The sequence below is a fragment of the Rhinolophus sinicus genome, chromosome 15, assembly GCF_057876585.1.
Source record: "Rhinolophus sinicus isolate RSI-liver-muscle chromosome 15, RSI-T2T, whole genome shotgun sequence".
Taxonomy (NCBI): domain Eukaryota; kingdom Metazoa; phylum Chordata; class Mammalia; order Chiroptera; family Rhinolophidae; genus Rhinolophus; species Rhinolophus sinicus.
In genome coordinates, this window is record NC_142515.1 from 129,779,261 (window position 1) to 129,851,349 (window position 72,089).

General features: G+C 43.4%; 1 protein-coding gene across 1 annotated transcript; it reads left to right on the forward strand.

Annotated features, from left to right (window-relative positions):
* The first annotated feature begins 279 nt into the window (after positions 1–279).
* Positions 280–28,840, forward strand: ANXA5 (annexin A5). Its single transcript, XM_019741406.3, has 13 exons — positions 280–420; positions 607–649; positions 11,951–12,035; positions 13,053–13,147; positions 14,257–14,370; positions 15,902–15,992; positions 18,434–18,513; positions 18,941–18,997; positions 23,528–23,621; positions 24,463–24,558; positions 26,113–26,171; positions 26,402–26,524; positions 28,343–28,840. Exons 2-13 carry the CDS (start codon positions 641–643, stop codon positions 28,403–28,405), a joined length of 966 nt encoding a protein of 321 aa, XP_019596965.1. The 5' UTR covers positions 280–420; positions 607–640; the 3' UTR covers positions 28,406–28,840.
* Positions 28,841–72,089: the final 43,249 nt, after the last annotated feature.

Genomic DNA, 72,089 nt, shown 5'->3' on the forward strand with positions numbered 1-72,089 from the left:
AGACACCCGCGCACCGCTGTGTCCCAGCAGCCGGGTGAGGCCACCGTTTCCGCGGCCGCGGAGCGGAGAGCGTCCGGGACAGCTCCCCGTGCCCTTCCCGCAGGCGCGGCGGCGCAGGGCCTCCCGGGCTTCGCGGAGCGGCGCCCCCTCCCGGTTTCACTGCGGCCGCGGCCCCACCCGGTCGCGAGGCCTCAGACGGGTAGCACTCGCACGCAGGCGCACTGAGGCCGGGCCGGGGCGGGGCGGGGCGGGCCCGGGGCCGGGGCGGGGCGGGGCGGGGCCTGGGGTGTTTCCGTTGCTTGGAACCGGCCGGGAGCGGCTATCGGAGCCTTCTGCGCCTGCATCTCAGCCCTGCCCACCGCGCTGTCGCCTGCGCTCCGCCGCTCCCCGGGAGGTTTCGGCACTTGGTCCCTCCGTCTGGTGAGTGCGCACCTGGCCCGGGGAGGACCCCTCCGGAGGGGGAGCGGGACGCAGGGCTCGCGCGGACGCCGGGCGGAGAGCGGTCCCGGAGCTGCGGAGACGGCGGGGCGGCGCCCGGGCGGCGGGGGTCCGGGCGCGCGGTGGCGGGTGTGGCTCTTGGAACCCGCTCTGTCCCTTCTCTTGCAGGCCCGCGTCCCTTCTCCGGACCTGAGCAGTCGCCATGGCACAGGTGAGGCCGTGCGCCCCGCGCAGCGCCCCGATTTACTAACTTTGTCGGCTGTATCAAGGGAGATGTAGAATTTGTCAAAAAGCCAGAAAAGTTTGGGGTAAAGGGAATCCGCCTTGGGGAAATGGTCAGCTCCCCGATTTCCCCTTCGCCCGCGCCGTGCCCGGGTGGCGCCTGCCCCCGCGGAGCAGCCCCTCGGACCCGCTGCAGCCCGTCCGCGCGGCCGCCGGTGACGTGGCCGGGTTTGCGCACCGCCTCCTCGAGTGAGTGTGTAAAAGCGGCCTCCCTAAAATCCCGTCGCTAAAATTAGAACCAGAGCAGGATAACGCTAAGTTCAGCGTAATCACGTGAGGAGAACGCGTTTTTCCCCCTCTTGGCTTCCTTTATTTTTTTTCCCTCCAAGTTCTCTGTATTTTAATACTCTGGGTGGGCGTTGGCTTTTTTTTTCCAGTAGAGCTCCTAGTCCAGCTTTTTCCAGTCGCTCAACCCAAGTTTACTAAAAGGAGCTGTTCGTCCTCTGCACTGATTTTTTTTTTTCATGCAAAATATGAAACAGAAGAGCTTCTTTGCTTAAGTGATGAACTCGTGAAACCAGTTCTGGATTGAATTTGCCTTGGGACTGTATCGGACCTGGATTACCTAATATTGGCCTTCTTTGTCGTTCTCAACATTTATCAAAAATACCGGAAAAAGAAAACCGTTTAATTTATATAGCAATCTTTAAAAATTGACCGTACTATACAGTCTTTGTGTGAATAAAATATCTGTGCTTAGCAGCTCCACTCCAAAACTAATTTTACAGATCTTATCAGTCTAAACGACTTGTCAGAGTTCAGATAAATTTTTCAAGCAAGTGTTTTAACTACTCAAACAGTGCCCTCTCTCATTTAGAGTTCACTTTTTTCCTTTATCAGATTGACTTATCAGAACTGAATAAGGTTTCAGCCTCCTTTCCAACAGAGAATGGGAGGATTAAGATAAATTGGTAACTGTTTAAATTTACACAGTGCTTCCATTCTTACTTCCCCTTTTGCACTTAAGAAATAGTACAATAAACCAATTCTCATATTGCTTCTAGTGGAAATTTGGTTTAGGTTCTTGCCCATGTAAAGGATACTTTTATGTGGAATTAACTTTCCTATCCTGAGAATTATTTTTCCTATCTTGGATATGCTGGTGTGGTGATGTAAATGATTTAACAACCAACCATTAAAGAATAATTCTCTTTATCCTTGCTCATTCGGCTGTTTCTCAATCTCTCTTGTAAGTTTATCCAGTGGTGTCTGACGTTTTTCAATCAGTTCCTTTTAATAAGGTGGACTCTTTACCCAAGAGGGCATCAATGAACACATTTTTCCAATCGTGGACATTAATAAGTACAAAAAATTAAAATAGTGTAAAGGCCCTTTTACATACAAAACACGGGAGAATGGCGGCTTGTATTACAAAATTATATGTTATTTCTACCACAGTGTAACACCAGGACTGTTTTCTATTAAAACCACAGTTTTTAGTCATGAAAGTTGCACTGGCTTTGTTATTAGTTATCCTTGGAAGCCATTCAAGTAAAACATTTTGTTAAAATATTAAGGTGGAGTTTTGTTGTCTTTATACTTACTTTAGTGGTGTGCAAAATGCCTACATTATGGGATTGCACTTTCACTGTCTAAAATTTTCTTTGGACCCAGTGTGCTTGGAGGAAAGCTGAAGTAGCTTCAGTATTGGGTTTCAAACGGTTTCAACCTTTTGTTGAACTGTGGTGGGAACCAGAGGCCTCCACTCAGTGGCCATTGTAGACTAATGGGATCAGTTGCCTGAGTCTTAGAGGTGCCCATTTCGGCAATTTAAAATGTATTATTAAATACCAGTGTCTCTTACTTATTGAAAAACTAAAACGTAGCCGCCCACATCAGTCATTCTTCATGTTATGAACTATATTTTCCATACCAGCGGTTCTCTCTTTCTACTTAACGTTGGAACCCGCTACCTATAAAAGTCTGCGAAAATCCTGCAGTCAGTTATTGTATGTGTAGGTCATGGGTGTGCCTGGCTTGTTAAGAATTTAACAGGAAAGCTTTGATTGGTTGAGCTGTGATTGATATATTGGAGTTTTTCTTTTAGTATAAATACATATCATTAAGGATATGTTACACTCTTGTACGTATTTATATTAATGTGTTCATTATATAAACAACAAATTACATTATAATTAAATATAATTTATATCAATGCAATTTCTTTAGTTAAAGTTTACACTAATGATCTCAGTGTAGGGGGACAAAGCTGTGACAAATATTGGGAACTCCATAAAAAGTGACATCCATGGTCATGTTGGGTGAATCCATTCAGAGCTGGAGGCCATGATGGGGTAACGACCACGTGAGCTCTGTCCTCTTTCTGGTCCTAATCCTCGTCCATTAGCATGGCAGTGTGTGGGATTCTATGAATTAACTGCCGTGATGGAGAGAAGTAGTCTAACGTGAGGCTTCCCCGTCTTTCTGAGAGAACACGGCTAACTAACTGTGTCTCCTCCATGACACACAAGAAAAATATAAATGACAAATGTGCCTGCATGTAAACAGTTCCTGGACAATATTTTCTCTATGTTTGAAGCCATTCATTTGAATGGTTTTATATTCATATGGTTTGAAACTGAAACCGGAGGCCAACAGAATCCCAGGCTCATGCCGCCTGCGCCGCTCAGCCAATAGAAGGACACAGGAGTTGGGCCGTAGAATAAGCGTTTATTATCAGCACTGGTGGTCTGCGAAGGCAACAGTTTAACACCTCCAAAAACTGTATAAACATTCTCAGACCGATTTGGGGTAAATCTGGATATTCCTCCAGAGGCTACCTGAGGGTTCCGGGTCTGCGTGGAGCCTTCCCTCTGGCCACGTGATTCTATGGTGGAATCAGCAACCCAGGAACAATGATGAGATTTAGCCTGGAAAGAATGCTAGACCACTGAGATTGTGATCAATACGCCCAAGGGTATTAATCATAAGTTTCAGGGCCATTTTCTAAAACAGGGAACTGGGTGGGACGGGACATTCCCAGCTCAAACCACAGGAAGTTAAGCTACAGGTAGATCAAGGAAAGGTGAGTTCGGGATGTGGAGAGGCCTCTACTGTGGGGGTGCCTCCATGGTGCTTCAACATCAGCTTTGCTAAGTGAGCAATAAATTACTGTGATCACTGGATTGGTAACATCTTTAACTATGTTAAATTTAGGTAGAAGAGTACAAAGTGTTTACCGAGCATGACCAGAAAGCGGTTAATAATCCCCTGAATTATTTATACATAGTAAAATGTTGTTGAATCCTTTCTTTTTTTCAACAATCTTCTGATTATATAAATGCGAATTTTTCAGTAGGTGTAGGGTCATTTCCGTAATCGGACTTAACCATATTTTGGATTTCTTAAATTGGGTCCTGATCTATTTCTCTCAATGCTTAACTGGCTCACATGGGTTTTTCACGTCACTATTTAGCTAAAGCCAACATTTTTCATAGATAGCCTAATTTATTTTATTTATTTTTTTAATTAATTTATGTTTTTTATTGGGGCAGGGGAACAGGACTTTTTTTTTATTGGGGAGCAGTGTACTTCCAGGCCTTTTTTCCAAGTCGTTGTTGTCCTTTCAGTCTTAGTTGTGGAGGGCACAGCTCAGCTCCAGGTCCAGTTGCCGTTTTCTAGTTGCAGGGGGAACAGCCCACCATCCCTTGCTGGAGTCCAACCGGCAACCTTGTGGTTGAGAGGACGCTCTCCAACCAACTGAGCCATCTTGGAGCTCAGCAGCAGCTCAGCTCAAGGTGCCGTGTTCAATCTTAGTTGCAGGGGCGCTGCCCACCATCCCTTGCGGGAGTTGAGGAATTGAACTGGCAACCTTGTGGTTGAGAGCCCACTGGCCCATGTGGGATTCGAACTGGCAGCCTTCGGAGTTAAGAGCATGGAGCTCTAACCGCCTGAGCCACCGGGGCCGGCCCCCTAATTTATTTTAAGTACTTAAAAGTACGTTTTATACTCCTGGTTTGGAAAAATCAAGAGACGGCCGTATTTCGTAGACATGATCCATTTAAACATTTTAATTCAGTTTAAGGCTTTTATACCTTTAATTTTCTTTAAGGTAGTGAAACTTTAAAATACTAGATTTGGGGCAGTTTGAACTTAGTTTCATTTATAAGGTTGTTTATAAAGAGTTAATATATTCAGGGCAGCAGGAGTGTTAAGAGGGCGAAATCAGGCTACGTAATCTTTCACTAGAAACTTGGTGAACCTCAGAGTTCCCTCCCTGTATGAGGATTGATTAGGAAACTCTTGGGTTGATTGGAAGCCACTGTGCCATGATAGCTTACAGAGGTCCTGTGCACAACACGCTGGGCCCATGTAAACGAGTCAGTGTGAGTTGAGGTTCACTCTAGAGGAGATGTAGTGCGTGTGCATCGCCTCTTGTCTTGCCATTCACTGTAAGTCAGATCACGCGTAGTGAACAATGCCCTCTTGGGATCTTAATTAGGGCCTGTGCTGCCTCCGGTTAGTCTCTCAGTTCCTGATTCCTTAGACTCTTGTCTCTATTTTGGATGCGGAGAAAGAACTAGATCCAGAACTGTGTGGCTGCTGTGCCTCGGTGGTCAGCAAACCTATTCCCTTACCTGGCGTCTCAGGCCCCCTGGGAGACCTGCACTGGGCCAGGGTTGGTGGTTTTCTTTTAGTTACTTTAAGTGTGAAGTGGTAGAAATACAACAATATTTTTACATCATAGATTCATTTCTGCAATAAATTTTATTCATGTAGCCTGTATGCTGTTCTAAAATTTCACAGACACACCAGCTCATTTTTTTTTCTTTAATTCATGTTCCTAAGACCTTTGCTTTAAATGGTTTTTGGACCCAGCCTTTCAGCTTTGTAGTTTATATAATACGTACTCCTGTAAGCAATGGATTATTTGGAAGGAATGCATAGTCCAGTTGGCGTCATTTCTTCGGACACCAGTTGCTAACTGTTGTCTTTACCTTCCATTCATGCATGATGCGTGCATGATGCGTGCATGAATGTATGAAGCTTTTGAGTTCCTACCATGTGGCAAGTATTGTTAGACATGGGGAGGATAAAGGGAAACGGAACTCAGATTTATTGCTGTAACAGATGCATTGCCACACCCTCTGTGTGCATTATTTAATGCTCATAATACAGTTTTGGAAAAAGAATTACGATCTCTGTTTCACAGAAGAGGAAATTGAGATTACTTAGCTGGCATTAGTCGAATGGGACAGAGGAGGGATGGCAAAAGTAAATGCTCGGGAGTGTGAAGGGGTTTGGCATGACCGGGAGCTGCATGCAGGTGGGGGCGTGGAGCCCTGTCTTGGATTTCAGAAGGTACAGAATACGAATCACTTTGCAGGGAATGGAGAGCTATCAGAGTTGTAAATTGGGTGTGCCGTGGTCAGATGCGTGTTTAACAAGGATTGCCTGGTGCCAATGTGATGGTATGTTTCTGGGGGCTGCAGAGGTGGGGTGGCGGTATGGGGGTTGAGGGGGGAAGGAGACGGAAGCTGGATGTTGGACGGCCACTTAGGAATCTGGGCCACTAATCCCAGTGAAATCTCCAGGCCTTGGACTACGCAGCAGCTGGGACTCTAGACCGGAGGGAACTATGGGAGAGCGTGGGCAGTTTGATTCCCAGGTGGTGGCGGTTGGTGGGGAAGGGGCAGGATGACAGGCTTGCTTGACCAAGTGGTTGATGGTGTTTTTCTTTGAGTAACGAGTGCAGGTTAGGGGGACCCAGTAGTGGGTTTGTTGAATTTGTGTTCCTTGTGAAACACTTAGGTTGGTGCCATCTAGTAAACAGCAGGGTATGTATGATCTTTAAATCCTCTCTCATCTCCGCAGCTCATCCATTTGTTTATGTATCATTTACCTCTTCCTATGACTAACGAGGATCTGAAGCTCACTCATTTCCTACCTTTGTGTGGGGCCAGCCATGTGCGTTAGCTTTCTGCCCCTTGTTTAGATACAAGAGGAAATAAAGTTGTGTATCTGGGCACACTCTTCTCTGAGGTGAGAAATTACAGACTTGATCTTTTCGAGGCATTGGTGTGAATGAATTGGTTGGTGATAGAGCGTGCCAAGCGCTCTGCACAGAATGCCCAGTGGACAGTGAGGCACCCCGTTTAGAGCATGTGCTCTCCCATGTGTGCTCATCGGGCTAATGCCTTCGCCCACTTACTGATTCGGCATCTCCATCGTTCAGGGACGGGTTAGCTTTCCCTTTTATTGGCGTTTGCCAAGGGAAGACATTCTTACACTGGCAGGGAGGTAGTCATGGGGGCATTAAAGGCACAACAAAAAATCTAAATCATACAGACACGATCTTTGTGTTGTTACTTAAAAACTTCTTTCTACCACTGTGCACTTAACTTAAACTGCTTTATGGTGATGCTTTGTCCCCTTACACTTGATTTGAAGGAGGTCGCAGGTAGTAGGATAATTAGATGAAATGGGAAGAAGCAAAAATAAAGAGCATGAAAGGGAGAGGAAGTTGGGCAAAACTAAGCAATAGTTACAGGCCAGCGTGAGCTTACGGCTGTGAGCTCTCACCTTCGCCTTTCTGATGGGCTTGGAAAGGGTAAGGACAGGGGCTCGAGATCCTACCTCTGACCCCTGATTGTATGTGTTTGTGCCCCTCCGTCCTCTTGGAGGTTCTGGGTTTTTTTCTATTTATTTTACTTTGCAGCTCAAATTGTAATCATGTCACACTGGCTTTTTCTTCTTTTCTTGCTCATCTCATTTCTTCCTGTGTACAGTAATTTTCATTTTCTTTCTTGGCCCATGGAAATGTTACTGGGCCTGTGCTCTGTCTGTCAGATAAGACCTGAGCTGCTCTGGCTGGAGCAGGAGGGCAGAGCTCTGCCCATGTGGCCTCCCCTGGGCCCTCCTTTCTCAGTGGCCTCCAGAGGCGCTTTGCGAAACCTCAGAAGCACCACACTGAATCGTCGTCACCTGTAATGGTTCGCTTTACGATTTCTGGCTCCTTGTTAGTATTGAGTGGAGTGTTGGGTGGTGTTTTCATTGCACTGAAAGACACACTTACAGACGGCTTTGTTCCCCCCTGTGCCTTCCAGAAAGCTTTGATTTAAAGTGTTCCAGGCAGGTGAATGTGTCCTCATCTTTAAATCTGAAGTTGTTATTTCTGTGTTACTTCCCTATGTCTTTAAATTCTGTGTCTAGAAAAGCAACCCTTCCTTTTTGGAGGTTTAATTTTATCCAGTTTGTTTTGGCATAGCTAGTCTTTGAAGGTAAAGAACTTTTTCATTTAGAACAAACAAAAAAAGCCAATAAAATTATAGAGCTGGAAGGATGGATAATTTTGAAGGTGAGCGTTAAAAGGGCGAATTACGTGTTTTGGCCACATATTGTCTGAGACTATATGTAATTCCCTTGGAAAGGCACTGGTGGCAGAGGATAACGGTGGGTGAGGTGACTAGTATACCTACGTACACTTGGGGTTCACCTGGGAAGGTTGAATGCCCGACCCGAGGCTACTGGGAACCACAGGAAGCAGGGGACACCCTCTCATCTGAGTCATGTAGTCACATTTGCCCACTGCCCCCCCGTTTTGTGTGGGCGGGACGGGCTTGGACAGGATGTCCCATGAGGGTTCTGCCCTGGTGACTCATGTCTGATTCACGTCTGGCCCCTGAGCCACTATGTGGCTTTGCTAGCTTTGACAGTGACTCTGAACGAATGGAATGTAACAAAAATGTTTCCCAATTTCTGGAAAGCTCTCAGAAATACAGCCAGCAGCTACTTCTTGTTCATAATGGCTGAGATTCTGGGGATACTTCTCTTCTGTCTTCACCTGATTCCCTTCAGTCCTCGCGCTCAGATGTCTCTCCTTTTTAAGGCAAATCTCTGTTGTCTCCTCTATTCTTCACCTCAACTGTTTTTAACTTCTCTGTTAGCAATTCTTCATAGCCCATGAACTGGGTAGTGTTTCTAAAACCATGTTTGCAGACGCCGTCGTTTGTAGAATGGGAGCTCACAGATACTTCACGCTTCAGGGCCGTCCAGGCAGGGTTTTAGCGCCACCCGTGTCCTGGTTACCAAATCCAGTGGGTCCTTTCCCCCCTGCCCTCAAACTTGACTTCCTGCGGTTTTGGATGTGCCCTTTCTCCCTTTCCTCTTAGAACATGTTTCTCCTTTGGCAGCCATACCATCATCCTCTTGGATTTTCTCTTTGTCTCTAGAAGGCCGTGCAGCGTCGTGCTTAAGAGCCCCCAGTCCCAGCTCTGCAGCTTGCTCGCTTGCTGTTCCCTAGGGTGATCTGCTGGACCTTTCTAAGCTAGTGTGTTTCTTCACCTGTAAAATGGGGTTTCCGTGAGGTGATCCACGGGAAGCTCTGAGCTCAGTGCCTGGCTCATGGCCGCACGCGGCAGGTGTTAGCTGCCGTTCTGACTGTAGCTGACCGTCCCTTCTCCTCTGGCTCTTCTTTCTGCCCCGTTATCACTGCCCTTTGTGACCCCTCCCGCCCCCCCCCCCCCCCCAGCTCCAAGTACCCCACAGCCTGCCTCCTCCCTCCGGCCTGCTGTGGGAAAGGCCAAACCAGCCGTCCTGTTCCCCAGGCAGCAAGGTGTCATCCTAAGTGGTTTCTCCTGCCCTGGCCCCATCCTGTCTCCCTCTGCCTTTCCATTTCGGCTGCTCCTGACTTAAAGCTCCTCTTATCTTCCGTGTTTGCAGTTTCAAGCAGTCCCCCGGTCTCCACTCGTGCGCAGTCCATTCCTCTGTCCCCTCGCTGCCCTAGGAACACGACGGTGCAGAGTGGACACTGTCCTCTGAGGGCTTCCCCTTGCCCACAGGATGAAGCCGGCACTTCCTAGCAAGGCTTTCCTTGCCCAGGACCGTCCCTGGTTGGTTTTTTATCCAATAGTATGGCTTGTTGCAGTCTGTGGTAATACTTAACCCTTCAGCAGATATCTCCGGTCTCCACACGGCTGTGTGTGCAAGACCATCTGCCTGCCCATCTCTGCCTCCTGAACCTGCCTGCCACGTCACAGGCCACTTTCAAGACGTTTGGGGACAGTTCTCCAATTTCTTTCCCCTCTTCCCAGGAGTCAGTCCCTCCCGATGTGCCCTCGTCCCCTTGGGAGAGCCTCTATGTGCCCTCGACTGCACGTCACTTTTTACGTGCCTGCCGCTTTCTCCCGACTTTCAGAGGTCATGACTTTCCTGCTGACCAGTACAATACTTGGCACCTGGAAGGCATTCAAAAAATGGTTGCTGAGTGAGTTAATAAACAGACAGGTGAACTAAGCCATCTGTCAGACTAAGTTCTCACATGGTATTTATTCATTTTTGCAATGATGTTCGTGGTGTCTTCATAATCTACTTGAAGTTGTCCCACTGACGGGGGACTTGCAGTTCGTCCTGTTAGGTAAACTTTCCCACCCACGCCAGCTGTGATGGACCATCTTCTCAAATCTTACCAATTTATCCCCCAAGCTATCACTCTTACATACGTAGAACCAGAAGAATTTGCCAGCGTTCAGTCCTCCAGTTGCACATGGCTCATACTGTAGAACTAATGGAAGGGAAGTTACTGGTCTTTATGCCTCTGCTTTTAGACAGGGTGGCAGTGGACACAAGCCTGGTGTGTGTGGGTGGGTTTCCCCCTTCATGGAGGAAGAGCCCTGGCTTAGTTCCATGACATCCCCGATGAGATGAACGGGAGCGAGGCTTCCCCCACTTTCCTTGGCCACCGTCCTTTGTTTAGCTCAGGACAGAGGGGATGAGAGCTGCTACCGGGCGACACTGGGGCCGGGAGACCACACTGAAACACCTCACTTCCTTTGGACTGTGTTCTTTGGCCTCATAATCACAACACTGTAGGTTGTCTCATGGGGACTATTGTTCAGAGGGGAGAAGAACCTTTCTTTCCTTGAATCAGAGGAGAGACTACTGTTAAAGAAAGAAATTGTCTCGACGCTTGTTAAGTCTGTCGCAATGGGATAGAGATGGGGTTCGACTCCAAGTATAGCAAAGGCATCTGGGGATTTATAGCCCGTGAGCAGGGCGAGGGGCTCAGTGGATGGAAAGTTACTAAGAGGAGGCTTCACGGGCTGGGGATTCTCCCGCAGCTGACTTAGCAGGATTCCTGCTACAACGGGGTAGGCAGGCAGAGGAGCAGCTCTAACGTAAGGAGGGCGCAGAGGAGCCACCCCAAGTTTGATCAAGGAGAGTCTGTTCTGCTGGGTCCATGAGTGCTGCTTTTCCTGGAGGCATAGTTCAGTGCCACCTAAGAGAGAAGGTCTCTGGGCTGACCTGTGCCTGTGAAGTTCTACCGCATACTGTGTTTCTTGTCATCCTTTTTATTTGGTTGGTGCTATGATATTGTTGCAAATGCAGCAGTTGGAGGCTGAGGTGGGAATTCCTTTCTTCATAGGTGATCATGCCTCGTGCATTCACAGTAAGGCACAGTGACTGTAAACCAGGCAGGTATTCTCAGCCCCTCCCCCTCATTGCTGTTTGTTTCTCAGCTTTAGATGGAACCTTAGCAGGAGTTCTGAGGTACTTTAAAAAACATTTATTGGTAAAAGCAAATGCTGCGAGCCTCCCTTTATCATAAGATAAATTTATGACTCAATAAAGTTCTGATGCTAAATAAGTATCTAATGATATTACAGACTTTTTTGGGGGTAAACATTAAAATATATTGATTGTAAGCACTGTGTATGTGCAGCAAGAAACCTTACAAAGAATGTTTTCCAGTATACCTTTATGAAGTTCTAAATTCAAGGATTTGTATTCTTCTGGCACATGAATTACCAAGTATCTTTTCAGTCTTATCTTAAAATCCCTCATAAGGATAAAGAAACAGGCCTAGGTGACAAGTTATGTAATAAGAGCATTGCTTAGAGCTCAGTGCCTTGGGTGGGGCATCAAGCTTGAATGCAGGCACAGATGCCCCTAGATTGCAGTGGGGAGGGACTTACTGGGAAGAAGCCTGCGAGGAAGTGAATCCGGGGTGCTGGTGGGCTCCGCAAGGGCGCTGCCCAAGGGAGAGGCCCTGGGAGCAGCCTTCCCAGTAATGGCTTGCAGGTGGGCCCCGATGGCTTATGTGCTGAACTGGTCCTGCCTGCTACCCTGCACCATCAGTGGTCCACTTCCCGTCTCACATAGGGTGACACAGTTTATCAAATGGTCCGTTTAGTTACGACGGGCCATGATCCAGAGCAGCGGGCTACTGTTTATGTCGTGTGCTGCTGTTCGAGCCGTGCTGTGAGTAATGCCTCCGTGTCTCCTATCTCAGGTTCTCAGAGGCACGGTCACCGACTACCCTGGATTTGATGCACAGGCTGATGCGGAAACTCTCCGGAATGCCATGAAAGGCCTGGGTACGTTCAGCTTCCTCCTCCCTGGTCTCAAACAGGGCGACGTGTTTCTCAAAAAAAAAAAAGTCACTGATTTTCCATAAGCTTAATTTGAGAATATTTTGATCTGAAGTGTATAGGAAGAGGAAAAGTACAGTAAGATGAAATGACATGACTGACCATCCCTGGGATTCAGTGTCAGACCTGAACAGGTGTTAAGTTCAGCCTCGTCGCTGTGTGGACTTTCACCTTTACCTGTGTGGGCGCCGACTGAGCCGAGAAGCAGACACTCCTGAGCGTGAGCCCCCTGCCGCGTTTGCAGTGGGCCCAGGCAGAGGCCGACTTCTGCAGGGTTCCTGACTGTTCCAGCCCACCTGGTCCCTTTCCTCTCCTGCCGCTCCTGTTCTCTGATCCCGCCCTGCCGGGTTGGTTATCTGCTTTTCAGGAAAGCCCGTTTTTCCCTCTGTCTAAAAGCCTGTCGTCCTTCATATCATATAGCCTGTCAGAATCCCTGTCCTTCAAGACTGGGTGTCACCTTGTCCATAAAGCATTCCCCACACTTCCTTCAGCTCCTGTGGGCTCAGAGAACCTCTCTTAAATTCCCTTTTAGCACCTGGACCTCTCCTGGGCACGTGTCATTGTGCCTTAGCTCACAGTTGTGTGTATGTTTCTGTATTTTGACCCTAAATTGTAACTGGAAACCAAGCTCCACATCTTTCTCCTCTCCCAGGCCCCTGTAACACCCAGCACACTGTGCCTTGTGAATAGCCATCATCTGAGGAACTATTTGTTGCAAGAAAAATGAGGTGCACCAAGTCTTTAAAAAGTCAGGAGTATTTTTCCACCTATTTCACAGTGCACCAGGGATAGTATATATTGGAAATACAACATTTTACATGTTGTAAAATTTATAGTTTAATAAATGATTTAATACAATATATGTTATGAGGTAAGGAATTAGGGTGATTGGGGAGCTGATTACAAAGGGGACAGAGAGGGCGTGTGGGAGCCCCGATGTCATTGTTTGAACCTGAATTGCAGGCACAGATGAGGAGAGCATCCTGACCCTGCTGACGTCCCGCAGTAACACTCAGCGCCAGGAAATCGCCGCGGCTTTTAAGACGCTGTATGGCCGGGTAAGACCGCACTCCATCCCAAGGTAGACCTAGAGAGAAGCTGTGTGTTTTAAGACGAGTTTGAAATCTACGAATATCCCTTTGTAAACCTCACTTATTCAATGATTCTGACTTTCCTACACCTTTTTTCTTCTCCAATTTCTTAATCATCAGCTGTGGGTTGGTATATAACGCTCACCCAGCTGGTCCTCACAGAATCGCTTTTTCCTTTCGTGATGCTGTGGACGGCTCAGAGCCCGTGGTGATAACTGCCGTCTTCTGTGTCCCGTCAGGGTGGTGTCGTGAGTGTTTTCTAGGTGCCCACCTTTATAACAGTGTTTTGTTAGGACAGTCAGTCGTGGTTTCTGTTGGAGTGGTGTTTTAATAAATGAGGTTTTAATTCATTGATTTAAATCCTCTTATTTGATTGACAAAGCAAAGTAAAAATTAAATTTGTTGCTGAATGATAATGCGTACATGAAAAAGTTAAAGGCAGTTTTATTCTAAAAATTTTTGTTCATCATTTTATTGAGAAACAAATGCAAAGCAAGAAAAACAAAACAATTTCTAGTTGTCTGCTGTGCTGAAACTGAAACAGATGGGAAATACTGCTTTTCATCATAATGATATACATAGTTTCCCCACGGTGTCCCTCCGTGAACAGGAGCACAGCAATGAGTGTAACCCGTTACGTATTAGAATATTATTAGATATTGAAAGGAGAGAAAAAATTGTTTTGTTTAGCTATGTTAAGCCAAGTTTTGTATTTTGTAAAAATGCATTTATGATATTTTTTGGCAGACTTTTTTCTTTTTAAGATACAACATCTTTCTCAGAAGAGTATTTTACAAATAAGATAGTTTTAGCCTACTTTAAAGTTTTTTGTTTTTTTTTTGAAGTTAAGAAACACATTTCTTGAAAACCACTACATTGACACCTAAGTGGCTTTGCTTTAGCTTCAGCTTCAGGTCAGATGTCGGAAGTACATTATTCAAAGTTGTGGGGTTACGTTTCGCTCATGTGTCTTGCTTCTCCTTGGAGATGGCACCACAAATAATTCATCAGGGCAGAGGCTGTCGTTCATATTTAAGTAGAGTGTGGCTCACTAATTTGTATTTTCTGTGGCTTAGGACCTTCTGGACGACCTGAAGTCAGAACTGACTGGAAAGTTTGAAAAACTGATCGTGGCTTTGATGAAACCCTCTTGGCTCTATGATGCCTATGAGCTGAAGCACGCTCTTAAGGTAAAGGAGCTCGAGGAACTTTGCTCACGAGGGATGCCATGTGTGTTGGTCATTACGTCATCTTATTTCTCATATTAAACCTATTGGCATGATTTCTGTGAGGATTTCTTGGAGAACAAAACAGTCGGAGGCAATAAGAAGAAAAGGAGAAAATTACAAGTGTGTCATTTTATCTTTTTGTCTAGTTAATAATAGTGGCTATATAAAATTTTAATGCTTTTACAGCCTTTTTTATTTTGTTTTCGTGCCTGTTTTCTAATTTTGAGATGTGTTTTTAAAAATGTTACAGATTAGGTATTGTATCTTTTAAAATAGAAAGTTGGCTGATTAGGGAACAAGAATATTGTTAATCATTTTAGGTTAAGAAAGTAAGTTTCAGAGAGAATTTTCAGATAAGAAAGGTGTTCTTATACCCTTTCCTTCTTTCCTTTCCTTCTAAACACTAAAGTAGCTGGTAAACTTGTTATAATTTCATTGTAGTAGATAACTGAATGTATATTTCCATGACTACTGTTTGGAATATTGCGTAAATATGACTAATTTGAAACATTGATTCTGACTCAGGGACAGGAAACTGTTAAGTCATTAGCGGTTAGACTATGAAGGATAGGGAAACAAATTTGACAACAAGGAGATGTGTGGCTCAGGGAGTCTTAGGAGTGGAGGGAGGAGAAGGTTTATCAAGTTAGGGGCGTTTCCATGTTTATTCTCTTCGTTTTCCTGCAGTGATTCTTTTGGAATAAATAAAATCTTACATTATTGGAAAAAAGGGCATTTTGGGGAAATGCTTCTGAAATGTTAGCAGTAGCTGAAATTCTGCCAGACCATAAACTTAGATTTTTTTCCCGTGCTTGATTTTTGGTAAGAAACAGAAATACAAAGAACGTAAGGCTTTGAAATTAAGTTCAACTGTATCATTGCTTGTGTCTTCTAATTTAGCAGGATCAATATAATCAGAAAATGGAAAACTGGCTAAAATTATTTTTCAAAAATCCAGAAAGCAAGTCCCAATTCCTTTTGCTGATTCAGTTCCTAATAACTAAGCAATGCTATATTTATTGTACCCTCTGCTGCAGAATTTCCCTGTGGATCATAGAAAACTTAATTTGGGTGCAGGGGGTTGATACTTAAGTATCAGTGTTCCTCCATGTAAATCTATGTAAAGTTTACATTTTTACTATTTCACCCTTTTTTTTTTCAATTTCATGTTTCTTTAAAGTGTTTTACTTTTAAACTATTTAGAATTAAACTGATAAAATTGCAAATTTACATAATCTGTTATATGTATGTACGCACTCATATATGCAATAAACATTGTTTTTCATTAGACAGAAAAGGATACAATTATCTTTGGAAAGAAAATTAATTTGACATTTCTTTCTATCACTAATAGATCTCATACAAAGAAATGAATGTTATGTTGAATATTATTTCTATAATTATGCAATTTGGGTAAATCTAGGAAAATCACTTTCTTTTTAATCTTATTGACATGTTGTTTTTTTCCTATTAAAAATAAATCTCCACATAGGGAGCTGGGACAAATGAAAAAGTACTGACAGAAATTATTGCTTCAAGGACCCCTGAAGAGCTGACAGCCATAAAACAAGTTTATGAAGAAGGTATGTGTTTCAAATTGGGTTTCCTTCATCTCCGCTGTCACTTTTTCATTTCTCTAAAGTGAATGCAAGTCTTCCAGGTTACAGGAGGCAGGCCACATGCGACTGCCGGGTGAATGAATGAGTGAATGGATAATAAGCAGTAATCCAAGCGAGATTTCTCCTTTAGTAGAGAAATCACCACCTTTTACTATATGCAAAGCTATTTTAGTATTTATACGAAGCTTCTGAGGAAGGTGGTGTTTACTTTTAAAGAGAATTTGCAGCCAGTGTAGGAATATACAGGTCTTTTTTTACATTAACTTTAAGATGTAAGTAGTTTTTCTTCCTTATAAAAATTCAGTCTTATGTTTAGCGAAGTTAAGAGTTATCTAAAAGGAAAATAAGCTTTGTCCAAATGAGAGTTGCCAAAAATGTTTGAGTAACTGTATGTCATTTCTGCTAATGGCAGTGCTTGAATACTCTGCATTTTGATTTTTCTTTTTGGTGTGCCTTACTTTTTTTGTGGGAAAAAAAACAAACAATTTCGTTCTGAAGCATATTCTGTAAATGGAACGAAGAAAATCAACTAAAAAGTCAAGGTAGTAGAGAGTTCTTTTTTCTCATCAGATTATCCTGTAACACGCTCTTCCCCACCTGACCGAGGGGGGACCAGACCACCCAGATGTCAGTCTGTCAGCAGCCTCCAAGCCCAGTGCCTTTATCTAGGAAAGTGGGTCTCTATCTTGGCATAGTTTGTTCATCTTATAAATGAGGTTGTAACCCAGCAAGTCAGAACAGTGTGAACTTCACAGCCACTAAATAATTACCTTTCGAAGCGCTGGGTCTTTCTTTCTTGCTTCTCAGTCTATCGTTGGATGGGCCCCAACCTCTAAGGCAGAAGAGACACATGCATCATGACTTTTATTTGCTGTAATGCTCAAATCTCTCTCTCTCGGGTAGCTGACATTGAAGAGTGAGCCCCTGTGCTGCTTGATGACAAAAGGAATGCCACAGCGTATACACCTGCATGTGCCCCCCCCCAACTCAGCCGTGTTATTGTTCATTGGCTGTGTGTCCGGCAGCGCTCTGGCTGCCATGAATGAGGCCAAAAGTGTATAAGGAGTCTGCGTCTATTTAGGGGTGACATGACTTAGAAAAAGTCAGTAGTTAAAGGGCAGTAAATTCAAACTCATGTCAAACACCACACATACTAAATGGAAGAATTCCTTCAGGGAAGAGAGGTCAACCTAGCTTTGGAGGTTAGGAGAGGCTGCACGGTGCAGTCAGATTCTGAGCCAGATTTCAAGACCAGGTGGGTCTGGGTAGGTGAAGAGGGCGGTTTGGTCAGCCACCGTCTGCAGTTTTATGACTGACTGCACTGAGGAAAGTGCTGAGGGAGGAACAGAGAAGCTGACTGTAGTTGGGGAAATACGCATGTCCATTGTGGAGACGAAGAAGCAGTTAGGCTGTTACAGATGGTTTCGTGTGACTGGATTAGAAGTTTGGACTTGAACTGTAGGTTCCTGAGTAGGCAGTGGAGTATTGAAGGAAAAATTGAGGGAAGAAGGAGATTTGAATCAGGAGGCTGATTAGGCAGCTGTGTGGGCGGGGGTGGGGGGGTAGGGGGGGTGGGGGCGGTAAGCTCGGCAGTTATGGCCCAGCCTGGGTGGGTGGAAGCATGAGGGGAATAAATCAGAGAGAAAAGAAACATTTCAAAGGATTTGATGTTTAATCGTAGATGGGTGTTGGAGTAGAGGAAGGAATAAAAGATTCCTCCAAGGTTTTGTATTTGGGTAACTGGTTGAAATAAACCTTTTCAGATAGAAGTTTCAGGTTTTAAAGATTGTCTGCTTTCAAATGATGATGAAATACTTGAGGGCCTTAGAGTATTACCCCCTTTCTTCAACAGCGGCTCTCTGAGAGTGAAAAGAGTTGTAGACAGACTCCTGTAGTCCTGTTCTCCCCTTCCTCTGGTCTCATGTTGAACAGCTGAAAATAGAGGTGGGAAGGGGAATATTTTAAAATATCACTGCTGTCTCTCAGAGTTAACTTTATTTGCTGCAGAGGAAAAATTTCTTATTCGGGGAAGGAGTAGCTGTGCCCAAGGAAAGGAAACTTAGACTATTAGAGGCAAACAGTCATGTAAACCATGTGAAAGAAAACACAATAAAGTGCCATTGCATGTCTACAGATAAATAACTACGTTGGTTGAGAGCATTTCCAAAAGGCTGAGTCATGATTTAGGCTGGAACCCAGTGCTGATGGGAGACTAATTTGTTTTCATCCAGCCACTCACTTAGAGCAGTTGCCTTTAGTCTTTCGAGCACTCAGAGATGGAGTAGAGAATATTTGTGCTAATCGAATATTTCTTCCTGTATGTCTCTTCCATTTGCTCAAATGGGGTAGGACTTCTTTTCCTCGTTGAAAGAAGCTGTAGATGATGTGACATTATTCTGTTGCAGAGTATGGCTCCAGCCTGGAAGATGACGTGGTGGGGGACACTTCGGGGTACTACCAGAGGATGTTGGTGGTTCTCCTTCAGGTACTGGGTGGAGACATTTACAGACTGATTAAAAAATATGAAACTAGACCGGCCTGAATCTAGTTAAGTAAGGGCACTTAAAATTCTTTTCATCATTTCTGGTACTTGCTTGATTCTGGCTGTATGGTGCCTGTATTTGTTTGTGTTTCAGGAGGTCTGACCAGAACTCTTCATAGCTATAGTAATGCACAGTTTTCTCAGATTTCACTGTCCTCATCTATTCTCAGAATTTAGTCAAGAGGGGCTGATTGGCTTTGGACAGTGCTGTGTGATAATGTGGAATATTGTAGGACTGATGTGATCTTAATAAAAGCCTGTGATTCCTAAGAGAAGAAGCTTTATGTGCATCGCCATCAGGTGGAACCATTTTTCCTTTTACATGAAAATGCTCATGTAATTCAGTAATGTGCCGTGTTCTCTCTCGTAGGCTAATAGAGACCCTGATACTGCAATTGACGAAGCTCGGGTCGAACAAGATGCCCAGGTGAGTGAGACCTAATATGAGATGACCTTATTATGACATGTAAATGAAAGAAGAACCCACGGTAATGAAAAAGTCATAACGTGTGCTGTAATAGCATCTAAAATGATCTTATTTGTGGGCCCTTTGCAAGTCATGAGAGCCATGTCAGTAGAGGGCCCTCATTTTCATCTGGCCAGCAAAATATTTTATCCCAAAGCTGAAATGAAAGAAAATACATTACATAAGTTGTGAGTTCCACCTAGATACCTTAGCTTTTGTGCATGTGATTATGGAACACTCATAAAATAGAGAATTGCCCAAGAAAACACAGGTGTTACTGAACCCTCTGCCAAAGACGCAGTAGGTCTCTGGGCAGGAAAGGGTAAAGAATAAAGTATTTTATTGATAAATGGTGTTTTATTATACAGTAGGTGACAAATTGTTGTAGTAGATGACAAAATTCCTCCACCTTTCCTTTGAGAGAATTCTGAGTAGGATTGGTCTGTTGTTGGCTGAGGTTTAGTGAGTTCCAGATGGAAATTTGCAATTAAGTGTTTAAACCCCACCATGGTCTCTGGTTAACAGCATCATCAGATGTAGAATAAGTGTTAGAAAGCATGACACACGAGACTTGAGAACTGGAAACTGGTACTAAAGGTATGACTTGGGTTCCCAGAATCACATGTGGTAGTTCTGCCTCCCTGGTCACGTGTCAATTAATAAAACATATAATACAATCTGATAGTCTGTCATGCACCAGTGGACAAGGAAGAGCCGTGCCCCCCTCCCGTTGACTGTTCTCTGTGAAGCAGCCACTGCGTGTGTGATCCGATGGCTAACAGGAGAGAGAGGAGAGCAGTGTTCTGGGTGGGCTGCTTTCCTAATGGCTGTGGAATGCTGCTGTCTCTGCTGGAGAAAGAGTGGGAAAGGAAACGATGTTGACTGAGGGCTCGCTGTCCCTTATACGATGTGAACGTGTTGTGTCACGTCCCTGCTGAAAACCCGAAAACCCTTCCGTGGATCCCACTGTCCTCAGGCTAAAGTGCAGGCCCCTCAGGATGGTTCGTAAGCTCTCTGTTACCTGTCGCTTGCTTTCTTAACCTCCAGCCTCTCTCTCACTTGCCTTTCTTTCTCCTCCCACCCCATCCACCCCCATTTACCCTACAGATTCCTCCTCAAGGGTCAGTCCTCAGGTTAGCTACTTCTCAGGAAGCCCAGCCTGACCCCCCAAGTGCCCCTACGGGGAAGATGGTGCTTGCCCACATTTGTCACTGTCCTCGCTCCCCGATCCCGAATCTCCCTGTTTACCCGACTGCCTGCCCTGGGCCCTCTGAGCTGTCAGTGCAGTTTGCGTCCTCAGCTTCTAGCATACAGTGGGACTCAGTAAGTAACTGATGGGTGAATCTGTGCATGACTAAAGTACAGGGGACAATTTCTCTTTCATAGATAGAGAAACTGAGGCTCAGGCATTTGAGAAACAGGCTCATGGCCCCACGAGTAGCAGTGGGTTCCCACCTAGGCTTGTGTGGCCCTATCTCCTTCACTAGATGAGTCTCTGCGTCCTCCTCTGTCAGCCCCCTCTCTCATTTCCTGTGCGGGAAGGAGGGTTTATTAACTACTGATGGGAAGCTCGGGTCTAGCTCAGCTGCCCTTGTGGAGGGGAAGGGACCGGAGCAGCCTGACAAGCCCCCGTCCTGGCTGTCAGGGGCCTCGTTCATGCCGAGACCACCGTACTGCTTTCCAGGCACTGAGTGCTGTGCGCTCCGTGGGGACAGGCTGACCTGTGCACCCGCTCTCAGTAAGTAGGACTCCTGGACGCTTTTCAAGGCCCAGGTCTGCGGCCAGATGGCTGCTGAGGGCCGTTAGCGGCTGATGCGAGGCTGCAGTGGGCAGGGGCTGAGTGGACACCGTGTTCACTTGTTTCCAGTGACTTCTTTGCTCAGAGCTCTCGCTGTGGGGCAGTGCTTGTCAGACTGACCACCTGGGACCTCCCTCAACTGCAGGTTCTGACTCCATGGTCTGGGTGGGGCCCCGATTCTGCTTTACTCACAAGCCCTCGGGTGGGTGATGCCATGGGGTCCTGGAACCACACTGAGTCCCGAGGCCGCCTGTAGGTGTCACTTAGCTGTCCTGCAGGGGACGTGACCCTCTAGACCCCTGACGGGGAAACTACGTCTGATCACGGCCTGAGGAATCCAGACTTCCTTACCTTCTCAGCCAGGAGCCACACAGCGTGCTGCCTGCTGCTCAGTCTTTGCTTGTGAAACGTGTATTGTAATTAATTTCAGACTGCTGGAAGCAGTGATCCTTTCAGCCTTAGAGAAAGGAACACACCTTGCCATTTATACCTGTGGCAAGGGCAGCTGGGCTGAATCACTAACGGGAATTTATGATTTCATAATGGAGAGGAACTCCAGATGCCTGAAGGGCCCTTTCATAGCTTTTCAGTTTTTTCTCTGCTGATACCTGGCACTCACAGCTTTCCTGTCATTCCAGGACTTGATAAGCCACTGGGGGGCAGAACGGTCTGTACGTGCCCCACCTCACTTGTTAGACTGATTTTCCTCCCCACTACATCCTTGTCTTATGCTTTCCCGGGAGAGGGCGGCACTCTGGGGGAAGAAAGGGGAAGTGGGCGGAGAAGGGGTCCGTGTTTATCGAGCACCTGCTGTTGGTTACCTGACACTGTTCAATGCACTCATTACGTAAGGTCAGTGATGCGCTAGAAATGTCCTTCCCGCTCTGTAAGTGAGGAGATGAAGCCCCTCATCTGAGACTCACAGATGAGGACGAGACTTTCCTGAGTCCAAAGCCTCTGTACTTGGCAGTGAGCGGAGGTTATCAAACTGCCTGGGCTGGACTGCAGAGCCCCTTGGGGTGGGTGGGCTGTGGGGGTGACGTCCCCATCCAGACAGCTCCGTGGACTCAGGTGTCTTCATGTAAAAGCAGGACAAAGCAGCTTAGGTGTCTCCACCCGAGAAGATGGCCAACGTTACTACTGCATGCGATTTACTGAACAGCAGTTTTAGAACTGATCCCAAACGTAATTCTTCCAAGAAAATCCGGAGATTATAATTAAAATCGCCGTTTCACCACTCATCCCCATAGAGCAGGCGGCCGCTATACCATTGAGAGAAACTTCCTGGAAACACAGCGGGTGAGGCTGGCGGGCCTTGGCAGTCCTGCAGGGTTTGTACAGGATGAGCCCTGTTGGGTGGTGAGCGTGTGGATGTCTTACTTACATGGACAGGACATACCAGGGCTAGAAACCTGTGTCTTCAGGATGTTGGTATTCGTGGTAATTTTTGTTTTATTTACACTTTTCTCTGCTTTACAAGATTTCTCAATGAACGTGTTAGTTTTGTAATTTGATTTAAAAGCTGATTTTAAGAGGGGTCTGCAACACCATGGCATAGTTCCAAACTTGAGCTACTTTTGAGACTTACATAGGAATTCTCTTCCCAGTTTTGAAGCACATGCTTCCATGACCAGAGTTGATACTGTTTATTTGTATCATTAAAATAATTAATTTCAAAATTGAGTGTAAAGATATAATTCCATTTTTTATTCTCTGGAAATAGAATAAAAAATAGATCTATACCACCATGATCTGTATTCTTAAACATACTGTGATTAAAATTTCTACATCCAAACACATGCTGGGGTCACTTCCTGTCCTTATTTGATTTGCCACTTGTGGGGTGGGGGCAGCTTTAAGTAGCATTCTCAACAAAGTGTATTTGTTTTGGCTTAATGGATTGACTTACCTCAAAATAAATAGCTAAAAGGGTACTACAGGCATTGTATTGATTCTCTGGGTATTGATAAATTATCTGCGTCTCAATAAGTGGACTCAGATTTAATGATGATGTTTGTAAAATTGTTTTCAGCAATTATGTAAATACTGGAAAGCATATATTCTTTCCATGTAAACAAGTAAATATGGAACTGAAACTATTCAACAACTAAATGTTAAGTGCTAAGCACTCTACTGTACCCACAGCCTTTTAAAAATTCACTGTGATTATTTAGAAATGTGAAAACTTGTCGCTAGCTTTGGTTAAGCTAGCTTTCATTTGTAAAGAGAAAATAGGGAGTTACTTTGTACCTGGTGTTACTGAACACGACCCCAGCAAGCAAAACAAAAGGCAGACAGACAGCTCAGCTCCCCGTAGATTCCTTCCAGTCTGTAGGTGGGCTGGTCAGCAGTGAGCTCATCAGAACTCTGCTGACCCCCCCCCCCCCCCCGCCCCCGGACCACACCATCCACTTGAAAGCCTGGGACTCTCAGCAGACGTGTTGGGAATGTTGAACCTCAGCAGTGCTTGCGCCTTCGCTGTGACCTGCAGTTTTCTGTAACATGGGCCCGGGCAGCTGTGAGGCAGCTGTAAACTCAGCTCACTACTCAGAAAGAAGAGAGGAATGTTAGAATCACAAGTGCAGGATGATGGACCAGGTGAATTAATAATTCAGGGAGTGAAACACAAGTGTGGCTGAGAACCTGGAGTAGAGGTGAAGGAACTTGATTAATTGTGGTTGAAATTTTCACAGGCTTTGTTTCAGGCTGGAGAACTTAAATGGGGGACGGATGAAGAGAAGTTTATCACCATCTTCGGAACACGAAGTGTGTCTCATTTGAGAAGGGGTGAGTGAAAAAAAGGTGTATGCTCCAGATACTTGGGTTAATTTTGGAAGCACAGGAGCCAGTATGCCAAAACACCGGCTACATAATGGGTGCTTACTGAATGAATCAGTATTTGTATTTCTTGCTCTTGGTGACCTTGAGAAATCTCATGTTTGTATTGCTATTGTAGCTTTTACCAAACTATCCACCTTTTGCTATCAGAGGGTGAAGAGGGAGCTAGGCCTCTAGATTGTTCATTTCAGTCACAAATCACTGAACTGTGACTCACTCCAAATACCTCTTCCTGGATCGTGTACCCACAACCTTATCTCTGCGTATTCATCCGTACTTGGAGTGTCAGGGTGGAAGCCAGTTCAGTGGCAAGTGACAGAAAACTCTACTAATAGTAGCTTTAAAAGTTGGGCTGTGTAGGTAGGATTCCTTGACTAATTTGGCAGGACCTGGGCTCTTTCTATTTTTCTGCTCCACTGTCCTGGAGTGTTTTGGTTTTCTTTCTCATGCTTGGTGTCTCATTGTCAGAAAATGGCTGCTATAGCTCCAACATACCAACCATTTTCATAGCAAGAAGAAAAGAAAGGGGTAAACTAATCACACAAGTCTATCACAATTCATAAGGAAAGAGTTCTCAGAATCCTGTCCAGCATATTGGTTATAACTAGTAAGGAGGGGGTGGGAAATCAGTGAACAAAGAACATTTATAATCAGTTGTTTAGGACTTGATGCATGGAGGCTCTGAACAAAATCAGGGTTCTGTCATCAAGGAAAAAGGGAGGTTTATGCTTGGTTAGAGTAAACATCTTGTTTCTGGAAAGAGTGATCCTTATCGTTTTCCTATTTCTAGTGTTTGACAAATACATGACTATATCAGGATTTCAAATTGAGGAAACCATTGACCGAGAGACTTCTGGTAATTTGGAGCAACTGCTCCTTGCTGTTGGTAGGTAATTTTACGATGTAAATTTTACAAAAAATTATAATTTTACAAACAAAATCTATGCTATTTATGGTGCTAAGAAGTGAAATATTTTATTCAGTTGAAGCTGTGTCTGAACATAACCACATATTCATGAAAAGAAGAGCTTATCATGGCATGAGGTAAACTAAATTTTAGTGAAGTAAGCTAAATTTCCACTTCAAAGTCTGTTTGATGTTGGAAGTACATGATTATCTGGTTAGTTCATCTGATCCTAGGGAAAAACCAAGAGAAGTGTTGAAAAATCATTTTGAAGCTGCATCAGATATATTACTTTTCATTATGTCCCTGAAATGTGGGAGTTCTCTCAGAGGCTTGTACATGTTACTTCTGATACCTCTGGAATGTATCCTTTTGAATACCATCCTCACAGCTTTGAAGCAGACTGAAAAATTGGCATCTGATTTAGAAAAGGTATCGTTGATATAATGGAGGATGTAACAATGGTTGTTTTTAGATTAAATAATTTGGAATTTTATTTTAGTTAAGTATTCAGAATAACCTGAAAGAATTGGAGCACCGAATTTGTGCAGGTTATTGTCGTATCATATACTCTCCAAGTCCAGGGAGAACCTAATGAGTGTCCGGTGGCCCTAATTGTCACACAGGGTGGAGTGAATGTCTGCTTTTGTTCCGAGTATTTGGCATTGAACTCAAATGCCACATGAGTATTTGGAGAGAGTTTTTGTGCCCTGTCTCCCCTGGAAAATAAGCGAAAGATGTGCATGAACCAACACCGAAAGCAGCCTCTCATTTGAGTCCGCAGTTAATGCATTTTCATTGGACATCCCCTTTGTGCTTAGAATACTCATAAAATTATGACATTTCCAGTCATTGGTGGCTGTTTTTCTTAAGCACTGGACAAGAGAATTAACCTCCCCCCAATTGAGGGATTGTTATTTTTGTATATAAGGAATTTTCAAATGATTGTTTCTGAAGCTCAGCAGACCAAGGTCTGAGCAGCCCTCCCGTACAGTGGACTCGGACATGTTTAGGGAAGATGACGTGCTTCCCTGTCCTCAGCTTAGCTGGGCGATTCTACTGCAGTGGGAACGCCTCATGCTGCTGTGCCAGCCTCGTGGACAGTAAGCACGTGGAGGGAATACCTAGACCACAGTTACAGGGAGGCAGGCCAGGGTGTGTGAAAGGTTAGACACAGTCGTGCTCTTGTGTTACGGGATGAACACTTCCGCCATGTTTGTCTGATTTATTGGGGATGAAGAGGGTGGTGGCATAACCTCCCGAGCTGCCCAACTGCTATAGTGAGAAGGTGCTTGCAGAACAAGGGGCGTCGGGGAGCTCGCACCCCGTCCCACATGCCTGTCTGTAGAACCGAGAGCTGTAAGCCAGGCCAGTACGTATGGAAACGCTTGTGGTAAGGAGAGCAGCTCAGCTTGCAAGTGAGCTGTGCTTTAGCTGGTGACTGTATACCTGTACAGAAATAGAGCCATAAGCATGAGGCGGCCTTTGCTTTTCATTTACTTAATCCTTCTGACATCATATTACTTCTTTTCTCAGTGAAATCCATTCGAAGCATTCCTGCCTACCTTGCAGAAACTCTCTACTATGCTATGAAGGCAAGTGCACACCTCGAATCTTCTATCTAATTCGTCTGTTTCTCTGCTGATTGTCTTTCTCCTGTGTAGTTATGCTTTACATGAGTGACTTGGGGTTTTGTTTTTTTCCCTTAAAACGTGTAGCTCAGGTCTACTGAATTGTGTTGTTTTGTTCATTTGCCCCGACTCAGGGGAGTTTGATGCTCTAAGCTGATGTTTTTACACAATGTGCCTCTTGTTCCTTTTTAAAGGGCGCTGGAACGGATGATCAAACCCTCATCAGAGTGGTGGTTTCCAGGAGTGAGACCGACCTGTATAACATCCGCAAGGAGTTCCGGAAGAACTTCGCCACCTCTCTGTATTCCATGATTAAGGTACTAGAACCTTTCTTTAAGTTATGTTTAGAAATCCGAGGCAGATCAGTATATGGCAGGCACGGCATGGCTGGGAGACCCCCATTCTTGTGTGACGTGAGAAGTCGTAGTGGTGTGACAGTAACTTCTTCCTAAGCGGGACGCTGTCCTGAAGTCTCAATGCCCCCGAGGAAGACTGGCTGGAGGGGAGGCTGAGGCTGTGGGCGAGTTTAGTGTAGAAGTTTATTGAGTAGCTGCGACAGACGACTCAGCAAACCCAACCCCGGGCCCAGCCCTGGCCCATGATAATAGTGTGTTTGTTCCTTCTCTCTTTTATCAGTTCCAGCTGTCTGTAAGTCTGTCCTTTCTTTCATATCTGTCTTTCCTTTCTTTATTGTCTCTTATCACTTTGTCTCTGGTATTGGTTCATAGTTCAGGAAAGAACCAACCAGATCATATCAGAAGTAAAGAGCTTAGGTATTACTATCACTTTTGTCCTTTTAACAGCAAAGGGGCCCTGTGGTCTAGAATTAAATTTGGCTTATGACATTTTGACCTCCCCTCCCCTCCTCCCTTCCCCTCCTCTCTTCCCTTCCTCTCCCCTCCCAGCCTGTCCCTTCCTCCCTTCCCCCCTCCCCTCCTGTCCTCCTCTCCGGTCTTCTCCCTTGCCCTCCCCTCTCTCTCCTCTCTCCTCCCCTCCCCTCCCCTCCCCTCCCCTCCCCTCCCCTCCCCTCCCCTCCCCTCCCCTCCCCTCCCTTTCCCTCCCCCCCTCCCCTCCTCTCTTCCTCTCCCCTCCCCTCCCTCTTTCCTCCTCCCTCCATCGCCCTCTTCTTTTGTATGTAGGGGAATCTGAGCCATGTGCAAAGCAGCATCTCAGTTGAGGCAGCTTTTAACTTACTGCGCGTGGTGTGGCCGGCTGAAGGGTTCTAGAGTTCTCCCGCTCTCGTTGCTTGAAGCATTAATTTGTCATACAAATCTATATATGGGCCAAGCAGAGGCAAAGCATATCCTGCCTTTTGTCTTTCAGGCAAAGCCTTAACAGCCAGGCAGTTCCAGCATGGCCCCTTTAGCCAGACGTAAACGATGTGATGCAGACTTAGAATTTGTCCAGGAAGCTGGATTTGAATACAGTTGTGAAAGCGTCCCTGTTCTCTTACTAGAGGGAAGAACATACTTCACTGTCTTAGATAGAACTGTGCTTTCAGGGGTAAAATTAGAAAGTCAGACATAAGTTACGTTCCTGATGTTGAAAGCAGAGGCCAACCGAGTTCAGGGCTCGTGCTGCCTGCGCCACTCAGCCAATAGACCGACACAGGAGTTGGGTCACAGAATAAGTGTTTATTATCAGCACTGGTGGTCTGAGAAGGCAGCAGGTTAACACCTCCAAAAACTGCCTTACCGTTCTCAGACCAGCCTGGGATATTTAAGGGGAAATCTGTGCATTCCTCTAGAGGCCCCGTGACGGTTCTGGGGTCTGCATGGAGCCTTCCCTCTGATGGAGCCACGTGATTCTATGGTGGAGTCAGCAACTCAGGAACAATGATGGAAGGAGCCTGGTAGACCACTGAGCTTGTGATCAATGAGCCTAAGGGCATTAATCATAAGTTTCAGGGTCCTTTTTTAAAACGGAACTGGGTGAGACAGGGAACATTCCTGAGTTCAGGCCGCAGGGGGACGATCTATTGTTAAACTACAGATAGGTCAGGAAAGGTGAGACCCGGGATTTTTCCCTGCTTTTCGGAGAAAAGTCATATGAATAACATTTGTTGTCAGGTACTTAGTTTCAGTTTTCTGTGGCTTCTTTGAGTCATGGAGTTAACGGAGAACATTCGGTTTCAGGGTGACACATCTGGGGACTACAAGAAAGCCCTCCTGCTGCTCTGCGGAGGAGAAGATGACTGAGCGCCACCCAGAAGCGACCCCTCCCCGCGCCTGCCCGCCATGGCCGCCCGCGCACCCTGTGTATGCCAGCGCTTGTCACAGTGCCTTATTCACAATAGCATGTAACGAGCAAACGTGTAGAAGAAAATCGCGGTACTTCTTTCTGAGCGTCAGTTAGGCTCTTTCTCTCCGACCTGTGCCGTCCTTGAGTGTACCTGTGCTACTGCCACTAGAGTCTGCGTCATTTCCGTTGTCCTTTGAGGTCAGACTGCTTTTAGCCTTTTAAAGAGCTTCATTTATATTAAATTGATAACCGTATTACCTTAATTGGAACATTAGCCTTGAAATTGTGAACTCCTGGAACTGTTACTGATCAAGTTTCCCACTAAAATTAAACCTGAAAAATTATGGCGATTGCATTCAAAAGATGAATGAAAAATAAACATTTCCTTTCCCCTACATTATGTGTGGATGTGTGTTTAGAAATCTTCATTTATTTATTTAACAACGGTGTCTTTTTTCAAGCTAGTCAATTGACAGTGGTGGCAGTTAACTCGGTTTACAGTTGGCTTTTTGGGTGGAAAGCTTGAAATGTGACGCCGCACTGAATTTCCCTGCAGTATGGAATTTGGGGGGGGGTAATTAACGGGATGCTTATGATTCTTCTAATTTTAAAGCTTAACCTAAAACTTGAGATTGCTATTTTTCTTCCTATTGTTAACTTGTTTTTGGCATTTTCTTTTGAATTTACCTATTAAAAAATTACAATTGACAGTCAATGTCATATTAGTTTCAGGTGTACAGCATAGTGGTTAGACATTTATATAACACACGAGGTGATTGCCTGGTAGGTCTGGTACCTTCCTAGCACCATATGTAGTTATTATAATGTCACTGGCTATATTCCCTATGCTGTACTTTACATTCTCGTGACTATTCGTAACTGCCAATTTGTACTCCTTAATCCCTGCACCTTTTTCACCCATCCCTCCAAACCGCCTCCCATCTAGCAACTGTCTGTTTGTTCTCTGTGTCTGTGAGCTAGTTTCTGTTTGTTTGTTTACTTTGTTTTCTAGATCCCACCTATAAGTGAAATTATATGGTATTTGTCTTTCTCTGTCTGACTTATTTCACTGAGCATAATATCCTCTAGGTCCATCCATGTCACAAATGATAAGATTTCATTCTTTTTTATGGCCGAGTAATTCTCCATTGTATAAATGCACCCCAGCTGTATGCCGTCGGCCATGAGGGGCACTTCGGTCGCTTCCACATCTTGGTTATTGTAAATCATGCTGCAGTGAACAGAGGGTGCAGGTATCTTTTCAAATTAGTATTTTAGATTTCTTTGGGTAAACACCCAGAAGAAGGATTGTTGTGTTTTGCTTATCCACTACTTTGCTATATATTTACCTTTCCAGTGAGATTTATACTTTCATATGTTTTCTTGTTATTAATTAGTGCCCTTTCTTTTCAGCTTAACAAAGTCTGTTTAACGTTTATTATAAGTCCAGTTTAGTCGTGATGAACTCCTTAGGTTTTGTTTGTCTGGAAAACTCTTACCTCCTTCAATTCCAAAGGACAGTTTGCTGGGTGGTTATTGGTTGGCCTATTCCCCCCACCCCAGCACTTTGAATATATCATGCCACTCCCTTCTGACCTGCAAATTGTCTACTGAAAAATCCACTGATAGTCATGAGACCACCCTTCTATGTAACAAGTTGTTTTTCTCTTGCTACTTTTAAGATTCTCTTCTCATTTTTAATTTTTGATACTTGAATTATAATGTGTCTTGGTGTGGGTCTCTGGGTTTATATTATTTGGAATTCTGAGTGTGTGTGTGTGTGTGTGTGTGTGTACCTCTTAACATATAGACATCATATATCTATACATATATGAGGACAGAAGTCCAAAATCAGTCTGACCGATCGTAAGTAAGTGAAGCTGTGTCAGGGCTGCCTGCCTTCCGGAGGGGAGAAGTCATTTCCTTGTCTGCTCAGCTTCTAGAGGTCCCCGGGTTCTATGCCTCCTAGCCCTTCCTTCCTCCTCAAAGCCAGCCGTCAGGTCCGTCCGGTTCCTGTCCTCTGACCTCATATCCCCTCTGACCACGTCTCCTGAAGGACCCTGTTGTTTGTTCACATCCGCCCACCTGCTAATCCAGGTTCTCGCCCCATCTCATCAACTCTCCAAATTCCTTTTGCTATGTGAGGCCGTATAGTCACAGATTCTGGGACTAAGACATGGACGTTTTTGGTGGGGGTTGGATGAGGGCATTTTTCTGCCTCCCCCGATGGTTTTAAGAAAACGCTTTTGCAATACGCACAGCCTTTTCTCTGTTGGGTAGGAGTGATACTGTACATCCTGGGTGTAAGTGGAACTTCCAGGTAATATACCCTTAGTTAGTTAATTCAGGAGACAGAATGGGGGAAAACCTTTCATTACTTACTTTTGTACTGGCACCTAATTTGAATGACCAGAAGCCTCGGGGATGTTTCTCCTTCCTCACGCCCGCCCCTTTGGAATCTCCTGCCAAGTCTGCGCACTCTCTCTTGTGCCCAGTAGGTGGTGCTGTTGGCAAAATTTCCATCTCATTCAAATTGCTCTTCTGTTTACCTGGAACTTTCAAGTTTTTCAGCATAAAAGGGTATTATTCCTACACAACCTTCCTCACCCCAACACTCAGACAAAAAGTAAATCTATTTTAATCCCCTACTTGGTTACTCACCTGTCACTTGGTAGTTTAGAATCATCCTGTTTTTCCTGGTTTAGGACATTCAGTTTTGTTTTCAAAGGCATTGGTTTGTTTTTTTCCATGATGATATTTGGTAGTCTAATTAATTCTCACCTTCTCTCCTGCTCCCAACCTCTCAGTGGGCCACGGAGCACACAGCACGTCTCTCAGTCCCTGTCAAGTCTTTGGATATTTTTATGGATGGTGTGCATTTCTCCTTTTTTTTTTTTTTTAACCTGACAACAGCTACACAGCCAGAGGTGCACCTAGGGACAAAAATCCCTTTATGCACGATGAATTTGCCTTCTTGGTTTTGATATTTGAAATGAAGGAATGTTTTAAAAACATAAATTCACTTTTTTTTTTTTTACTGTTATCTTGTTATACACAGATGTCTAACGCTATGCCCATCGGATCTTCCACAGACAAGTTTGCCCTCCCACGTTCCCTGCTTCTGGTAGTGGCTCTAAAATCCTTCTATTTACTAGTCGCAAAATTTGGGGAATATTTTTGTATCCTCCCTTTCTTTGTCCTTCATGGTAAATTAATGATCAAATCCAGACAATTCTTCCTTCGTTATGCCTGGCACATCTGCCCCGTCCTTTCCATTCCTGTGTCTGGAACCAGTGACCTTATCTGGAGTACGTAAGTGACTTCTTGCTCTTAAAGAAAACATCTTGTTATTCTCACCAAAGCAATCAATACACCAGTTAAAGAGTCAAATAGCAGGAAGTATTTGGAAGAGGAGAAATCCTATCCTGTCACCCATTCCCATCCTACTCCCCACTGGGGTGCATGTCAAAAGCTTTCAAAATTTTTGTCATTTTTCCATTTAGATTTTTTCCAGGGGGTTCCATCCATATTTCTGAGTGATGTGTGTGTACATATGTATGTGTACTACTATTTCCTCATTCATTCATTTCAAGTTTCCCTGTTGGTTTCCTGCTGTAACCGAGAAGATGAAGCTGATACCCGTTCACCTTTCATCTCTTCCGCCTGCTCTCAGGGTACTCTTGTTCCTCTTCTTACTTCCTCTCACAGCCTCGTCACTTTAACAATGGGTGTGCACTTTTACTTCTTGTTCCAGCAACTATAGGAAGACTCTCTGGGCTCCTCATGCTGAGAGGAGGCATGGCGACTCTGCCCCCCATTTCTCCTTGCCCCCTTTCATCTGCCAACTCTTGTTAGCTGCAGTTTGGCTTTTTAAATGGTCAGGGCTGACTTCACGTTCTGTTCTACGATCGCGAATAAGTCTGCTGTCAGTATACCGATTTTAGAACTTGGGAGCAGAAAAGTTTAGATTATTGACTAATACCTAACCTGGCTGTGTTCTGTGATTTCACGTCCCTTTCTGTGTATCTGGACCTCCCACCCTCGTGGTATCTGCCTGTATTGTTTCTTTTGTGCCTGTAACACCCAAGCGTGTGTCAAGTCTGTGGCATCTTCCCCATGTTTCCTCCTGGAATTTCCTTCCTGGAGCCTCCATCCTTTGATTGGGCTGATTTCTCTCTAGGCCACACTGGGGACCTGCAAAGACCAGCATATGGGTGTCTTAGGGGTAGCCTCCTGGACTCACTGCCTCTAGGTCTCCTCAGGTAGGTCGTTCGGTCTCCTCAGAAGGGGACCCCTCCCTCCCTCCTTTCTCCCTCCCTCCCGCCTCCCTCCCTTCTTTCTTTGTGGTTGGGCGAGGGGATAGGGAGTTGGTGAGAGGGGTTCTGAGCATCGGGGTATTGTGTGTAGATGGGCCTTGTTTCACATACAGACTCTCCATTCTGCTTCAGGGCCCGCATGCCACTCTCCCCTCTGTGCTCCTTGGTATCTGAAGCACCAGCTTTTCTGGGGAGCCACAGGGCAGGCTGTCTTCCTCTGCGTCCGCAGCCTCTTTTCTGTGTACTTGCAGTTAGGGTGTCATTACACACCACTTCCCCTTCAACTCGCCATTGCCCAGAAATCGGGTGACATTGCTCTTGTGCAGATGGCTTCCCTCCCATTCTCTTTATTGCGAGGTTTGTGATGCCTCGGTTCTCATGCCAGTAGAGCCCAGGGTTCATAATTGCTCAGACTGCCATCTCCAACGGGAAGTTGCCAGATGACTTCTCAGGTGCCATGCTGCTCACAGCATTGTCCGCAGGTCCTGCCCAGTTTCCCGTGCCCTTGTCTCCCCGTCTCCCTTTGCACGGCCACTGCGTCTCCTTTTGACATCTTGCCCTCTTCCTGTCACCAGGCCAACCAGGTTCTAATAGCACGTCTGTGCTTTAGTGGCATATCTTACCTCTATCATGCAGTAGATGGAAATTTATTGCTTTGTGCTTTTAATCATCCTATTTAGCGCTTTTCTCCACTAGAATGTCAGTCTTCCGAGAGCATTTCTGAGCCTCTACTCGGCTCTGCCTGTGGAACAGGGCTTGTGTAGGTAGCACTGATACCTTTTTAGTAACTGAATTATTTCTCATTTTGATGAACAAAAAGCCTAAGCGTGTGTGTGTGTGTGTGTGTGTGTGTAAGAAAACATAATAAGAGAAATTTTATTGATAGTGTGAAGGAATAGATGTATGTGCTTTTTTCAAACAAATGCTTTGTCTTTCTAATTACGATAATGAATGCATTTGTCACAAGGAGAACACAGTGTGAGGCAGACATAAGCCAAACTCTACAAGAAGCCATAGGTCTTGGTATTCTCATTTCTTTTTGTTTAAAATAATGATTTTAACAGCTAACCTGGAGTTGCTGGTTAGAGCCCAGCAGATGTTTAGAGGTCATAATATCAGGGAGCTGCAGATAATAGCTGACATGAAGGATCTCTCTCTGTGACAGCAGGAATCTCTGCTTAAGAAGAATTTATTTTAATTTTTTTAATTTTTTAGTTTCAGGTGTACAAAGCAACATAATAGACATTTACACCGTTCACAAAGTAATAACCCCCCTCTTGCAAGCTAAGAAGAATATACAGTCTAATGGGGGCGTCCCCACTCGTGGGCACGTCCTGAAGGCCCTACCCAACCCCGCTGTTGTTCTGGGCTGGGCTGGGCTGGATTACCCAGGAGAAGACCACTTGTGTAGGGTACGAGGGAGGACTCTCGGCACTTGGTCTGTGGGTGGCTCTCATTGCCACTGCACTGGAGAAACCTGCTGAGAGTGAAGCCAAGAAAAGAGCAGGGCAGAGGGAGACAGATGAAGTCCTGCTTCCGGAAGCTCTCTGAGCCGTTTGACCCACCCCTGCCTGGAGCCACCGCACCGCTGCTTGAGCTGATTCTACAGTAACCGTGAAGTCTGACTAATGTACATCGTCTCCGTGAGGAATAACAAATAAGAAAAGCTTTATTAGTTATTTATCACTAGTCCAAACTCAATTAAGGGAATAGCATCATACAACATTTAGCTAATGTGAATTTAACGGCGAGAGAAACAAATATTGGGGGGAGAGGTTTGGATGTTCACACAGAACGCTGTACTTTCAAGACTTTTTTTTACCTGCAGTGGGTGGTGGCAGGGAGAGCAGGTCCCTTCTTGTGCGTTTCTGCCTGAGCACCTCCCACAATGAGTCGGATTCTAATGTTTAATGACACTTAATTTTCATCGAACACACTTGCGCATGAATTGGAAATAGCAGTTTGTTCCAAAGCTCAGACAAATGTCTGCTTGCAAGAGAGAACTTTACCTAACCTTGACATCAGCAGCTCTAATAAATGCTAAGCGGAATAAGTGTCAGGTGTCAGTGAGGCCTTCAGATGCCAAAATGAATCACAAAAGTGACTGTTGTAGACAACACAATTCTAAAAAGACTCTTGCTTTCAGATCTCCGGGGGATGGAAGGAAACGGGCATGCAGAGGCAGCTAAGGTTTTAACAATCTGCTCCAACCTCAGCGTATCTACTGCTTTAAACCCAGTGTTCACCTAGAACACACAGACCCTAATGTTTATGGGATGAGGACTCAGGAGTTTTCAGTGTTATTCTCGTGGTTTTGGCCCTGTCTTGAGGACAAGGTAAAGGTCCTCTCTAAAGACATTGGGAACTTCTCAGCATAAAAATTTTCATGGGGGCTGGACTGGTGGCTCAGGTGGTTGGAGCTGCTCCTAACAAGGTTGCTGGTTCAATTCCCACATGGGCTAGTGAGCTGCACCCTCTACAGCTAAGATTGTGAACAATAGCTCTCCCTGGAGCTGGGCTGCTGTGAGCTGTGGGAGGTCGGAGTGGGCTGCTGTGAGCTGCCACAGAAGACTGGTGACTGACTGCCTCAGCAGGGGGGAGCGCAAGGCTCATAATACCAGCGTGGGCCAGGGAGCTGGGTCCTATACAAGCTGAGAAACAACGGCTTGAACTGAGTGGGTGGGGGGTGGCGGGGGTGAGACAGAAGAAGGGAGGAAAAAATAATAAATTGCCAACACTTGCAATTGTAAAAAAGAAATTTCACTGAGTTATTATAAAAGTAATACTTTATAATTTTAAGAACAATGAGTTTGGAAGATTGAGGATATAAAGAAAGAAAAAAAGTACCAGTCCAACAACTAATGCACACCATTTTCAAAATAATCCTTTTTGGGGGTCTGAGGGGAGGCCAATGCACAGACACCCTCTTCCCCACTTGGCTCTGATCAAGTTAGTAAGTTACAACAAAAATTAAGGCAGAAGAGGTCCAAAAATGAGCTGTATTGCTGGGATGAGAGCTATAGGTCTGCCACACGGGATTGCCAATTTGAACCCCAGAATTAGGCAGATAAACCAGCAGCGCTGGATGCACAGGCCTCCTGGGGAGTGCCCTGAAGCCAGGACAGTCCCAAGGGGCATCTTAGCCAAGATACCCAGCTCTCCTGCCCAAGTTTAGCCATCAGTCACCTCACTCCACCTCTTCAGGAGCAGTGGGAGTAAAAGGAAAGGGGGAGATTAAGAGGAAAGCTCAGCAAAAAACGCTTCGTCTGGAAAATGGCAGTGGGAAAGGTGTTTTATAAGATTTTTAGAAAAAATAAACGGGAGTATAATATTTCAAAACTCAAACACAGAGAACAATGCAAGAGTTGTAGAGGAGCCGTGATGCTGCCCCATCAATCGCTGAGACAGCCCCCTTAGGAAGGCGGCTTGGCAAGGTTGGCCTTTGGCCGGCATCAGCGAACTGGGGTTTTGGGAGGGTTCCTTCCCATCATGGCCACAAGCGATAAGGGCAGCTCACTGCACCTAAACTACAAACAGTGTGGTTTATGCTGAACGCCCGCTTTCCGTCTGGGCTGAAGGGCTCACCTGCTTACTCTTACTGTCCTTATAGACTTGGGTGAATTTTCCAGGCTCAGGGTCTGCCAGCTGTGACGCTGCTTCACTGTAGTGCCACATCCATCGGGGTCCCCCTGCGTTGCCCCTGCAGGACTTGGGGGACAAAGGGCTCTAAGACGAACGCGTTCACGCTGTGCTGTGCTGTGAGTGACACAGTACTTTATCTCTGACCCAGGCCTTCCGCCAGAATCTTTGAATGGTAAAAGGGCTAACTTACTAGCTTGTAAGGGAGTTAAGATCCCAGACTTGGAGGGCGGGTTCTGGTTTGTCCTCGCTCCCACACTTTGTGTCTGTCTTCCCTTCTGATGGCCGGCCCCATGGGCTTCAGGCACCTCGCACAGAGACAGTGGACTCATGGAGATTGTATAACCCAACCCCATAACTGAGTAGGGACAAATCCCCCGAATGAATGCCTGTCACGTATGCGTATGTCCCAGTGGGTCTGCTTCTCTGATCAAACCCTGATTCTCTCAGGCTCCCTCACACCCAGGTCAGCCAGTCTCCTGAAGTCCCTTGCCATTCCGAGTTCTGTATAAATGTCATCTTTAATGGCAGCAGAATATTTTGCATTGCGCCCGTTAGCCATAATTCATAGGCACAGAAAGTATTCGAGCAGTCAGTCTAATTGTTCTAAATACAAAAGGGATTTTTAAAGTTGAACTGAGCTTTGGGAAATAATCCTTCTCTTTCTGCAGTGTTAATTTTATGTAAGTAGCGGCACACCCTATTATGTCCTTTCTGATATTGCTGTTTCATTTGCGTAGAGCTGGTCTACCTACAATGCAAGCGTTGGGAAGAGAAAGAAAATTGAGTTAAAATGTTGCGGGCCTTAGGATCCAGGTCTTGTTTGATAAGAGGAGAGGATTCTGAAACGAGAGGACAAGGAGCCAATTTGGTTAAGGCCCTCTCTAAACTCCACGGACATTTTCATCTGTTTACTTGCTGGAAGACGTGACTGTAACGTGTAGTCGACACAGACACGGCCCCACGTCTTGGCTGTAAAGCAGTATGAAAATGTGCTACGGGACAAATAATAGCAGCATATTTGTTTTCCCAGTTGGAAAGTCCACATGACGCTGTTCCATTAACTAGGATCTTTAAAGAGGCAGAAAATCATTATTTGAATTTCTTAGTAATGAAAAATGGGTATTATTTTGCTCTGTGCAATTCTGCTTTCCTGGGGGCGGGGGGAGGGTGGGAACAAAAGCTCTTTTATAGGACAAGTCTTCAAGCACAGTGTGCCAACCATAAAATGCTTTCTCCTGAAATTGCTGAGACATAATAACACCGTTATTATTTTAAGTGAACAGCCTATTTGAGGTGAAGAATGTGACCCAAGAATTAGCTTTCCTACTGAGAAAGGAACAGAAGTGAAAAACTAGACTGTTCTTCAGGGAAGTAATTACAACGATCTGATTTACCACTGTATCCCCATGACCCAACACAATTCCTGGCACAAAGCAGGACCTGACAACTTACATGTTTAACAAGTGGGTGGAGAGGACTCAGGGGAAGCAGGACGCTTTACGCCCAGGGTGCAGAGTCCTCTTGAGCACAGATAATCCGACCAAATTCCCAAATTCGGAATTTCATTTCAGCAAGGAGTCCTCAGTCTTCTGATACACGATTTCCTGTTATAAGTGCTCATTATTTTGATTTATCTTTTTCTTGGCTAGTATAAATCCAATGAGTTTGTTGAGCAAGGATGTTTGTGAAATATTTATTAAATCTGTGCATATCTGTCAATGTCATTATGTTGCCTTCCTCATGAAAAACAACTTGGTTGTTTATAAAATTTGTTTTTGTGAAAAGCTGTAGATGTTTCTTTTTTTATTTTGCACTGGAGAAGAAATAACAAACCGAGACCAGTTTGTGTAACTTTCCCTCCTCTCTCCATTTCAATCAGCCTTGAAGTTTATAAGCTTTTTAAATTTTTAATTAAAATATTTCCAGGATGTGTCTTAATTATGAATTTCTTTTACTTGGTTTTCTTTGGAATGAGGTGAACTGTTTTAATCTGTGACTCCAAGACTCTTTTTAAAATTAGGTAATTGTTTAGTTATAGGTTTGAATATTTCCAATTGTTTTGGTGTCTTTCTGTGGGAAAAAAAATGTAATTCTTAGATTGAATCTCTTTTCTCTGTCCTTGGTTTTCAGTTCTTTATCATTTTTCTTTGTGTTTTGAGAATGTCTCAGATTTGTTCTATCTCATGTTCTCAAGTTTTTGTAATGTTAATTCTGATCTTTTCTTCCTCAAATGTGAACTAGAAGTGTTATTGAATATTCACTTTTTCTGTCATCTCTTATCTGGCTTTTTCCTGTCTTGCCATTTTATTTAAGAATGTTATTTCTTTATGTCAACGGCACCTTTTTCATGGTGGTCATGGACCTCTTACAGAGAATGCCAAAGAGCTTCATCACTTTTGAAAAACAGTCTGCTTGTTATTTTCAGAAGACTGCAAAATCTTATTCCTGCTAACATAGGCAGTTTTCTCAAAAAGTTGAGAAAACAAGTGACAGCTCCACAAAAATTATTCCTTGCTGGAACTAACCCCACTACCACTAAAACATGTTGAATAAGTATTTATGAAATACAGTTTTGTAAGGGTGCCCCATAGATTTGTCTAGAGGATGCATATGCCTCATTATATATAGCCTGACCCAAAAAATATTTGTGTTTGGCGGGAAGGACAGGTCCTCCATGGTACTTATGTAACTATCTAGAGGTTGTTGAGGTGAAGTTCTGGAACTTGAGAAGAGAGTTATCCTTTGGGGAAGCTTATGGAGTCCCCCTAATTGAGGCAGGCCTCAATCCCATGTTGGAGATAGAGGGTCGAGCCATCTCTGATAGTCACCTTCTCTGGGAGGAAATAAAGACACCCTGGGTATACACGGGACATTGGAAGGTTGGAGGTAGGGGTAGGAATTGGGCAACTTATAGGGGGTTGGATGCCTTTGTATTACCTGACATGAGTCAAAGACTGGGGTGGGGAGAGTGAATACATTGGGATTTTTGATGAGGGTGGGTCCAGGTGACTGCCAATCTCCTGAAACATCTAACTTAGACGTTTTGAGGTCTGTGTTATTTCTTTCAACAAAAAAATACTGCCGCCTACTCCATACAAAGCACTCAGTTGGCTCACATTGTCTAAGATGTGGTCCCTGCAATCAAATGGTTTACGATCGAGTCGCATTTACTTCAAAGTCTTTGCGCTGAGCCTGCCAGTGGTAAGTGAGTAACTCTACAGGAAAAGAGTTTGCTGTGTAGCCCCTGTCCCAGGCCACTCTGTTTATTCTGCACTTCCAGAATTGGGTGGAATAATAGCACCTTATAATATCAATATTTCAATATCTAAAGATTTTCAAGATTTTAAGGGTAGCATATTTTGAAAGGAAAAAAAGGAAAGTAAAAAGAAATATAAAGCTCAAAGTATCAAACAGAACTAACCACTGTTAACATTTTAGTGTATAACACTCTCCTTTTGAAATAACCATTTACCATAGTTTCCCATGTGAATAGTTTTACAAAATATGTTATATATTTAACCACTCTCTTGTTTTCCTAAATATGTGAGCCTTTAATTTTGAAGTCATTGCAACTAAATTATAACTCAGGATAAGACTAGAGCTAAAAACAGAAACTATTACTGTCTACAGATGACATGCAAATACTATTATTTGATGATTCATCAATTTAGGGAAGAGTTAAAAAATATTATGACATAATTAATGCCTGTTCACAGTAGAAAAACTAGAAAATATGGATATGGAGAAGAGATAAAACCGATTATAATGCCTGTGACAACTGCGATTAATATTTTTGTGTTATGTCCAAAGAGTATGTCCTTGAATTTTTTATATGAATGCACATATATTTTTCACCAAATATTTTCCACCCAAATGGGAATTGTAGTTTATAAAAATGTTTCATAACTTTATTTTTTTCACTTTCCCACTTCCTTCCATGTCCTCGTGGCTCCATGATCCAGGGACACCTCCCTGAAGCAGAGGATCCTCTTTCTGAAGTATTGTCAGAAGATCAGTAGTAGCCTAACGCTGTCACATTGCCTGTGTCATGCACCTCACTTCGTCTCATCATGTAGGCATTTTATCTCAAGAAGAATGGTGGGTACAGTACATTCCAGAAGTCCTCTTTTCATTTTGTTAATGGTTTCTTTTTGCTGTGCAGAAGCCTTTTAGTTTGATATAGTCCCACTTGTTTATTTTGTCGCTTGTGGTTTAGGTATCATATCCAAAAAATGATTAACAAGACCCATGTTGAGGAGCTTTGTTCCTATATTTTCGTCTAGGAGTTTTGTGGTTTCAGGTCTTACATGTACGTCTTTAACCCATTGGAGTTCATCTTTGTGAGTGGTGTAAGATAGGGAGACCGCATTAACGGCAGGTGGTGTATACAAGCCATGGACAAGCAATCTAGAAACGGGTGTTTATCAAAAGTCAAGTAAGATGAGTGGTAGATAGAGACTTCTGTTAACAATCTTGATTTGAGGGGGAGAACCCCGGGACCTGGAAAGGAGAACGTATTGGCAGTAGCAAGGAGGACCACCTATCTTAGAGAGGTTAGATAACTAGGGGGGTTCCTAAAACAGGGCAGACAAAGGGAGTGACTCATGGGGCTGGAAGGGACTGGAGTTGGTGGCAAGGCTGGCCTGACACTGAATGCCTAAGTCCCGCGTGCCCCAGAATGCCAAGCTCTGGATTGTACCTAGAGATGGAAAGGGCAGAGCCAGCAAGTAGGAGCCAAATGGTTCCACTTGTGGGGAAAGGAAGCCTGAGACTAGATATGCAGGGAACCCCGTCTGAAAATGTGATGGCCTTGCCATTAGTGACGCTAATTGCAGGGCATTAAGGCTCTTGTCACCTGGCATTACACGCCAGACCTCCTCCCTTAGACAGGAACATGTGGCTGCCTTTTCCATCCAGTTCTCTTTTCAATCGACTGACTCTCAGAGAAAGACATAATTTTACCCTTTGCTGGGCATAGCAGGGCAGAGTATTAGAAGCAAGTGGTGGGCATGCTCGGAAAGGACCACTTTGCCCTCCTCATGGAGGCGGAGCATGACTCCCCACTTCTTAAGTGTGAGCTGCATGGAGTGACCGCCTTCTGGAAAGGTAGAGAAATCTGACAGCCACTGCCTCAGCCAGCCAGGAGGTAAAGTCCAATGTGAACAGTGGTAAGTCCTTGGTAGTATATTCCCCTGATACGATGTGATGAAAACGGCATTTTACTTCTGTGGTCTTCCTCCTCAACACCTATTACTCCAGTCATAGGAAACATCAGAGAGATTCCAGTGGAGGGCCATCCTATGAAATCCTGGGCCAGCACCCCTCCCATTTGTCAAGGTCATCAAAGACGAGAAATGGTCACAGTCAAGAGGAACCTAGGGAAACACAGCAAAAATATAATGTATCCTGGAACAGACAAAGGTGAACAGGTAAATACTAAGACAATCTGAATAAGGAATTGACACTGGCTAATAACAATAATAAATCAGTGTTGGTTCATTAATGTGTCATATGTATCAAAACGATATTACATATTATGAAAAGGGGTGTGGGGCATCTGGGAACACTTGGACTATCTTAGCAATTTTTCTGTAGTTCTGGAACTATTCTAAGACAACAAAATATTAAAAATAAACAGATTTAAAAAAATTGTTTTTAAGTACCATAATCAGGAATGGAAGAAGAACAAGCGGGGATGAGTAGGAACTAGTAACAGGGAGAGGACAGGGCCAGAGCGGAAGTTGTGTTAGGTGCGTGAGCTGGGGAAGACGCTCCTCTGGCTGCTCAGAGTAACACGTGTCAAAAACGGTGCTTGTTTAAAAGCAACAATGTCAGTGACAACGCAGATTTTCTGAAACCACTTATGAAATTGGTATATTTATATTTTCTTAAGCTCTTATCCTGGGGAGAGAGTGGTCCATTTTACCAAATTACTTCTTGGGGTGGCTGGCTCTTTATTCATTTAGAAAATTTTAATACTTCAAGTTATTACTTTAATATTATAGTTATTACTTTAATAATATAGGGGTAGATTAATGTCTGAGAAAAAGTTTCAAGACTTAACAAAATTCACCCTTGTTCACTGAAAAATGTGAGTCTATTTTAGCCTACAACAGCATTTATTTCTCTTTCTACCAAAACACGACAAAATATCCGTGCTTGAGTCACAGGTTGAAGAACGGTGCATAGAAGGCAAGGAGAGGGGGTGCACTGACCCCCACAAATCATGGGATCACGCCTTTGCCAAAGCTTTGTTTCCTAAGTGTATGGCGGATCACAGACCTGCACCATTAGTAGAAACCGCAGGCACCCAACCAGAACAAGACATTAGAACTGCACAGCGTCTCAGACTGGTACCTGTGTCGAGAAGGAGCAGGCCGGGCCTCCTGCGCGCCTGGGTTACCCGGCGCAGCCTCACGGCCAGACGCGGCTGTGTCTCCAGCTCCGGCCTCCGCACGGGGGTGGAGGCGGCGAGGCAGCCGCGTACTGGTTCCCACTAGACACCTCACTGCAGACCGGCTCCTCTCCCTCTGTAATCGTGCTCCGCAGACCAGCCAAAGAGCTGTCTTACAGCACAATGACATCACGCCACTTCGCTCTTTGAAAACCTTCCCACGGCTCCCCCTACAATTAGAACGAAACAGCCCAGTCTGCTACAATGCTTATTTTGAAAAAGCGATTGGGACGCTGAGGAACAACTTGAGCGTAGGAGGGGTCACCTTCGCGCGGAGGATGCCCCACGTGCGCGGTGCTGCAGCGCGCATGCGCTCCTCCAGCAGTCCCGTGAGGAGTCGCACCTGTCACCTGTCCGCACCAGGTGTGAACCGCTGTGCCGCAGGGTTCAGATCACCCTCCTCCCGCCACGATGGAGCAGCGCAGAGCAGCGGCCTCCGGGAGTCCGCGCCCCGCAGCGAGCTTCAGGGCCTGGTTAAGGTAAAGTGCTGCTTATTGTCGAATTTGTGGACTTATTCGGCACAAGTGTGCAAAAATGTGCTGTTTTTGTTCGGTTTCTCTCATGTAGTGAAGTGTTGCTTACAAAAGATTTGCGTGTTTGGCCCCGGGTTTTCCCATAAGCCCTATGGTTTGTACTGTGCGAGTGAGCGTGGCAGAGGGGTTTTTAGAAACGCGTGGGTTGTGTGGCCGCGAGCTGCGTGGGCCGGCGCCTTCCCGCGGGGCCTCGGGCCAGGCTGGCCGCTCCTGCCTGCCTCCCACCTGGGCTGGGGGGCCGCCGCAGGCTCGCCCACCCCCACGCGCGCCCTCTGCGACGTGCTCTTGCTGCCTGGGCGCTTACTCTGCAGTGTTGTCGCGGCTGGTGCCATTGTTTCGTCAGCTGTTAACCTCAGCTTCACATTTGTAGATTGACCTTTGCCATCCGCTTCACCTGACGTGCCACCCCCAAATCTCCCTCCGATATCTCTGTACATGGCCTTGTGCTTTCCTTTCATTGAACTTATCACAGTCTGAAGTTATCTGAAATATTTGATATCTTTTTTCTGTTTAATAAAATGTAAGATCCTTAAGGGTATTTCTATCAGCTTTAACAAGGCCTGGGACACAGTGGGCGCTCATTAATACGTTTTGCGTGAATGAATGAATGAATGAATGAATGAATGAATGAATGTAGGTGTCATGTGGGACGTCGGGCGGGGTCTCTGGTCTTGCTCTCCACATAAGAACGCAGGACATGGTGAGGCCAAAAAGGAACACCCACGGAGCCATAGGTAGGGGAGTCACACCACTATATTCTCGCTGGTGGCTGGGTTGGAGACACAGGAAGCAGGAGCCACTCTGTCCGCAACCCACTGTCCTAACTGCAATCCGCGCTTGCTAGCTCAGCCACCATCTGCTTGCTAGCCCCCATTTGCTGCTAGCGTAGCCACAGCAGTTATATTAGTGGCCAACGGGTCACTGGTTACAGCTGACGTCCAACTAGCCACAGCTGATGGCCATCCAATCACAGCTGATGGCCATTTACTACCTGAGCCAGCACCTTTCCATGTGACCCCGAGAGTCTGGAAACTGCACTCCTGGCTCTGTCCCCACAAATAGAAGGAAGGAAGTGAATATTTCATCATCTTTTTGCTCTACCATAATTGCTTTTACAAAAATCCCACATATTTTTAAGCTATCAAATCATGTCAGAAAAATTTTCAGACACGTACTGTAAATCTTCTCCAAGCTTTCTCCAAAGGGAACTGTGGCATTTTACTAGAGCGAGGAAGCACTGGGCATAAAGAAATACCTGACTTTCAAAAGGTTACTACACACTGGCTCTGAATTGTCCTTAAATCCAGGGGAAGCAAAACGCCACTGTGGTCTCCGAGTTGAGGTACAACTACCTGACAGTGGCCCAGTGAGAGGTGGGGTTTGGGCCTGAATTGAAAGCCCCTTGGTCTCAATGGCTCCATAGGCTCCTGTGATTATTTCCTAAGTCACTGAATGTATAATGTGAGTAGACATACATGTCATTTCAAAGAATCATCACTTTGTTCTGTGACTCGTGAAGTAAAGATGTCAGGAGGGACCCAGTAGATGTCCCTGGAACTTTTCTTCCTTGCGGGTTGGTCAACAAAGCAACAGCATGTCTCTGGGAACCTGCGTGGATTGTTGCCATGGTCAGAGACATGGAAGATACAGGTAGCGTGATACAAATCTCGTGTCTGTGTGATTTGCTTGTTTGCAGTCTGTAGAGTGGGGTGGCTCTTAGAGGATGACGATGGAGTGTCATACGTTTAACCAGGTGTTGACATCAATTGTTGCTGTGTGAGATATGGCACCTTTCCTGAAGCAAATCATCATGGACACTGGAGTTCTTTTTTGTTGCTGTGTGAAAGTTCAAATCCATGTAGAAAGAGTGTGAGTGAATGCTGAGGAGCCAAAGTGTAGATGGCACCAGTCACAGCTGTTGTGTCTCAGGCCCCTGTACTCTGCTTTGTCATGCTAGGGCTGGGTTCTGCAAACGGTTTCTTTGCCAGCTGGTTGTCTGTTAGACTCTGACGGGGGGGGGGGGGGGGGGCACTAGAGAGAACCAAAAACCTGGAGGAGAACCAGGAAAGGAGGCCCCTCCTGTTTGCCATCAGGTGGGTTCTGGTCAGTGTCACAACTGTCTCATTTCTTCCAGTGACAGTTCATTTTCATAGAAACGATTGAACCCACTTCGCAGATCGTCTGCCCTTTGAAGAACCAAGTTTCGTTGTGCCCCTCAGGGGCACCAGCAGCAGCCACTCTGAGAAGTCTGAGGGTCTGAATCACTGCCCTGGCTGATCTCTCCTCCCAGCTCCGCCGCCTGCCCCAGCTGGGGAACACATGGGCTCGGTGGGTCCCTTGGCCCAAGGTCTCACTGTAATAGTTCCCACCTCTTCCTTTCTCTGTTCTCCTAAGCCAAGGGGCAGCTGCCTCCTGCAGTTGCTGGCTAGTGTCATGACGTTTTATTCTTCAACTTTGTTTTCAGTTTTCTAGTTAAAAAATTCTTTTACCTAGTTTAATTCTTTATATTTAATCCTCTCTGTTAAAATAATATATGATTTTTGTCTCCTAACAAAGGTCTGTGTATATCAGTATATGAAAAATAATACTGTCTTCACTGGGTTTAGCACTGTAGGCTTTTTGAAAAAATTCAGAATCCTTAATTGACTGGTCCTTGTGAGTTTGCATCACTACATACCATTTGTGATTCTTCATTCGTGCATCTTCCAGTGTCAACCCTTGGAGACACGTTACTTGTTATCACTTGGTTTCCAAGCAAAGGAGAATTTTAATTGATAGAGTTGGTATGAGCTCTTTCTGTCCTACCTTTCAGATTTTCCAAATAGAATCATCCAGAATGAACAGAGTTAGAGGAAGTCACAGGCTCACTTAGGTCAAGCAAGAAACACACTAATCTAATAGATTGCCGAACATTGTTTTCGTTTTTGACCTTCTGGAACAAATACAATAAAGCAGCATGTATTAGGTTGGTGCAAAAGTAATTGCAGTTTAAAAGATTAAAAATAATTGCAAAAACCGAAATTCCTTTTGCACCAACCTGGTTGCTTCTGAGAAGTCAGGCTAACTGATCACCACTGTTTCAATGCAAGAGCCAGGTTTTCTTATATGTGCTTCGCCTGGATCAGCATTGTTAAAACAAAGCGTGCATGGTGGTAAGTGCCCAGACCAGGCCCACGTGATGGTGGCTCAGGGACCCCGGATGGAGGCAGTCCCTATTCTCCTGGTGCCGGTGCCACAGAGTGTGGTCAGGGGTTACTGCAGCCCACCAGCCACTGAGGGGCTGGGGCTGCAGACAGTCTCATCCCCACTTTATGGGTAGGACCTTTTAGAGGTTTCCTTTGTAAGGGCCCATGAAAGGCAGGAGCTGACATTCTGAAAGGTGTTAAGTGGCAGACAGAGCAGAGCCCCAAAGAGGTATGTTGTCTGTCATTTGAGAAAATGTCTTTGGCAGCCTCCAAACTGCTCAAACTGTCTTGTCACCCAGCGCTTCTTTATTTTATGTAACAGATCCTATACGTCGGGCCTCTGGGTGCTCTGGCTGCTGCAGCACAGACAACGCGTGATTGCTGCAGCCGTGGAACTTGCACTTAAAAGGGAGCAAAACCCAGGGGCGGCAGCTGACGTCAGATCTTGTCCGTCAGGTTCCTGACTCAGCTTATAAAATCTTACTGGACCCTGAATCTGTGGCAGGGAGCTGAGGTATGAAGCTCCCCGCTGCCTTCCTCCTCACCTTGTGCTGCCAGCTCCCCTGGGAGAGTTCTGTCTGTGCCAGCCAGAGCATGGACTGGGGAAGCAGCAACATGGGAGGAAAGGACTGCAGAATCTGACAGAACCAAGGCAGGTAGCAGGGATTTTTAAAAAGACACAAGGCAGAGCTTAGAGAAGGTGTTGGAGTTTGGCTCTGAGAGGTTCTGAGGTGTCTGTGGAGTGCAGGAGACTTGGGGAGGGAAGAGGGGCATTTGAGAAGCATTGCTGGGGTTCTACATGCAGCCTCACTTTATGTTCTTGGATGCGCGTGAGGACGGTGATTCCGTTAAGATGCTTCTGCTTTCTGGACGGTGCTTCTCTGAGTGACTTCACATGAGGACCGGACTTGTTTTGGGGTTCCCGCTACGTGAGTTTGTCCTCATCACCATGTGAAATCGGGGAACAGCAGACCAGCATATGCAGTTTTCGTAGTTCAGGGTACCTCTTTCAGGTGTGGTTTTAGTTTTAGGTGTGGCTTATTGTCCCTTTCTCTTCGATTCACTGTAATACAAACAGGTTCTCTGAGAAAATCGGGGCCAGTTAGGACAAGTGTTGTGTCTCCACAGTCAGCAGACATTTTTAGGCTTTTCAAAATCTACAAACCAACATTAAGTGACTTGTAAACCTCTATCCAGGACTGTGCATGGACCCAGGCCGAGCACTGCACATGGTAGCAAGTCTCTTTCACCAGCCTCTGATATTCCCATGAATTTTGCCATTTTATGGCAAATGGCCTCTTTAAAATAATAATCCCCTGTATTTATGAATATCCCGATTTCCCTGGTCCCCAGTCTAAATAATCGGGCACTTTCACTGCTGTAGCTGCTGTTATTGCTGCAACTATTATCTACTGTGGTTGGCTAACCTGTCAGTTAGACGATTGTTTAACGTTTCAGTTACTGAGCTGAGTGCTCTACACATGAGCTCATTTATGTTTCTAATTGTGTAACTTCCTTCAGGCCCTTATATTCCTTCCCTTCTCTTCTTCTCCTCTCTGTCTCATTCATTCATTCATTCATTCATTCATTCATTCATTCATTCATTCATTCACCTATCTGCCTATTCATTTTTCACCAGAAGGTTCTTCCCTTTATTTCAGTTCATTGATACGACAAGAGTTCAGGCTCTTAGAGGGGCCAAATATTGTGAGGAGTTAGTGGCAAGGTCTGCTCACTTAACCCTTACTTGTCCCTGTAGAGGAAGCATTTTGGACTGTATTAACGTGGGAAAGCTTGACTTGTTTCATATGGTCACAGTTAATGCATATAAGATGGAGTTTTAAAAAAATACATAATATAAAAGTTCCCATTTTAACCATTTTTAATATGTAATTCAGTGGCATCGAGTACATTCACAATGTTGTACAGCCATCACCACTGTCCATCTCCCGACGTGTTCATCATCCCACACAGATTTTCTGTCTCCGTTCAACAATGACTCCTTATTTCTCCCGCCACCCACCCCCTGGCAACCGCTCTTCTCTCTCTGGTAATTTGATTAGTGTATTCACGGGGTTCTCCAGAGAAACTACCAAAAGGAGATATAGCAGACCTACAGCCAGCGGCCTGCCAGCTGGAGAACCAGGAAAGACACTGGCGCAGTTCAGTCCATCCTGAAGGCCTGAGAATTGGGGGGGGGGGGGGGGGGGCAATGGTGTAAGTTCCCGTCAGAGTCCGAGAGTCCCATCAGAAAGCCCGAGAGCCAGGCTCCCAATGTCCAAGGGCAGGGCAGGGCCGCTGTCTCAGCTCCAACAGTGGGCATGAATGCGCCTTTCCTCTCTTTTGGGTTGGGTGGTGCCCACCATATTGGTAACGGTGATCTGCTTTACTCAGTCTGCTGATTCAAATGCTAATCTCTTCACGGTCACACCTAGAAATAATGCTTTACCAGCTATCCGGGCTTCCCGTACCCCAGTCAAGTTGACACACAAAATTAACCGTTATATCTAGATAATTTGTATAAATGGACTCATACAGTATTTGTTCTTTTGTGTCTGGCTTATTTCACTTAGCGTGATGTTTCAAAGTTCATCCATGTTGTAGCATATATCATGATTTAATTCCTTTTTAAGTCTGAATAATACTCCACCATACATATATTAATATATGTATATATATATATCACAGTTTGTTTATCTTTTGTGTGGTCATGTTGTTTCCACTTTTGGCTATTATGAATAATGTTGGTGTGCAGGTTTGAGTCAATGCTTTCAGTGATTTTGGTTCTATACCTACCGTGTTTCCCCGAAAATAAGACCGGGTCTTATATTGTGTTTCCCTGAAAATAAGACCTAGCCGGACAATCAGCTGTAATGCATCTTTTGGAGCAAAAATTAATATACGACCTGGTCTTATATAAGACCCGGTCTTATTGTAAAATAAGACCGGGTCTTATTTTAATTTTTGCTCCAAAAGACACTTTACAGCTGATTATCCGACTAGGTCTTATTTTCGGGGAAACAAGGTATTAAGTTGTGATCCAAAAGACACATTAGGGCTTATGTTCGGGATGTCATCCTGAAACATCATGCTAGGGCTTATTTTCTGGTTAGGTCTTATTTTGGGGGAAACACAGTAGAAGTGGAATTATTGGATCATAAGACAACTCCATGTTTACCTTTTTGAGGATCTGCCGTATTAGTTCCCACAGTGGCTGCACAGCACCCAGTCCTCTCGCATGCACAGGTGTTCCATTTTCTCCACATCCTCACCAGCCATGTTGTTTTCTGTTGCTTTCTTTTTTCTTTCTTTCTTTTTTTTTTTTGGTAATAGACATTCTAATGGGTATGAAGTGGCATCTTATTATGGTTTTCATTTACATTTTCCTAATGTTGAACATCTTTTCATGTGCTTATTGGCCATTTGTGTATCTTTGGAGAAATGGTTATTTAAGTCATTTGCACATTTTTGAATTGTTTGCTGTTTTATTGTTGAATTATAAGAGTTCTTTATTTTGAATATTAGTCCCTTATAAGAGATGTGATTTGCAATTATTTTATCCCATTCTGTGGGTTGTCTTTTCACTCTCCTGATAGTATTCTTTGTTGCACAAAGCTTTTAACTTTGATGAAATCCAATTTATTTAGTTTTTCTTTTGTTGCCTGTGCTTTTTGTGTCTAGAGCCAAGTTTTAAAGCTGGATTAGTTTATTTTAAAACTCATCACTTAAATCCCACCTTCAAGTGTGGAAGTGGACTTAAAAATATGAATTTATTTTGATAGAAAAAAGATTTGATGCACTTTATTAATATAATTAACTTGACTTAATTAGGAGGAAAAAGATCCTTGTGTTCAAGGATTCTTTCGACTCCTTTTTCATTGTGAAGCATATGTGCTTTTGACTTTTCCTATCATAAATAAGCAAGAGTCTATGAGAAGAACAGAATACTCTTACCTAGCTTTATTAACCCTACAAGTCCTCTCAGCCAATTGGGAATTGCAAACACCTGCTAATAGAATAAATCTTAAAAAAACAGTAATTAAAACAAAAATAGGGAGCTTGCTTTCCTTGCTGGAATTAGCCGGCCTTGGACTAGATGGGTGACTCCATGATTCCATCAGCAACCCAGACAGCTAACCTTCCTGTGTCTCCATCGTTAAAACTGTGGCTTCATCTTAAAGGTCATTCCACGACCACAAAGGGGCTCTAGCCATCACATCTGCATTCTAGAAGGATGCAAGGGGAAAATAAAAATGATGTCCTTCTAGATGAGTCAGCTCTGTTTGAAGAACTTTCCCAGAAGCCCAACCCAATGACTTTATATACCACCGGCCATATCAGCGTGGGTGGTGGGGAGATATGATGATGGAGAAACTGACCTAAGATGGTTCCCTGCCACGTGGAACTGACCTAAAATAGTGGCCCAAACGGAGAGAGAAGTGCCCCAGCCTAAGCCCCAGCCCACTTCCCCATAACCCCCTTCAAGCCACACCTTGAGCCAATCACCAGACGACACCTACCCCTTCCCCAACTCAAGGAAGTCCCCAACCCATAAAAACCTGCTCAAAACCTTGCTAGGGGCTCAGTATTTGGGGAAGGACCCCGCTGAACCGGCCGGTGTAATAAAGCTGACTCTCCAACTCTCTGAGTGCCGCTTGGGTTCTTTCCGGTCCTGGTATCCGTAACAATGAGACAGTCATTAATTTTTAGCCAAGCTCTTTGCTGCCGTTATGGACATTTTTTGGTGCTTTGTATAAAATTAGGTTTCCCAAATTGTTACTTTTAGAGTGTTGATACCGTTTTTTATGTATGAGGTGTGATAAAAAAAAAAAAAAAATACAGTGAATATTTAAATTAAAAAAAAAGTAAAAGACACATTGCCATTAATCACCCTTAAAATACTCCCCCTTGCTTTAAACACAATTATCCCATCGTTCTTGCCACTTTCTGAAGCAGTTCTGGAAGTCCTCTTTCATGCATGTCTTTAGTTGTGCTGGCGTGGCTGCCTCCATGTCCTGAATCGTTTTGACTTTGGGGAAGAGCCAGAAGTCGCACGGTGACAGATCCAGTAAATAAGGTGGAGGACACACCACAATGTTTTTATTTGACAGAAATTGCCCTACCAGAAGCGATGTGTGACACAGAACAATGTCATGCTAGAGGATGAAACCGTTTGCCCATTCCTCAGGCCGTTTTCTACACACATTGTTTTTTAAACGCTCTAATAATCCCTTATAATGTTCAGAGTTCACCATAGTGTTCCTGGGTACAAACTCAGCTCGTACAATTCCATCAAGGTCAAAACACACAATTAATTAAAGATCCTGGCCTTTCCATTAGATGGCACTTGGCAGCAGCATTCACTGTATGTTTCGAGCACCCTCGTATTCAACAGCTTTCTGGAATCCTCCCACCAAAGAAAGTAATTCCTCTCTTCCGCTCTTGGTAGGCCTGAAATAACATGTCTGTGAATAATAGCGCAGTCTGCTTCCTGCTATGCCACCCAACAGTATGGTGCTTTTACTGTAAGAAAGGGAGAATAGATGTTGAGTAGACAACGAGTGGTGCTTCCCATACCTCCTACACAGACAATATGTCATCCAAAGACCCCGGGCATTTCGATTCTGTTGTCTCGAGCTACGTTGCAAAAAGCATTACTTCCATTCTCTGTTCATCATCAAATGGTCTCTTTCTAATTAATTTTTATGTTTTGTACTACAATTCACAATGTATAGGTTATCCTTAAATCAATTTTCTTTGTTCTTTTTCCAAGTTGAAACAATATGTAGAACACTTAATTTTTTTTCTTTCTCTTTAATCATTCCTGAATCAATCCTAATTTTTTTAGGTGGATCAACTCAATGCAGGTTGATGGGGTTCTCATAGTATTAGTGAAATATACCTAAAAGGTAGATTCTTTAAGAGCTCCAGCTCAGTGTACAAGGAAGAATAATGGATTTCAAGAACAGGAGTGCCTTTTGATTTTTAAATATCCATTAGGTTCAGAAAGCAGAAATTTCTTTTTTATCCTTTCAAATTTGGCAGAAGTCTAAGTAATGGTTTAAAAAAGTCTTGTTTCCCACTTCATCACTCTCCACGTTACTGTACTTACATTTCTGCCCTAATAGGCTCAGGTCAGTTCTAATTTGAAAAGTTCTGGTCCCGGCAGGAATTACACAAGCGCCCAACTCAGAAGGTCAAACTCTATTCTTTATGTGGTACTCTCTGACTGTTCTCTTACATCTTGAGCAAATACTTGGTTTTCTAGACCCCTAGCAAGAGTTCTTGGGCAATTATTTATGTCTTATACTCTGAGTTACTGTTTTTTGTTATCTGACCTGGATTTCTGCCTTGCTTTTTCAATTCATTTACTCAGTTCTTACCGAGTTTACTGATTTTCTTGAATTTTGTCTGTGACTAAATGACCTTGGACTTGATTTTCGTGTGAATTATATGCATTTAGTTTTGTTGCATGTGTCACATATTGTGTATTGGTATGAAAAGGTTTTTTTTTTTCCCCAATGCAGTTCTAGGTCAGAGCCCTAAGTGAGCCTGCAGGGTGATTTCATGGTTGTTTATGGTTGCTTTTAAGATAGGTTAGCTGTTCAAATTGATGGTTGCCCGATGGGAGGCAAGTTAGGGGGAATAGGTGAAAAAGGGGACGGGATTAAGATGTACAAATTGCTGGTTACAAAAACAATCATGGGGATGTAAAGTATAGCATAGGGAATAAATAAATAAAAAGGATGGGTTAGCTGTTGTAATTTTTTATTTGTTTGTCTTGTTTTGCTATGTTTTCAACTTGAACTTCATGTAGAACTGAGAAGATAGATGAAAGCAAAAATGTACTAAATCTTTGTAGGCTTCCTAATTTTTGGCTTGTTTAAGATTTTTCTTGACTCTTACTTTTTTCTTTCTGGAGGTTTTATATCTTTTTTGGGGGGTATGTTTTAATTATCTCAGTAAATAGGCCATAAGGATTGTAAGGATTCCTATACGCTACTCTTCTGTTGTTCTAACTTTTGCTTCTTTGTCCTTAATCCTTGAAGGACTTCTGCCAAGGCTCCCACATACTGAGCCTAGCTCTGTAAGGACTCAAACATATTTTTTTTTTTTTTTTTTTTACCTGTTTGGTTTTTTATTGTGGTTAAGGACACTGAACATGAGCTTTACCCTCTTAACAAATTTTTAAGTCCAGTCCAGTATTGCTACCTATAGGCAAACTGTTGTACAGAAGATGTCTAGAAATGAACCATCATGTGTAGCTGAAACTTTCTGCCCCTTGAATAACAACTCCTCTTTCCCGCCTCCTCTCAGCCTCTGCAACCACCATTGTCCTCTCTGCATCTGTGTGTGATTATTTTTATATCTCATGTAAGTGGTATCACGCAGCGTCTGTCCTGCGCTGGCGTATTTCACTCTAGGTTCATCCACGTCATTGCATAAGGCAGGATTTTCCACTCCTTTAAAGGCTGAATAATATTCCGTTGTATGTATATATCAGTTTTCCTTATCAAGTCATCCACTGATGGGCATTTTGGTTGTTTCCACATATTGCTTATTGTGATTAGTGGGTGCAGATATCTCTTAGAGACAGTGATTTCATTTCCTTTGGACAAATACCCAGAAGTGGGATTGCTGGATCATGTGGTGGTTCTGTTTTTAATTTTTCTGAAGAACCTCTATACTGTTTTTCACAGCAGCTGCACCATTTAACGTTCCCACCAATACTGTACACGGGTCCCAATTTCTCCAAATGCTTGGTTTCTAGGGGCTCTTCTTTGGTCTTGTTGACAATTAGAGTGCTGCCCTTGGACGCTGAATATCTACCTGCAGTGCCCAGCTGATTTCATTCAAACCCATTGCCCGTTAGGTTGACATAACTCTTTCAAAAGTACAGGTGTCGGTACATTTTCCTCAATGTTTCTCTCTGCGTGTGAAGTGCACTCAGAGTCACATTTAAGTAGTGTAGTCAGAAAGTGCGAGGCCTCATCGCCACCGTTTTAAGGCCTCTTGAGGTGTCCTCCCCTTGTGTTGCACTGTGCTGTGGAATGCAACGGCCACAGTGAGTCTGGATTTGCGGAATCATGGGTCGTTTCTTTGCAGCCTGAGCAGACAGTCCCTGGATCCATCGTCTTCCCGAACTGCGCTGATGTGTTGAGACACATCCACCTTCTGCTTCATTGGCCTCTCCAGTCTCGTCCTGGGGGTGGGATCCTGGACGGTTCCAAGTTGCCGGTGGTTGTGCCACTCAGCTCTGTAGCCTGGACGGACTTCACAGTCACTCTCTGCTTTGCAGGCCTGCTCTAACCGTGTGCCGCTCTCCTGCGGACCCCGGGAGGCAGTGCTTCATTCATTCACTGACCAGGCTGCGAGGAGCTTCTTGATCGGCGAGTCTGTGCTCAGCGCAGACGCTGCCGCAGGCCTCCCGTGGGGTGCTCGTGCTGCAGTCCTGCTTTCTGTCTCAGCCGTGTGCGTGTGAGTTAGAACTCCCTGCAGTTGTGCGGGAGAGGAGTTTCCTTTCATCTGCGGTGACGGTGACGATGTGGTTGGGGCTTCCCCCCAAGGCAGAGTGGGGAGCCTCTGGTCACGTGCCAAGTCCTTGCTGGTCAGCCATTGCAGGGTCTGTTTGTGTCCCCATCACCGGGACTCTGGGCTGGGGACTGTTCTTCTAAAATGAGCTCACGATCTGCCGTTGTTCAGCATTTGCCATATCTTTTTCTCTCTCAAACCTTATCATTAAAAGCAACCTGTCATATTGGTGATTCAGCAACATTTCTTGTACAATGAAGGAAATTACAGAATGCTTATGAATTAGTGACTAAGGAGTTAAAGGTCACAGGAGTGATTTTATAGTTATTCCACAGGCATCCTCATTTGTTGGATAAAAACATAACATGCAGGCTTGGAGGCAAAAACGGGCAACGAGTCTTCCTGACTGGTGCTGCCACCTGTTAACAAGTGCCATTATTGTATTTATTATGTTCACTTCACTTCTGTGACAGTTTGAGGACCCTGAAATCTCATTTTGAAATGTTACCCAACCTCAGAAGTCTCTAGAACACTGCTGTTACGGAAATTGTGGTGCTTGAAAATGATGGCAGAATACCTCAGTGTCAGCAGGTTTTCAGAGAACGCAGAGCTGCCGCATTGACTCGGACCTCTTTTATCATCTGTGTTTTACCATCTAATGTCTTATATTTGGAGCTTTTTCTCAGCTCGTCTGCTTCCGTGCCTTCCTTATTTCCTTCAGGTGTTTATACTACTCAGTTCTTCCTCAAACAAAAATGGACTTTAGTTTTCTGAATACAAATGTAGTACATTCTAGTTAAAAGAAATTCACCCAAAAAGCCCCCAAAATAAAAATATCAAATAAATGCTGTTCATATAATTAGAAGTTTAATACAACTCTGATCCTTATGTGTACGTCAAAATATCTTCATTCTCACATTAGAGGAAGACCTAAAATTAATGACAGTTTAAACAATTAACATTAAAAAAATAATCTTAACACATTGTACAAATAGCTGGTAAGACAAGGTTGATATTTAAAATAGTTAACGATTATTGACAATAGTGAACAGACTGATATGATGGATGGGTGAGTACTGGCTAAATATCGGATCGGCATTTAAAGAAAAATCTAATTCCTTCCCTTGGAAAGAAGATAAATTTGAGGCACTTACAAGATACCTTGAAATGATTCCATGCCTTGGAGCTGTAGCCACGGTATCCTGACACCAAATATATGAGTTAGTGTGATGGCTGATTGTACGTCAACTTGGCTCGGCCACAGTGTCCTGCTCTTTGGTCAAACGCCAGTCTAGTTGTTACTCTAGAGCAGGGGTGTCCAAACTTTTTTTCAACGTTTTTCACCAAGGGCCATGTGCGGTAAAATACACAAATAGCCGGGCCACTCACTCGAGGTGAAGTACGTATTGCCTCACCTGGTTTATTTAAGTAAACTAAATATATTTTTGGAATTTGCTGCGGGCCAATAAAAAATGGATCGCGGGCCGCAGTTTGGACACCCTTGCTCTAGAGGTATTTTTCAGATGTGACTAACATTTAAATCAGTAGGATTTAAATAAAGCAGATTATGCTCCGCAATGTGGGTGGGCTTCATACAGTCAGGTAAAGGCCTTCAGAGATAAAAAAAAACTAAGGTTTCCCAAAGTAGCAGAAATTCTCAAGACTATAACCTAGAAACCCTGTCTAAAAGGCAGAAAACCTGCTGCTCTGTGGAATTTGCAATTAAGACTATAACATCAACTCTTACCTTGATTTCCAGCCTGCTGGCTGCCCTATGGATTTCGGACTTCTATTGTGGGAACAATAGCTTGAGACAATTCCTTAAAATCAGCCAATCAGTGTCTCCCTCTCTCAATCTCTCTCTCTCTCTCTCCCCGCCCCATAACCATCCATCCATCCATCCATCCATCCATCCATCCATCCATCCATCCATCCATCCATATCCATCCATATCCATCCATCCATATCCATCCATCCATCCAGTTGGTTTGTTTATCTAGAGAACCCTGACTGATAGTGACTAAGGTTGTCCCAGAAAGGCTGAACTTGGGCAGGTGGGCAGTGGTAATGCTCAGCAGACAGTTCTCTTGAGAGCCTGACCACCTTGCCTTCCATCCCTGTTTCTGAGTATCAGTTTGGATTTCCTTATTATGTTGTTCAGGAAACGCTGTCATTCCTCACGAGCCCCATCAGCCCAGCAATTCACCTGAACCACCATCTGTGGTTTATGTTATGTTTTCAGAGGCTTGCAGAAGGATTTCTTGCAGTTTCTAGTAAGCCCAGGAAACAAGCCTCAGTGGGCTTGATAGGCAATGGTGAGTATCTGCGGCTTTGGGGCTCCTCAGTAGCAGGTTTCCGTAGGGACCACACTTTTGTTTTTTGCACCCAGTGATAGGAGATAAACTCTCTGCACGTTCTTTGCCAAGTTGTTAAGATGCATAGCTGCCCAGTTCTGATTATCTTGAATTCATGGTTTCCATGAGGAAATGAAGTTTTCGATGCTTTGTCACTGTTCTATTTTAGACACACAGCACATTAGCAAAAGTACTTATTTCTCAGCCTCTTTCCTTAATTGGAGGCAGGAACAGCGGCAAGCTCAGCTTTGAATGTCTAGATGTGAGCACAGTGCCTGCCAATAGCACATATTTAATAAAATTTTGAATGAGTGATTATTAGTAAGATTGAGCATGTTATAATATAGTTTGTTGACTGAGGATAAGCAATATTTAACATTTATAAAAATTTATAAAAATGTCTCCCTAAATATCCATGACAGAATCTTGGGTTCCTGTGAAAATTACCTTATGGAAAAAACAGGATTTTGCAGATGGGACTAAATTGAGGATGTTGAGATGGCAGATTATCCTGGATTATCCTAAATGCAATCACATGTGTCCTTACAAGAGGGCGGTGGAGGGAGACTTGACTACAGAAGAGAAGTAGGTGATGGGACGACTGAGGCAGAGATTGGAGGGCTGTGATTATAAGCCAAGGAATGCTGACGGCCACCAGGGGCTGGGACAGGGACTGATTCTGCTCTGGAGCCTCCGGAGGGAGTTTGACTCTCTCTGACCCTGTGAAACTGATGGTGGACTTCTGGCCTCCGGAATTGTGAGAGAATGAATTTATGTTGTTTTAAGGCACCCAGTTAGTGGTAATTTGTTACAGCAGCTGCAGGGGATGAAACAAATACACTGCCTATGCCCGGTTGGACTCAGTCTGGTGAATGTTAAGGTATCAGCTGGAGCAGTTGAATGAGCCCATCACCCACCCACTGCCCCAGACTTGAATTGTGAGCAGAGGAAAAACAGGTCACAGGATAGCTGGAGTTTATTCACCCTAGCTGGGGATTGTCAATTCCTTATGCTGCTGTGACTCTCTTGAGCTGCCTGTTTCCTGTTTTTTTCCTGAGACTGATTCTTCAACTTTTGCCTCAGTCCTATGAGTATATCTGTATCCTTATAATAAAGAGATGCTTATTACTTAATGTAGGCAGAATTTTCTGATTTTTTTTTTGGTACCCAAGGAATTCTGAGTTACTTAGAAATATTGCTCTTTATTTCCTGTTTCCATGAGTTACCGTCTAATGTTACTCTTGGTTCAACTTTCAAAATTGAAAATGAGAGTTTACTTGTTGCTACTAAGTTGCTTTCATAAGGCAGATGTGCAATCTTATCACACAGGAATGTGTAAAGGCCTCTGGAGTGAAAGGGCTTGGGAAATAGCTTCCTTCACGATATAAGAATTATCAGTAAGATTTCCTCTTAATAGTAATCAAAGATTTATTTAAATAATAGAGAGCTGGGAATGGGAAATGATGGGAGGTAGAATAAACATGTCGAAATTATAGAATTCATTTTTATCAGTTTTAGTTTAGACCATAAGAATATCTCTATATCAATATTATGGCAATAATAGTACACAGAACTAAGCTTGTGTTGTTTCTTCTACAGTTCATTTGCATAAATACCAGGTTCTGTCAGTTTCCTAAACACTGAAGGAGTAGAGACAGAGGACACGTCCCAGCAGAGAACGTGACACACAGCAGAGGCCCAGTTTATTTATTCAGTGCTTCATCAGTCGCATCAATAGTTGATTGAACAAGCGTGACTCTGATGAGCAGGTGAAGCACCGAAGTGAAGGCTCATTTATATAGAATGAGGTTATTCCGAAGCTATCACCTGCTGTAAATGCCTGTAGGAAAGTTGTGAGCCATCATCATTCAGTTTTATTGATCTGAAAAATGGTAGAAAAGATCAAGGAGACAAAATAAGTGTAAAGTTATTTCTAGCCTTATCTCATAAAAGGCCAAAGAGTGAGATGACATCTTTCCCCCTTGTAGCACCATAAAGCAATGACGACCTGCTACTGTAGCCTGCAAAGGAAATGTTTTGTTCTTTTTAATTTTAATTTTAAATTTTCTTTTATGTAAGCCCTTAGCTATGCCTTTAATGTTCAGAAGGGCAAAAAGTATAGTCCATTATGGAGTCTGACTATTAAACCATCGGGCACACGGGAGAAGCAGCGAGTGGTGCCGGACGCTTCTCTGGCTTTCCTTGGTCACAGCCACCCACCAGGGCCACGCAAGCGGGGCCGCGCTTCCGGCCCCACCGCCAGCCCCGGTGCCCCCACCTGCCGCCCGCACATCATGCAGCTCTGTCTCTTGTCTCTTCGTCCTCTCAGGCCTCGTTTTGAGCCACTGGTTGCTCAGTGCAATTTGGTTTTTTCCCTGGAAGCACCTGCGGTGAGTGTGCTTCAGACGTGGCGGGCAGGAGGGGCGGGCACAGAGAGAGAAAGAGAGAGAGGCAGCTTCCAGCTCCAACTTCAGGGTGACATACAGGACACAAGCTGCCCCCCGCCTGGACAAACTGGCTCTTAGAGCGCAGGCTGGGGCCTCATTATGCTGGCAGTCTTTGTCTCCCTTCTCTGATTTCCGAGGTCTGCTAAGATTGCTCAATTATTAGCATAATGCGTTATCATATTAGAAACATCCTGTCGGCAGGGTAGCTTTGAGACACTACGGTCAAATGAGCCCCTTAGTTTCCTCTGCTTACAGCGGCTCATCATTCTGGCAGGACAGCCTTTTGTAGGCGAGACGACAGCCACAGCCCTTGTGTGACTTGGGACGCGGCCAAGGCCCGTGTACTCACAGCGGGTGTTGCTTCCTACACTGCTTGTTAGTTTTCCGTTAGGTCTTTTCCCTGGATGTTGTTTTCAGGGAGACATGCGTCTGGGCCACCAAGAACTGAGCCACCGCTCACTCCACTGGCAGAGGGAGAGTCTTCTGGGTGAGACACGGGCGCGTGAGACTACGGAGGGGAAGTTCAAGGCCCCAGAGCAGTGCCCGGGATGCCAGGCCCAGGCGAACGCCACGGCTCGTTCTGCGGCGTCCGGGGCGCCGCTTCAGGCGGGTGCAAGGCACGGGGGCCAGGCCTGCGCATCGCTGGACTGACACGTGCCGGGAGGCTGGCAGTTCTTTGCAAACAATGCTCTTCCTTACTAAAACTATTATTTTTAACTTTTTATTTGGAAATAATTTCAAACTCACAAATCGAGAGAAAAATGAGTGAAGGCCTCAGGGAACAGGAAGTTGCGGAGTCATTAAGACGACTTCCGGCCTCCCGACTTCCGGTCTCCCGACTTCCGGCCTCCCGACTTCCGGTTTCCTTTACTGCGGATGATGAGAGGGTGCAGAGCCTCGAGTCCTGAGAACTGGCCTGCGTTCCCTCCTGCCTTTCTCTGTGTTTCCCGGATTTGTCTTTGCTTCCTGTTATCTCTCCCCCTTTCCTTTTCCTGCCCTCCCTTATCATCTCTTGCCTTTCTCCACCTTCATTCCCTTTCTTGTTCCTATGCTTCCCTTCCCTGGTCACATCATAGTGAAAATTTGCTTAAGCATTTGAGCCTCAGTTTCCCAAACTAGAAAACAAGAATAAAAACATTCCCTTAACATTGTTTAAGGAGTGTTAATGTATGTAAAGTGAGATAATGTCTAGAGTTTCTAGTTTAGTGCCTAGAATAGAATAAGGGCTTAATAATCATTGTTTCTCTTTCCTTTCTGATTCTCATTTTTCTTTTTCATAAAAGGCTGATTAATAATAACTGTCTCTTTGTATCATGGTTATATACCTATACATAGATATTACACATAAAAAGTGTAGCAAAACATGAGCAATTAGCAGTTAGAAATAAAGAGGAAGTAAACAGTGATTTACAATAGCAACAAAAATATATGGGATATCTAGGAAAAAAATCTAGCATAAAATGTGCATGGCTTCCATAGAAAAAACGATAAACTTTTATTGACAGGAAAGAGAACCCAAGAACTCAAAAAAATGGAGAGGTATACACATTTGTAGTTAACAAGACTCAATATTTATCGTCTCTTGCCTTTGGATTGGATATTGCCTTTAATAATCCTTTTTAAAAGACTACTTTTAAAAGCAATATAGTAAGTTTTACCATAAAAAATATTTAAGTACAGTTCAAAACAAAACAACCCTCCCCCCTCACTATTCCAAAGTTATATGAATGAGTAATTTTGGGCTGTACAAAGTCCCTGGAGATACTTAAAGAGATACAAAGAAAATGCTATACATTAAATAACCTAGAAGCAAATAAACATGAAACTGGAAATATATATATGGAAACTGTGTTTCAAGATGACTTGAAATGTTCCAGTGGTGATAAAGACAGAGATGTTAAGATCAAATTAATCTTTAAGGTCAATACAATTCTAAGCCTAATCTCAACGGGAATTCTAAAATTTATGTAGCTAGCAAAGGTCCAAGAATAGCAAAACATCTCTGAAGAACCAGGGCAGGGCTATTTGCCCTACCAGGCACCATGTCTTATATAAGAGTGTGGCCATTAAGATAGTGTGGGATAGGTACAAGGACAAATAGAGCAGTGGGTGAGGGAAGGGGAAAAATGGCAGGGGTAATAGAGGCAAGAGCAGACCTATACATATATGGATATTTGATATTTGTAGAACACTGGGAAAATTATCCATAATTTTTGGAAAATTGGTTATCTTTAAGGAAATTGTTGATTTTCTGAATCTCAATATATATAGAGTAATGATTTCCAGGTGGAGCACAATTAATATATGCAAGGCAAAACAGTAACTGTTATAAGGAAACATAAAGAGACTATCTGTATGACTTTAGGGTAAAGAGGAATTTCTTAACAAAGCATTCAAAAGTGCAGACCAAAAAGGAAACAATAGATAAATTTAGTTACATGAAAATCAGGAATATCTATATAGTAAAATATGTCATAAACAGAATATGTGCAACACATAAAACCATGAAAGGGTATTCAGACTATATATTTGCTAAACAAACAAAAACAAAAACAAAACCTTGCCAGACACATGTACAGACGTTTCATAGAGGAGGAGACACAAATGATAATCATATGAAAAGATGTTTCGTTAATAACCAAGGATGTGCAAAATAATGAAATTGATATACCATTTCATCCTTATCAAGTTACCTAAAGAGTCTAACAGTTCCAAGCATGGGTGAGTAGAGGAAGCAACAGAAACACTTATACTCTTCTGATAGCACTGTAAATGGATGCTTTAGAAAATATTGTCATTGTCTAATAAAGTGGAACATGTGTGTGGTCTATGACACAAATACTTAACGTCTAGGTGTATACTCTATGAGCGACATAATATGGAGACATAAACAAGAGTGTTCATAGTAGCATTGTATACAATAGTGAAAACCTGGAAACAACCCATATGCCCATCAGCAGAATGGATAAACTGTGGTATATCACACACGGAATACTATAAGGTAGTGAAAATGAGTGAATCACAGCCACATTGCAACATGGATGAATCTCAAAGATGATGTTGATGGAAGCAAGCAACAAAAATTATACAGTAATTGATTAATAGGTGCACATGTCGTGTATACAGAAAAGCAAGGCAATGGTTCACACACATAACTTATCTCCAGCCGGGAAGGTGGGGATGTGATCTGGAGGGGCACATGGAAGGTTTTCTGGGATACTTGTAATGTCTTCCTTATTTTGGGTAGTGTGTCCATCAGTGCTGTTTAATTATTGTTTACTCTGTGTATATAGCTGCTATGCTTATATATTTATATATAAGCACATGTATATAATTCACAGACACAAAGACAGTTCTTAGTACAGAGAATTACTTCATAAACATTAGTTTTCCTTTTCTCTCTCTCTACCTTCTGTCACAGAACTGTGGCCTGATGAAAGCCTTTCAAATTAGGCAGGTGATGGTAAAATATCAAGGCTAGGACACTGCCAGTCACACAGGAGCCTGTTCAGAGGAGGCAGCGTCTCAAAGCCATTAGTCAGGCAAACATAACAGGTAGAACTAGTCCCGCTGAGTCCAGGACTGCTCATGAGAGACAGAGCTTGGCAAAGCCTGTGTGCTAATGGCTGCAGCCTGTGTGCTAATAGCTACAACCAGCTGCTGCTTCCTTTTCTGGTCGCTGAGCCAGGAACAGGAGCAGGTGCCTCTGTGAAAGGACTGCCCAGTATGTGCGTGCAGATTGTGTTCTCTCAGTGGATTGCAATTGCGAAGCAGTGAGCAAACTTAAAATTCGGACTTCGATCCATGCTGCAGATTTTATAGCACCACTGATGTTGTCATTTAATGGTATTTTGATGGGTGAACCTACTTTTTTGACTTCCTGAAACCCTTTTCTTTGCCTCAGAGATGATCTCTCTATTTGTCACCAATGTTTGAATTTATCAAGCAAGTCACTGTAACGCAGCTTTGAAAACAGAGGTGTTCCATTATTTAATCAAACAAATCTTGCCCTTTAACACTTTTTTCCCCCCAAAAAATGGGTGACTCAACCCAATTTGCTTTTCACCTTTATATGCTAAGTGTTGCTGCCTTCTCCTTTCATCTTGGGGACCTCTGCTTTTGTGTGTCATTAAAGAGGCTGTTGTTTTGAGCAGGTGACCAGTATCACATGTCTAGATAGTTCTTAGTGATTTTTCAAGTTTTCAATATAGTACATACGATAATAGATACCATTCTGTCATTCTCTTCCTTGACATCTCAAAAGTGAACAGAGACCAGGGGAATGAATTACGGGCTTGGCTACTGTGACACTGGCCCAGACTCTTGCAGCTGAAACAATCTGTAGCAGTTATCTGTTGATCTGAGCTGGCATGGCTGCCCTGCTTTGGAAGCAGTGAAGGTCGCCCCTCCTTCCCTTGTTGCTCCCACTGTATGCAGGGTGTGGGCCAGGGCAGGTCCTCATCTCCGTTTCCACCAGAGGGACGAGGAAAAGGAAAGGGGGAAAGAGAACATACCTCTTTTTAAGGGCAACCACGGAAGTTGCACTCATTACCTACACTCGTATACCATGGGCCAAAACTTAATCAGGTGGTCACATCTAGTGGCAAGGGTGGCTGGGATATGTGGCCACGTGTCCAGCTAAACAACAGAATTTTATGACTCTTGGAGGAGGACAAAATGGCCACTGAGGGTAATTTGATCAGTCCGCCAAAAGCAAGTATCGCAGTGCTTGTGTTTTACTTAATAACGGCCCCAAAGTGCAAGAATAGCGATGCTGGCGATTCAGATATGCCAAAGAGAAGCCACAAGGTGCTTCCTTTGAGGGAAAAGGTGTGTATGTATATAAAGAAACAGTTTCTATAGGGCTCGGAATTATCTGTGGTTTCAGGCATCCACTGGGGGGTCTTGGAATGTACCCTCCACAAATAAGCGGGGACTACTGTACTTTATTGTACATAAGTGTTTGTTTTTGATGTATGTTCTATGGATTTTGGCAAATGTATGATGACATGTATCCACCATTCTAACACCATACTATAATAGTTACACTGCCCTAAAAATTTGTTCTCTGACTGTTCGTCTCTCGCTCCCTTAACCTCTGGCAACCACTCGTCTTTCTACTGTTTCCATAGTTTTACTTTTCCCATAATGTCTTATAGTTGGAATCATACAATGTATAGCTTTTTCATTATTGGCTTCTTTCAGTTAGTCTAATGCGTTTAAGTTTTCTCTATGTCTTTTCATGGCTGGGTAGCTCATTTCCTGTTAGCACTGAATGATAATCCATTGTCTGGATGGATAGCCACAGCTTATCCATTCACCTACTGAAGGACATATGTTCGCTGTGGACTTTCTATAAGCAGTCTTTATTGTGTTATGTTTCTTCTATACCTAAGTTGCTGAGAGTTTTTATCAGGAAAGAGTGTCAAATCATGTTAAATGCTATTTCTGCATCTATTGAGATGATCATGTGATTTCCATCCTTTATTCTGTTAATGTGATGTATTCATTATTGATTTGCATATGTTGAGCCATCTTTGCATCCCAAAGATAAATCCTACTTAGTCATGGTGTATAATTCTTTTAAGGTGCTGTTGTTATATTTGGTTTGCTAGTCTTTCATTGAGGCTTTTTACATCTATGTTCATTGGGATATTGTCCTGTAGTTTTCTTCCTTGGGAATGCTAGCCTCATAGAGTAAGTTTGGAAGTGTTCCCTTTTCTATTTTTTGGAAGACTTTAAAAGGAGAATTGTGTTATTTCTTCTTTAACTATCTTTTAGAATTCATTTGGGAAGCCATCTGGTTCTGGGCTTTTCTTTGTTGGGAGCTTTTGATGACTCCTTCGATCTCCTTGTTATTGGTCTGATCAAGCTTTCTATTTTTTTCTTGATTGAGTCTTGGTAGGTTGTGTGTTTTGGTAAGCATTACTTGTGTCTGGTTTAAGAAATACGTTTTCACTAAGGTGAAAAAATAGTCATCTGTGTTTTCTTCTAAAACCTTTAAATTTTGCTTTTTAAAATAATTTCATTTGATTATTGTGTTTAATGTGTAAGGAATCCAATTTTACCTTTTTGCATGTGGATAATCAGTTCTTCAAGCACCGTTTATTGAATGTCCGTCTGCCCTCTTCCAGTGATTTGCAGTGCCGACGTAGCTTGAGTTTCTTTCCACTTATGTGTGGGTTTGTTTCCAGACTTTCTCTTCTAGTTGGGTGTCTTTATCTCCAACACAAGCCTACACTGTCTTAATTACTATAACTTTAAAATAGGTTTTGGTATTTGAGGAAGTAAATTATTACTGTCCTTAACTTACTCTTTGAGAGTGTCTTGTCTAATCCAGACATCCTGTGTCTCCAGTATAAACTTAGTAATCAATTTGCTACATTCCATGAAAAACCCTTGTGCAATTTTGATTGGAATTTTATTTAGTTTACATCAATTTAGGGAGAATTAAAATTTTTACGATACTGAGTTACCTATCAATTAACATCATATCTCTTTCCAACCGTTTAGGCCTTCTTTAGTGTTTTCAATAAAGGTTTATAATTTTCTTATAAATTTCTTGTATGTGTTTTAAAATATATTCTTCCATTACTATTCTAAACAGTATTTCTTTGTGAATTACACAGGCTATCTCTTTGTTGTTAGAATATAGAAATGCAGTTGATTTTTGAAATCAATCTCATTGCTAAGCTCTTTTATTTGTTCTAATAACTTATGTGTATATTTTTAAATCCCACGTAGTTGAATTAATCACATCGCTCAATCTGTGATACTTCATTCTTCTCTTGCTTTATTATTTTAAATCCCCACATTCTGTTACTTTAAATGTCCATATCCTATTCTCATTCTTCAGTTCTCCTCAGTTGACAACCATTTAATGTCTACATAAATTTTCTATGCAGACAACCATCTTTACAAATAATAACAATTTAGTTTACTCTTTTCCAATTCTAATATCTTTTATTTCTTTTTATTGTTATTTATCGCTGGCTAGGATCTCTAAAGCAATATTGAACAGAAAAGACATTGGAGTGCCTCTTACATTTCTTTTTGAATTTTAGACAGTAAATTCTAATGTGTCATCACTGAGTGTGAGGTTAGCATCTGTTTTTGTTATATTTACCAAGTTGAAGCAATTCTCTGGCTAGATGCTAAGAGTTTTAACAGGAATAAAATGTTGAATTCATTGAATGCCTTTTTGTGTCTACAGAGATTTATATGATTTGTCTCCTTAGTTTTTGCTAATGTGGTAAAAAATACTAATAGATGTTCTAGAGTTAAGCTTCCTTCGCAATCCTAGGACAATCCTCACTTGATCATATTTTATAGGCTATTGATTGGGTTTGGTTTTCTAATGTTTTGTTTAGGATTTCTACACCTATATTCATGATTTGATGAGTTTTTATTTGCTCTATTATCCCTGCCTTGCTTTTGGTGTAAAGTTTAGACCAACCTGACAGAAGTCAAGAGTTTGTACCAGATTAGAATTATGTGTTCATTGATTGTCCATAAAATCCTTTGGGCTGATTATTTTCATTGTGGAAAGTTTCAATTCCTTTAATGGCTCTATGTCTGTTCATATATTTCATTTCTTATTGAGTCAATTTTGGTAAATTATATTTTTCTAAGAATTGTTCATTTCATTTAAGTTTTCAGATTTCTTGATGACATTTCACAAGTTTGTTAAGAATCAAAATACTGAGTTGAACTGCTGTTAATGATAGTAAACAGACTATAAATTTCTCTAAGATCACAATTTAAAGTGTAACATCTTGCTAAAAATTAAATAAAGTACAATATTTAAAAAATATTAAAGTTTTTTTCTGTTCCATTTGGAGGCTTGCAAAGTTATTTCTCAGGAAACGAAATACTGAGTCATAGCTTTTACCATGACACATGGCTTTTTTTCTCATTTCTTTTTTAAGCCATAATTTATGGAGACTCATAATATATTACAAACCTATAATTTAGTTTTTAAAATTAGTTTTTCACTTTCTAGCATAGGGCAGATACTGTATTATATATGCCAAGAACTGTATTCAATTATGATAATGTGTTATATTTCTCATTTGATTCTTTAACAGATTTATTTTGCTTTTCTGCTTAAAATTCACAAAGATTAGTTGTGAAACATAAAGTCATTTTGAGAAAGGACTCTGGAGAATCCCCTGAGAATAGTTTGCTTAAAAACACATGAGTTCACATAATAAATGTCAACTATAATTTTATATATATATGTATATATATATTTATTTATTTACTTATTTATTATGTATGTATATATATTTACTTATTTACAAGAAGTGGAGTACAGCATTAAGAATAGAGAGTGGAAATGTAACGGCTGTGTGATGTCAGAGGGGTAGTGGATGGGGGGGAGGGAGGTTGTCACTGTGTGAGGGATATAAATGATAAATGTCTAACTATTACATGTTTTGTACACCTGATACTAATAAAAAATACATGAGTTCATTCTATTTATTTATTTTATTTATTTTCAATTGCATTCAATATTTTGTATTAGTTTCAGTTGTACAGTATAGTGGTTAGACATTTAATGATATAAATGATATAATTTGTATAAATTATATAATTCATATAATTTATAATTATTTATATAATCTATAAGTTATATAAATTCATAAATTTATATAATTTATGAAGTGATCCCCCGATTAGTCTAGTACCCACCTGGCCCTATACTTCGTTATTATCATGTTATTGACATATTCTCTATGCTGTGCTTGACATCCCCGTGACTATTTTGCACATGTGTTTATCACTAATAGAACCAAACCTGTAAGTGCCTACCTGACTTTTAATGTCTAGTCCATTAGGCCCTGGAATGGCTTGTGCCCAGACCTCGCGATGCTTGGCTGTGTCAGTGGTCCAGGGTTATTCAAGGAGGAAGGTGGGTATGAAACACGTGTGTGCCCTGCTCTGATTTATTTGTGTGATTTTGAGAAAAGAAGTATGTTCCTCTGTTTCCTCTTCCATAAACCAAAGAGAGTAAACTGATTTTTAAAGGCGTCTTCCATCTGTTCTTAGGAAAGCACTGCCATTTTTAAGTCTGTATTCCTAAGCCAATGTTTGGAAACTCCCTCCCTTAGCTCTGTGCTCACAGTGGTGTTGTTATCAGCTCTACTCATTCATTTATTCTCCACTTATTTTTAAAAATCTCATTATATGTTAGGCATGAGGGAAAGAACTGGGGTTATAGAGGTAGATAGATTTTAATCCTTGCCTCAGGTATGGTTTACTATGGAAGTCTGAAAAATAAATTGGGGCAATGATGGGTCTGTGAAGTGGGTGCTACAAGCCAACATGCACAGGGCATTGTAGGATGTCAGATGGGTAGACTTCTGGTCAGATGATACGTGCTAGGGAACTTGGGGAACAAGGGATAACATGAAAGCTAATTTGAAGAACTAGTATGAATCAGGTAGGGAAATAAGACAGAGAAAGACATTCCAGGCAAAGGGCATAGAATACACAAAGGTTGGGAGACCTGAAAACCACATAATGATTTTACTGTATGAGAGAGAAGTATATACATGAAGGAAAGAGATGAGGCTAGAGACCTGTGTAGGGCTCAGATCACGAAAGGCCTATGAACCGTGTTGAGGAGTTTCCATGTTGAATGTGTTTAGAATTCCAAAAGGATTTTATGTAGAAATGTAAAAATATTAGGGTTTCATTTTAAAGATAATTCTGGCTTCAGTGGAAGCAGGAGAAAATTGTTATGAGATACACTATAGATTAAGCTTGATCAACCCTTTCAACTCCCTTCTATCATGTTGTTTTGTAATGCAGGGGCTGGAAAGCCAAAACCAATGTTTTCCAGACTCCCCTGCAGGTAGAGAATTGTGTATGAATTGGGGCCCGTCCCCTGTCAGATGCATTCACACAAAACTGATAAGAGACTGAGTTTCATGAGACAGAGGCAGACCATGGAGATCCCTTTTGCTGGGGTAGAAAAGTGGCAGAGATGACATAATTCTCGAGCTGGAACCATCGTTAATGTATGAGAGTGAAGTGTTGGATCGTTACTGATTCAAACATGAATCCACAGAGTGGAGGAGAGTAGAGGTTGGAAACTCCTTAGGAGGCTCAGTCCTGTGTTGTGGTTATGAAGCTATCAAACAGTCTGTTTCCTCAGCTCTCCCAACAATTCTGTGAGCGATTCATATCACTTAGTAAATCCTTTCCCGCTTTAACTAGGTAAAGAAGTTCTGCTGTCTGGGACCATGAACCTTGACCAAACTGGTGGGCGGGTAAACGAAGGGAGTGGCAATGGAATTTGATAGGTGGAGAAAGATACAAGCATATTATGGGATAATTATTATTTACATAGAATTATTTTTTTGTAGTTGTAATGCTTGTCATGTCCCTTTTATGCTAAATCACATTGTCAGAGAAAAACGATCACTACTGCATCTTTGCCCCAGCTTGGAAATAATGGATATTGTACAGGAGAGTGACCTTTCTTTATATTTCATTCCTTCCACACAAATTGTAATTAGTTTCAGATAGCACATAAACCTTCTAAATATTTGTAGCTCAAGAAGCCAACAAACCCCAAAGCAAGATAACCAGTGGCTGTTAGCTCTTTGGCAGTGTACATAACTCACAAAGACGGTTAGCAGTAAGTTTTAGTTCCGTGTAATTTACACAAGTAAACAAAAAATATGATGCCGAGTGTTGTAAAATATTATCTTCTGCAAAGCTGATGCAGTGCCACAGTTACTGAGTAAGATTTATTGAACAGTAATTACCAGTACAATACATCACAGAGAACACATCATTTTGTTTGTATGATTCAGTTCAAGACTGAACAATGGTGCTGCTTTCTCTGCCGTGAAGAGTGTTCAGTGAGATGTGTGTTTTACAAAAACTTCTCACAGTCTATGATTTGAAAGAGTATTTCATCTCACGATAGATTTCTTTATTTTACAAGAAGGAAATAAAAGCAATTCATTATATGAGCAGTTTTCCTGCTGTCTCTTATTTAGGATTCTCCATTGCCCAAAAGGACCTGCTTTAACTAGTTTAAACAGAATATACATTTATTAACAGGGGTTATGTGGCTATGGAAATCTCTGGAAGGTTTGGAGGCTGAACAGGCAGGAGCATTGCTGAAATTGGGCGTGGTGTGGATAGGTTCTGGTGGCAGTGACATCACCAAAACTGGCTTTGGATGCTCCTCTCAGCCCTCCCCAGACAGATGACTGTCTGTCATATCCTCTTTCCCTTGGACGAATGTGTTCCATCCAGCTCCTCCCTCTTCCTGTTAGTCTTGGCCTGAGCAGTTGATGGGCAGAACCCATCAGGCACTAATGAAGTGAGTTTACCTGGGGGAGGCGGAGTTTTTATGGTGGGAAATTCCAGTACATTGCAAGGACTTGCACAGGCTATGCAGCCCCAGCGTCTGACCATGTCTGCTATGCTGTGTCCTCTGACAAAACAAGCAGTCACTCACGGAGGACAGACCTCCTTCTGACTCTCTTGCCTTGTTGTGCCCACTCTTCTTCAATCTGAAGCATTTTTCAAAGCAGCTCGGGGTGAGAAACTAAGGCAGATAGTGGTGTTGCAATATGAATTGATTTTACCTTCACGATTATGAATTTGTGTGTGAAGTACAGACATGCCCAATACACAACAGTCAAGATATGGAATACTTGATAAAACAGTGGGATGTGGGAAGCAAGATGTTAAAAAATTATTTCTAGATACTAATATGTGTGTAAACTTTACCTTTTTACAAATTCCCAGGGCAGTCTAAAAAACAGAGATTGACTTTTGCTCTTTAAATGGATTTTGTAAAGAGAGTGAGGGCCCCCAGGGGGCAGGGTCATCTAAGTAGACTCATTGTGTGTGGACTCTGTCTGGGAATGATGGAGATTAGGTACCCCAGGGAGGTGGTGGCTGGTGTGGGGAGATGGAAGTGACTGGAATTTGCTTCCTTCAGTGACACAGGTTTAAGGAAAGGTAATTGAGTTTCCTTCAGGTTCCACCTGGGGAGAAAAGATAAAAAGTGGGAGGTGGATTATGGTTCCCAGTTGCACACAACAGAGACCAAATTGGGATAGATTTGAGAGGAAAGACGTTTACTGGAAACACGTTGGGTGGTTTACAGAAGAATCAGTCTTGGAAAATAGTTACAAGCCATAGAAGT

Coding starts and splice junctions, on each gene's coding strand:
- ANXA5 (XM_019741406.3), top strand. Junction 18,514..18,940: donor TGTTGGTGGTTCTCCTTCAG/GTACTGGGTGGA, acceptor TCTCTCTCGTAG/GCTAATAGAGACCCTGATAC. Junction 26,525..28,342: donor CTCTGTATTCCATGATTAAG/GTACTAGAACCT, acceptor ATTCGGTTTCAG/GGTGACACATCTGGGGACTA.